Here is a 72089-nt window from a genome sequence, read left to right as displayed (position 1 = left end):
ATGCCCTTAGGGCATGTATGTGTGCCACATGTCACACAAGCCTGTACTTGGGGTGCTAGAGGGTGTCAAAGTGACACCCCCTGCACCCTTCCAGGATTCGGTATTTACCGATTCTGTAAATACAGAATCGGTATTTCCCATTGATTCCTATGGCCTTCAAAGCCCATAGGAATCAATGGGAAATACTGATTCTGTATTTACAAAATCGGTAAATACCGAATGTTACAGATTCGGTAATTCTGAATTTAAAATTACCTACATCTGCCTCCTTCCTATTTACCTACTCTTAAATACCGAATCGGGTAAAATTCGGTATTTAAGAGTAGGTAAATCGGAATTACCTACATCTAGCCCTTGATCTGCAGTTCACAAGCAATATCAGTAACACCAGTGTCTCATTTCTCAATTTAACTGTTTTTGTAGAAGGTAACAAATTGTAAACCACTCTCTTCGGAAATCTCAGTACAGGAAACTCCCTGTTACATGCTAGCAGCCATCATCCACATACATTAGTTCAAAATATTCATATGGAGAACTGCTGGGTGTAAAACATAATTCTTTCACTCGCCAACTTTTTCAACAGGCAAGTAAGGAGATGATAGACAGTTTCAGGAGGCAGGGATATTTGTCCAAAGTCCAAAAAGAAGCAACCAAAAAGGTAAAGCAGACACAGAGACAGCAACTCCTTCTAGAGAAAAGGAAGGACAAAGATGCACCAGCAACACGGGGGCCTATGAGACTAGTCACGAGTTACTCCACAAGGGCACCTACATGTTTCAAAATAATTAAACTAAATCCTAACATTTTAAGGTCTGACCCTGTAATAGGGTCTGTTCTGACTACATTCCCTAAATGTCTTATCGACGGAGTGCCTCCTTGAAGGACCTATTGGTCCATAGTCACTGCTCACATGTAAATCAGAAAAAGAAGGCAGTTACAGGATTTTTTTCTTGCCTGCGATGTAAAGCAGGCAGGTTTAGTAAGAAGACACAGACATTAAAGATACCACAATCAAAAAACAAGACACTATCACAAAACATTTGAATTGCAACAATGCCTCATATGTCCATGTGAAAAGAAATACATAGGCTGCACAACTAACATGGGAAAGAAAAGGGTGTTAGAACACATGAGGGCAGTTGCTAACCATGATCCATCATATCCAGTTGCAAGACATTTGCAGATCTAACACAATAGCAATCAATACCTTTTAGGTTTTTTTTTACCTTGAACAACTAATAAGAGAAGAGAGGGGAAGAGATTGTACCAGGATACCAGGAAAACTGGAGTTCAATATATAATATCACTACAAACAATTCATCCAATGGGTCTCAATTCCGATGAAGTATTGTGGGTCAATGTCGGATAGCAGGAAATTACAGGTAGCTGCAAAAATGCTATTGGATGCTGGCATCACAAATGAAATTCCAGGTACATGAAGAAATTATGCTAAGCCATTGTAGTAGGATTTTATATCTGAACTTTTAATATTAGAGTCACTGTCTAATTATTGGGTAGATGCTACAACAGTTATTGTATTTAATTGAGGCAAAGGTGGTTATTTAGAAAAAGGAAAAGTGCTCTATATACTGCAATGTTTGATTGATTGCAAATGATGACTTACCTTGTAGATACATTGATTGTTTGCTGCTTTCTTTACACTAAATTCTTACATGAAGTAGTTCATCTAAGGGGCCGATTCCGATGTTGGGAGAACCAGAGTCCATCCGACATCGGACAGGAACTGGAACTGAATGGCCTATTGTCATAGGTTCCAAATCTGCAAGTAGCATTCCTGTACTTAACAATGGAAGCATGCATTTGGTTCAGAATGCATGCTTCCATTGTTAAGTATAGCATTGTTAACTGCAGAAGTGCAGTTCATCCCTGCACCCCGTGTCAGGCACCTCAAGGTGCCTGCCACTGGGTGCAGGGATCAATAGGGCCATTCGGCAGCCTCACACCCATGGGGGCCCTGCTGGAGGCCCCTAAATAGAGTTTCCCAATGGCTTTTTGTGCCGGAAAGACCGGCACCAAAAGGCAATGGAAAACTGCCATCGTACTCCCTCGGCTGGAAAGAGGCGGCCGGTGGAGTACTGAAGGGTTTCTGGATGGCGGACGAGCTCTCGGAACCTGTCGTAAGCCATCCGGAATACCGTGTCAGATTCCTTTCAGACCAAGCCCATCGGAATGGCTTGTTCGGAAAGGAATCCTAACTGCACATTCCGATGCGGGCAGGAGGGCTCCGACCGACAGTCGGAGCCCTTCCTCACTGCATCGGTCCCTAAGTTGTAAATACTGCTAGAATGTGGTAATTTCTATTGTAAAGTATGGCACTTTATTTGTGTTGCCTACAGCCATGAGTAAAACCAAGATTGGTGGGCTCAGCATCTATGTATATTTGAATGAAAAATAGTGCCGGACGCTATGACATTGAGACAGACCACAAACCGAATATATATATATATTTGGTACATTTAAGACCATCAAAGGACATTGATGAACATCACAATAAAATGTTCTATTATTAAAATGTTAAAATTTACAATGAAATATGTCTAAAATCAAAAAAGAAGACAAATGTATACAAGCATTATAAACATAATATAGTCATAAATTCATACAGATTGATCAAATATGTTACCTAAAAACATTTCCTTTTTTGATCACATAGATTTGATTAGCCACAATCTCTAACTTTCCTAAATACTGGAACATGTTTTGCTGCCTTCCAACTAGGCGGTATACCCATTCCAGATACAATTGCATTAGGCAAGATGTTCGAATATTTGGCCTAAGTATCAATATCAGAAATGAATAGGTCTACTGGGAACCCTTTCAGGCCCATGGCTTTTCCTGGAATGATATATTTGATTGCCTTCTCTGAGTCTCTCAAATGTATATGAAGTATCAGAGGGATCACACTCAATACAAGGTCAAAGCCATCAGATAGGGATCTCCCTACCTTTTGCTGAATAAAAGGGTACAAGTCAGCAAATTGGGTATACCAAATGTGAGTTTTGATACAGTCACTAAATCGTGAGCTGACCGACTGGCCTTGGCCTGACACCAACTGCCAAAGTCTCTCTGCATCCATTTTTCCTCAAGTCTTGTTAAGGTGCTCCCAAAATGTACCCTCATAGTCTACCTGGGCTTTATGCTCTACACTTTTGTAATGAGACCTACACTCTTTGATGGCAGAGATATCACCTTTCAGGAGAGCCTAATTTTAACCTTCCTACATTCCTCATTGAATCATGCGTCACACACTTTTTTTATTCACTCTACTGCTTGGTCTGTGCATAAAACAATCGTCCAATTTTTCAAACAGCGCAGATGGGCCTCAGATGCAATCTGGGGCCAATTTTTATGTCCACTAAGGGATTCAAGCTTGTATATTGTCTTGCAAATGTTTTTCCTCATAAGTTCCCTTTTGCCCTGATGTAATACTATTTTTTTCCATCTAATTTTCTCCCATCCTTAGTATGTTCCAGTTCTACACTCCGTGAGGAATTAATACTCCCTATGTGGATGTTAACAATCTTAAGCATTAGGATCACAGTCTGGGCAGAGAATGACTTTCACATCTTCAAATCAGGCCAGATAGATAATTCTATCATTTTATAATCTATTCTACTTGTGCCCCAGGTCGAACAACTGTATTGGCTGCTTCCCTGTTAGATGAAGTACGCCCATCTCAGGCTCTGAGGCCAAACATATCAGTGAATGCTAGTAGCTGGTGTGCCATAGTAGTCCCTCTCCTCACATGAGCAACTTCCAATGCCGGTATCCCCCATAATTCATCCTCCTATGCCAGGACCAGGGAACACCATTGTCCAGGGGCTCATACATTATGTTAAATTCCCCTGCAATGATAAGACTGTCTTGGTTTGCAAAAGTATTCCTATTGCTAGCGAGCCAATTTCATTACAAGACAGGAGGCTACATTATGCATTAATCTTTTAATGCAGTCACAAGCAGCCGCACTTACATCATAAATAGAAAGTTCTAGAATGCAGTGACAACATATGTTCAATAAAAGGCATGAGCAATAACAGAGCTGCCTCTTTTAAATGCGGCTCTCAAGTAGATAAGTTACACTTACTTGCTCTCTACTCATACTCTATATATTGCGCTGAATGCTTTAAAAGATGTATCCATATTGATTCCTTGTGATTACTATTGCCATTTGTAACCTTTCTTTCGCCTCTCAACTGTACTTTATTGCTTAATTGGTTCATTGCCTTTTTTGTTTAATCTGCTTGCCGATTCTCTCTTTCTTTCCCCTCCCTTGACTTCCAATTTTCGGTTGTCGAGCTCAATCCCGCCCCCCCCCCCTCACAGGAGCTGTATCTCGGGGCGGGGCCGCACTCACTCCTCGACGATCCACCTTCTGGAGCCCGCAGTGGCTGTTCGGCAATCCCCCTTCTGGGAGACAAATGTATTCTTTTTTTGCCCCCTATTCCTGCCTTTTATCTTCGTTTTGGGGTCCTTTTGAGACGAGCTTGTTCCCTTTAGTCCTCGCGAGTGCATCCTTTGATTCACGACGTGGAATGGCCCTTGGCAGCAGTGGCGTCGCGTCCACCGCTCGCCTACGGCCATTCCTCTAATTCTCCGGCAGCAGCTGGCTCAAGCGTGTCAGTTACATCGCGCTACCCAGCTGCTGCCGGAGATCACCGTTTCTCCATCAGCTGTCTTCGTTTTCAGGATCTTTAACCCTATTTCTAGTTTCGAACTAGAATAATAAGAAAGAGCAAGCTGCCCCCTGCTGTAAGGAGCAAGCTACCCCCCTTTTGGTGTACACCTCCCCCTTTCTATTTATTTGGCCAGCATTCACCCTTTCTCCCAATTATAAAATAAAAGTAAACCTGACCCTGTTTGCTGTGATTAGGACGACGACGTGGGAGCTTGCCTGTTTCCTCACCTTGACTGTTGCTGTCGCTGCCTGCGGCTCGCCGCTCCCGCTGCGCGGGAGCCGCTTCGCTACGTGGGATCCATCAGCCCACCAACGCTGTTTGTCCTCGCCTGCTGGCTGTGCCGCCGTGTGTGTCCATTACCTGTGGAGGCTGCAGGGGTAGCGCGGCAGGGACTCACTATCCCAGGAGTCCCTGCTTGACCACGTAACATCCGGTCAGCGCCCCCTGCGTGCCCCGCCCCCACCGGCAAACCAGTAAAAGGGCAGTTTGGACGCCTGCCTATGTGACCCTGTTTGCTGTGATTAGGACGACGACGTGGGAGCTTGCCTGTTTCCTCACCTTGACTGTTGCTGTCGCTGCCTGCGGCTCGCAGCTCCCGCTGCGCGGGAGCCGCTTCGCTACGTGGGATCCATCAGCCCACCAATGCTGTTTGTCCTCGCCTGCTGGCTGTGCCGCCGTGTGTGTCCATCACCTGTGGAGGCTGCAGGGGTAGCGCAGCAGGGACTCACTATCCCAGGAGTCCCTGCTTGACCATGTAACATCCGGTCAGCGCCCCCCTGCGTGCCCCGCCCCCACCGGCAAACCAGTAAAAGGGCAGTTTGGACGCCTGCCTATGTGACCCTGTTTGCTGTGATTAGGACGACGACGTGGGAGCTTGCCTGTTTCCTCACCTTGACTGTTGCTGTCGCTGCCTGCGGCTCGCAGCTCCCGCTGCGCGGGAGCCGCTTCGCTACGTGGGATCCATCAGCCCACCAACGCTGTTTGTCCTCGCCTGCTGGCTGTGCCGCCGTGTGTGTCCATCACCTGTGGAGGCTGCAGGGGTAGCGCGGCAGGGACTCACTATCCCAGGAGTCCCTGCTTGACCACATAACATCCGGTCAGCGCCCCCCTGCGTGCCCCGCCCCCACCGGCAAACCAGTAAAAGGGCAGTTTGGACGCCTGCCTATGTGACCCTGTTTGCTGTGATTGGGACGACGACGTGGGAGCTTGCCTGTTTCCTCACCTTGACTGTTGCTGTCGCTGCCTGCGGCTCGCCGCTCCTGCTGCGCGGGAGCCGCTTCGCTACGTGGGATCCATCTTCCCACCAACGCTGTTTGTCCTCGCCTGCTGGCTGTGCCGCCGTGTGTGTCCATCACCTGTGGAGGCTGCAGGGGTAGCGCGGCAGGGACTCACTATCCCAGGAGTCCCTGCTTGACCACGTAACATCCGGTCAGCGCCCCCCTGCGTGCCCCGCCCCCACCGGCAAACCAGTAAAAGGGCAGTTTGGACGCCGGCCTATGTGACCCTGTTTGCTGTGATTAGGACGACGACGTGGGAGCTTGCCTGTTTCCTCACCTTGACTGTTGCTGTCGCTGCCTGCGGCTCGCCGCTCCCGCTGCGCGGGAGCCGCTTCGCTACGTGGGATCCATCAGCCCACCAACGCTGTTTGTCCTCGCCTGCTGGCTGTGCCGCCGTGTGTGTCCATCACCTGTGGAGGCTGCAGGGGTAGCGCGGCAGGGACTCACTATCCCAGGAGTCCCTGCTTGACCACGTAACATCCGGTCAGCGCCCCCCTGCGTGCCCCGCCCACCACCGCCCATCCTATAACATCAGGAGAGGACCGTCTTGCGGGACGCAAGCGGGACGCCGGGCGAAGCCCGGGCAAAGGGCGGGCCGTCTGTGGCCGTCCGGGGCCAGCAGGGGCCGGGACGGGCCACCCCTCTAACTCCTCAGGTAAATTAGAGGTCCATCGTGCAAGGGTATACAGTAACACAACTAACTGTGCTAAGCATTTGTATATGTCTACATATTCCCCAATGGCAACTCGTTCAGGTAGAAGCACACGGAGAGGGGGGAATTCTACAATGGGGACCATGGATAATTTTATCACTCGTGCAGTTTCTGTTGTTGAGAAGGAAATAATCTTAGCAGAACGTAGACTTTCACGCGAGTACTTGGCGCACAAGCGATCATCCATAGGGTCACTTGCGCAGGCCAAATCTCCTCCAAACATTATCCAAGTTGAACCAATCACCTCCCTTATCCCTAGCGACCAGCGACCATGTACTGTTGATCTGAGACCGGATAGTGACCTTCTTCAAATTGTATCCGATCCAGTATCCTTAAACAAAACACCAACTAATGTTAGAACTGGAAACGTTATGAATTTTGAAGTGCCCGCTCCACCAGTTTTGCCCCTAATAACCGTACATGATACACCTACAGAACTTATTTTTCATTCACCTCCTCAGAAGATACGAAGGGCTGCCGTAAAACGCAAAAGACTACTTACCCCACGCAAAGCCTATAGATTAAAGGCTCTAAAAAGAATTCGCAAAAATTATATGAATGTGGGAGCATACAGCAAATCAGTAGTTAATGACCCCACAAACAATGAAATGGAACGTAGTGAACCTCTGGAGTGTGGCCAACCAAATGTTTCGGTTGATACCGCTGTGGCCATAGATTTAGAAAACAATCTTGAAGAATCACCAGTATCAGAATTGCTGATGGAGCGGATCCAATCCCTCATGACATCCTTATTGCTGCCAATAACTGACAAGTTGAAAGGGTTGTCAGACCGCTTGGACAAATTCGAGCAAACATCCTTGGACAATTTTTTTTCCTTAAAAACACTGGTTAAACTTCATTCAAAGATTGGCCAAGATACTGTAAGGGTGGAGAAGAGTGCAGTATCGCCCAAACTTACGCAACCATCGTGCCCACCCAGGAACGATAGGGTAGCAGTAGATCAAAGCAGGACTAATGCCGTACTGGGAGGATTAAGTTTGGAGCACCCGAAAGCCCTACCGCCCAATGGCGGAAAACAACTGGTTGCTCCCCCAAAGCCTGCACCGCGTAAAATAATACAATTATCAAATACTACCAATCCTCAAACCTCGGAACCCGCAAAACCATCTAATGGAATGGGACCTATAGTCAACAGCAATAACAACAATGCTCAAACATCCGATCCTAGCACAGGACTACAGGTGCTAAAGAAGGTCCCAAATGCTCACTTACCACCAGGATGCCAACATATGTGGTAGTTCTTACCGGGGTTCCTCCATTGAAACCTAACAAAAGGGAGTCTTACGATGAACTAAAAAACAAGACTTTACATTGGTTAAAGGAAAATAGACCTCTCCCCCACTCTGTCAATTGTCAAGTTATTCAAGTCCGTAGAGTTAGTTGGCTGGGTACCAGGTCCAAAGATATTGAAGGGGATTGTATCCTGGTTAATTTCAAAGAACCCTCTGTAGCACAACCTGTATATAGTCAACAACCACGAAGAGGCAATCGAGGAATTGGAACCTGTGACCTCAGCTACTTTTACCCAATGCAACGGAAGCAAGAAAGCAGAGCTCCTCAACATTCAGGTCCAATTCCAAACAGATATTCATTTTTTGACCCTCCAACCCCAATTGAAAGAATATACCCGACAACTTTGGGATCGGATAGTAATTGGTCATGGTGGGGTCATTGACAAAAAAACGAGGTCAATGAACCTAATGGATTGCCCTTCCTTACTTTTAGTGCACATCAGCATGAATCAGGTGACATACCAAAGACATGTACTGGGGTATTGAACTTTGAAATAGGGAAAACCAGGCCAATGCAGGCAGGGAAAATGCCCGGAAGACATCTGGCTGGCTATCAAGAACCGGACTTAAACGACGTTAGTAATGTTCAGGCGAATGATCTGTTATCACTGACAAATATAGTATCCCAGGACCAGGAGTGTGGAAAAGATTCCTTGGAGCTACGTAACGAGGAGGAAACATTGATTATAAGTAACAGCGACCCAGCCTACCAAATTTACAGTAAGCCCAACCAAGATCTAAAAATAATGTCATGGAACATCGCTGGGTTGTCTAGGAACCTTTGTGATAGTAACTGGAGCTCCCTTATGGAGGAGCATGACATTATATTTTTACAGGAAACATGGGCTCTTAATATCGTACATAGACTTGGTTATAAAGCATTTCATTGTGGGGCAATTGCATCGGTGAGAGGTAGACCCTCAGGGGGTCTAATAATCTGGATAAGTATAACCCTAGATGTTGTTGTAACGCCCTTGTACCTTGCTTCCAATGACTTACTTGGTGTTAAGTTAACCACGAAAGATATGGGTGATGTTTATATGATAAATGTCTATAACAGACCTTCTCCGCAAAATAAGGAATCATTGGTCATAGAACAACTTAGCGCTTACTTGTGCAATTTAGAGCCTGATTCTAAAATATTTATAGGCGGGGATTTTAATTGCCAGTTCGAGCCCATGGTGGGGCTCGAAAATGTATTGGAAAATGAAGACAAAGCGCTTGATATCCCCTCCCTAGATAATGTAAAGCCGGTAAGATGTTCAGTGGCTGCTATGCAGATATATGAATTGACTGTAACCCACGGTCTGAGGGCATGCAATGGGCGACTAGACCCGGACAAGCCAGCTAACAACACATTTAGTAAAGGGTTGTCTAAATCTTTGATTGATTTTATGTTGATTTCAACTAACCTCTGGTACCTATTGCTGGCCTTTAAGGTCGTGAATAGACCGGAGAGTGATCACTTTCCATTAATATTAGAGTTAGTGCCGGATCCCTTTTTGGCACATAATAGTAAGATGGAAAGTGAGAGGGAGGTGGCTGAGGTTGTTGTTTCCAACAACAGGAAAGCAATTAAATGGCCTCATATCCTAGCAAAAGAGGAGACGCTTTTGGGAATTTATAATATTTTCTCAGATATCATCCCGTTATATGAAAATTTAAGGTTGGGATCCCCTGAGGTTCTGAAAATGCATTACCATTTAGTGGAATCACTAACTCCCCTTCTGAGTAAAAGTTGTACAAATAAAAAAGATAACACAAGGAGGCAATTGGAACTAGAGACACCATGGTACAATAAACAGTGTCATCTAGCTAAAACTAATTTAATCACTGCCGTGAAATCTAAAGACCAGTTGAGGGTTAGAGAATGCAGACAGGAATATAAAAGACTTCTGCAAAATGCAAAAAGGGAATGGGATGATTTAATCTGGGAGGATCTTTTGAGTGCCGCTAGGAGGCACGATCAATGCACCTTCTGGAACTTGATAGCCAAAAAAAATAAAATAGGGAGCTCTAACATGGATTTTTATTTGGATGAAAATGTTTGGTTTGATCATTTTGTGGTTTTGTATGATCAGGCAGGGTCACCCTTTGAGTACAATAATCCTGTTTTTTCTAACCAGGACATTGATACAGTGAAATTCACTATCAATGAAACCTTGTGCGCAATAAAAGCAATAAAGGCAGGCAAGGCACCAGGCCCGGACAAATTACCTGGTGATTTATTTTCCCACAACATTGACGTATGGTGCCCCTATATAAACTATTTGTGTAATTCCATCTGCTGGGAACCCCGATCCCAGAATCATGGAAGGGGGCAGAAATTGTAACAATCTATAAAAAAGGGGATCGTTACAACCCGGGTAATTACAGACCAATTAGTTTAATTGATATTTTACAAAAAAAATTTGCCAGACATATTTTTTTTTTTTTTTTGCAGAGTTTTATATAGCGCGAACTAGAACCAAACCGAATCAGTTATCAGAGCGCTTTACATAGCACCAGTTACGTTACATGAGGGCACGGGGAGATTAAGTGATTTGCCCAGAATCACAGGGGTTTTTTGGCGTCGTTACCGAGACTCGAACCCAGATCCCCAGGTCTGAGGTCGAGCGCCTTAGCCGTTAGGCCAACCCCTCTCCCTCTCCTTTTAAATCGGCTTTTAAATTGGATAGAGGAAACTGAAATCCTTTCTAAATTCCAAGCAGGATTTAGAACTAAGACAAGTACGGTAGATCAGGTGTATAGATTCATGTGTATATGCTGGAAATACATTAAGATAAAGAAGTGTAGTATTTATGTTGCATTTGTAGATCTACGCTCAGCGTTTGATCTTGTTCCCCGCAATTTATTATGGGAATGCTTAAAGAAGATGGGTGTCCCGGACGAATTATTGGTTAACCTTATAAGACTCCATACCGATAACTTTGCTAAAGTAAGGTGGGGAAGGAATGGTGAACTTACTCGAGCCATTCCAGTAAAAAGGGGAGTAAGGCAAGGGTGCGTATTGGCCCCAACCCTTTTCTCCCTATTTGTAAATGATATTCCACGCTACCTAGCACAATGTAACCATGATTCTCCCAAATTGTGCAATGAGGCAGTCACAGCATTGTTATTTGCGGATGACACCATCCTAATATCCCAAACACCAAAAGGCCTGCAAAACCTAATAAATAAATTTAACAGCTATTGCGAGTTAAAGGGGTTAGAAATCAACTCATCTAAAACTAAATATATGGCCATTAATCCCTCTAAAACATTCAAGAAGAACTTAGTTCTAAATAGTACTAAACTTGACTATGTGGACTCGTTTGATTATCTCGGTATCAGGCTGGACAGCAGATTGTCTTGGACAAATCAACTAGTAAAAAGTAGGTTAATACTAAAGCAGAACTCCCTCCCTATCCTAAAAATACATGGTGGGAGTGCTTCAAAAGCTATAACCCCAGCGATTGAAGTGTTCAAAGCTAAAGCACAATCTGCCACCCTGTATGGGGCCGAGATCTGGGGACCCCACACAAAAAAATCATTTGATATTGATGAAAATATATTCTTTAGGCGTCTATTAAGACTCCCAGCAAGAACACCTCTAGTGCCGGTCTATTTAGACATTAATCTAAAACGCACAGGTTATCTGTGCTGGTTGAGGCCATTGCTTTATTGGGTGAGATTATGGTCTACCCCGGAACTCGCTGATTATAGAGCAGGACTAGCAGAAGTAAGGGAGCTGGACTCTTTTAATTCAATTAAGTTGCTGAGACATGTATCCTATTGGCTCATAAAAATAGGCCTATCACACTTCTGGGAAACACCAGCATTGTCAATCACCTCGCCAAATATTTGCAAGGAACTAGTAAAATCTGCCTACTGGAATTATGTGAACACTAATGTATACAAACGTGCTACTGGTACTTTAACGCACAAATTTTTGCAATTTAAGGACCATCCCTCGTTTGAACATTTTATGGATGAAATTGAGCCGCCCCTGGCTAAATCCGTTTATCTCCAATTTAGATATGGGGTCTTGCAAATAAATGCTAATACTTGCCGGTGGGGAGGGGCAAACAAAGATCGAAATTGCAAATTATGTGATCTAAAACTTAAAGAAGACGAGGTTCATATTCTTTTTTTTTGCCCATTATATGTATCACTACGTAAGAAATGGATTATACCCCTTTGTAAAAATTTGGGCACACGATCATTTAAAGAAGCAGAGCGTATACTTAGTTCTTCAACTACTAAGCTATTAATATTTGGTCTAAGTAGATATCTCCATGGTGTTTGCATAATTAGAAAGAAACTTGGAATGTTAATGTGAGATTGCTTTTATTTCTGGCATTTTTAATTATTTATAACTGTTTTTAATTGTTCTTAAATCATGGTCTTGTAAGATAGCCGGATTGTAGATTGCCTATAAACATACGAGTATTGAATCACCATACAATTTTTGTAAAGTTGGCACTGGACCTGCACCTTATGCACATTTGTACCTATTGCATTTTGCACATTATGAATGGTTGTCAATGTATTACTAATTTTAACCAAATTGTTTTTTTTTAAAGATGATTAAGTTGTATTATATGTGTGTGTTGGCTTTATGACAAAGTGTCGAATAAAAGCTTTACAACAACAACAATAAAAGTAAAAAACAAAAAAGGAGAAATAGAAATAAAATAAAATTAAAACAAAAAAAATAAAAAATAAAATAAAGGAGAGCTTAATTATATATAAAATATTTAAATTAAAATATTATTAATACTTACCCTACTTACCTGTTGTCCTCAACTCTAATACCTGTCATGTCTGACATGGAATCAGATGATGCTATTGCCAGTTCCCCTAATCACACAAATGACTCCTTTAAAATCATCCTGCAAAAGGAAATGAGGTCCTGCATGATGGACACGCTCAAGGAGGTTATGTCATCCAAGAGACCCTTTCATCATGATCATGATGACACCCCTCCTCATGATCCTCAACTCGTACATTCTAAGAGCAGTAAGAAATCCAAACACTGCGAAGGCACTATGGGAGGTTGTGGAACCTCAACTCACATGGGAGGTCCCAGCACCTCATACTTGCTGGGAGGCCCTCATGCTTCAAAAGATACAGGTGTCCCTCGCTACACAAATAGGATGGGTGCCCATAGCGGCACAAACTTGGCGGTTGTCCTTAGCGACACAAATTTTGATAGTGCCCATGATGAGGCAGGTACCGATTCTGATGAAGAAGAAGTCTTCCACAATCACTATGATGAGTTTGTCCTTGACCTGGACGATCAAGATCTCGAAGACCTAAACTTTAATAACCAGTTTGAGCTTGACTCACCCCCCTCCGCTAAGGACGCTATCCTCGACCCCTAGGGTGGAGAAATGTTTTTCCCCTTCAACATCTCCCACACCAATAGTTCCAAGTGGTTTCCCCAAGATCATGTTTCTAAGTTTATCACCAGATGGATCAGAAACTCTCTTGAGAGAGAAACACATAACACCCTCAGGTCTGAATGTCCGAGGCCCTCAATACAAGACAAGGTCTGTCAGACCCCAATCCTCGACCCTGATCTTATAAAATTATTAAACTAGGTAAAGACCCTAGGAAGGGCCTCGAAAGAGCTCTCCAAAACTGCCAAGATCGTCTCCTCAACATTCTTGGCCCCTTTACCAAGATTTTGGACTTGGCCGAAGACTCTTATATCCCCAACTCCCCTCTCGACAACAACCTGATTAGATGTTGGAGCCAAAGGGCTATTGTCTTACTTGACAATGTAAATTCAAGCCTCAACATCAAAAGGAGAAAGACCATCCTTAATAAAAATAAATCCCAAACTGGGGGATCTAGCCGAGAAAGAACGTTCACCAAACCCCAGAGGCCTCCTCTTGGCGAGGACATGATAAAATCTATAGGAAAATATGTTTCCACCTTTACTGCCTTAGACAAGTCCCAGAGCAATATGAGGCGCGTCTTCAACAGTAATGTTTTTGGACATGCTGGAAGAAGGGGCCGTTCTTCTGGCCGTGGCTACTACCGGCCCTTCACATCCTCCAGAGGCAGAGGAGAATCAGGCAGAGGATTCTACCCTTCCAACTGCCAGTTCTATCCACAAAGAGGCAGAGGTTCCCGCAACAGAGGTTTCTCCTCCCGTGGAACTCCCTACAGCAACCCTCCAAGTAAGTCTTCCTCTCTCTTCTTCCCCTCTCAAGGTCGGGGAAGACTCAAACACTTTTACCACGCTTGGAAATCTTTAACTCAAGACCCGTGGGTTCTCGCGATGGTTCAGGGTTTCAAAATGGACTTTATCGATCTTCCCTGTCAAACACACATGCCCAAACCTTTGATTCTTTCAGTGGAACATCAAGAGATTGTCAAGGAGGAAATCTTCTCTATGCTTCAAAAAGGCGCTATTATCGAAGTGCGATGGTCTCTAAAGAATTTCGTCCGCACTCTCTTCCTGGTTTAAAAGAAGGAAAAAGGCTGCACACCAGTTATAAACCTACAAGAAGTAAAGAAGTATCTGGTCTAGAGACACTTCAAAATGGAGGGCAATCACCTCCTCAGAGACCTCCTTCTTCAAGGAGACTGGCTGGTCAAGTTAGATCTAAAAGACGCCTATTTTACCATCCCTGTGGCAGAAGAACACCAGCCCTTCCTTCAATTCATCTGGGACAATCACCTCTTTCAATTTCAGTCCCTCCCATTCAGGCTGTCATCCGCCCCTTGGTGCTTCACCACAATCATGAGAACTATTGTCTCTCACCTGAGAGAAAGAGGCATTTGTTTAATTATCTATCTAGATGATATCCTTATCATGTCCCAACTTCACTCTCAACTTTTGGAAGACCTCAAGGCCATCATGAATCTCATAGAGAGTCTCGGTTTCCTTATAAATCGGGATAAATCCATTCTTACCCCCTCAAAATCTCTAGAATTCCTCGGGTTCACCGTAGATACCTCAAAATGCCTCCTTCTTCTGCCCAACAAGATGATAATCAAGATTCGGAACGAGATCAAATTTGTTCTAAAACAACAATCTCTTACTCTTGGGAATTAGCCAGACTTCTGGGCTTACTTTCTTCCTCTATTCAAGCCATATTTCTGGGACCACTGAATTACCGTGCCCTCCAGAGAGTAAAAGCCCAAGCCCTCAGACCTAGACCTATCTGGGTCTATGCACATTTTCTATAAACCAGCTTTCCTGGAATAGACAAATGTTGAAAGATTCAACAAAAGCCCCCCAACTCGGTATCGTCCAATTTAGAGCTGATTCCATTTACGTTCCAGGATACCAACTTATAAAATGTATTTTCCTGGACAATCATTTCCCCCTTGGGATAGATCTTGTGTGTTCTATTTCCTAACATAGGGGCCGATTACGATTGCGGAATGCCCGTCACCGCCAGCCATGCGGTGGTGGTCCTTCCGCAATCGGACCGCAAGATTCACACGCCACATAACGATGGTGGAGGGAATTGAGCTCGGACCATAGCGGACGCAAAGACAGTCAACCACTGGTCTGCCAAAAGCAATCTAACAGATTACCTGGCAGACAGATCCGATAGCCCTAAATGGTGGTGGTGCCTAGCAAGCGCTGTCCACCAAATTAGGATGCTTGATATTGCAGGCCTTTCCATAGCAGTGATGCCGCCATGGAAAGCTGGTGGGGATATTTGACGGGGCCCGTTGTGGGCCCTCCTTGTGTTGTGGATAGGTGAAGGTGCACTTGAGGGGTACCCATAGTACCCCCTACATTTCACAGCACTACATGGCAGGCACCTTGTGGTGCTGGCCTCGTAGTGCTGTGAAATGCACAACATGGCATTTTCAGATTGCGGCGGGTGCTACTGTCAGCAGCACCTGCCGCAATGGTAATATTCAAGATCCAACCGCCATGGTGGCGGCCACATTCTGACTGGGTGTGCAGGACCACCGCATGCATGGCAGACAGTCCCAGTTCCCACCAGGATGACGGTCTCCAGTCCGTCCGCCATCCTAATGACCCCCTTAGTCTGTCACAGGGTCATTCCGTTCTCATTATGGTTCAATGTCATTGGTTCTATGACATTTAGTGGCATAATGTTTGAATCCTGTAACCCTTCATTCATATAACTCCCCTCCCTTCTCCTGCCCCTATACCCTTTTTCATGGCCAGGCGAGAATACATGCATTAAACTCACAAAAATGTAACCAGATGGTGGATTCTAGCTACTCATCAAAGAAACAAAGGTGAGTGGGGATGGGACAGATGCACACCTGTGTTAAGACGAGAACACTCACTCACCCTAAGGTGACATGCTTCATCATTGGACTCCCTCTTGCACACTGGTACCCAGTGTGGGCTACAACTCCCCCATAGTAGAGGAGTCTTAGGTGTTTTATGTCATCCAATATAGGGCAGAATGAGGGGCGGAGTGCAAAAAAATTTTTTTATTGTAAATTAAAACTATCTCCTGGTTGACAGGGTCAATTCTTTATCGATGTCCCCAGTGGATAGATTAAAAAAGATTAGTAAAAATAGGGATATAGATGTTCTCTATTAGGATGAGCTCAACATGTTTCTGCCTCAATAGACCTAAAAGGTTCTTAGAATTCTTCAGGACTGTTCGCTATGTCACTCCACTTAACTTATGTGAAGTAAATATATAAGAAAGTTATCATACTTTTACTGGTATGGAAATAGTCTGTGGTACCAGCCAGTAGCCAGGTCCACATTCAATTGGAGACTACTAGTCAAACGTCCACATTCATAAGTCCTTTAGGAGCAGGTCTCAAGATTCTTACTCTGCTGGCTGCGTTCATATTCACCAAAGGCTGAAGGGGGAATACATGCATACCTACCACTAAAGACTCACCTAGTCTATATTGATCGATGGGTAAGGTGCTGGGCCTCGTAGAGGTACAGTTGCATGAAGAGTTCCCGGCTATCAATATTCCCCCCTCAGCACTAACTAAATCCTTTTCCTGGAATCAATTCTGGGGTTTGGCGACCACCCTCCTCATGTTGCTCCCCCTTCTCAGAAAATGCTTCCAGTTGGGGAGGTTTCGTCTGAGGATATGTGCTACTTAACCATAATGGATATATTTGGGGAAGGCATACTACAAGCGTCAGCGGCCAACAGGCCATACCCTATATCTCTATGAAAAAAGAAAACTTTTTACAAGTCCCGCATCTCTCCAGGGTCTTTCCACACAGATTATGTCATCCCTTATGATGGGAGGCATTATTGGGTCAGCCTAAACTGGTACACAACTTTGTTTTTGAGGAATCCGGGTCCTCTCTTTCATCGGTGGATAGCTTAGGGACCTGTGTGAGTAGCACCATAGCTTCCTCCTTCTGGGGCTGGTTCCTATTATAGAATCCCTTTTAGACCCCCCTCTAGAATGAAGTTGAACAGGTCTGATGGCATGGGTGCTGCTCTTATCAATTACCATTTCTCCTCTGTCATTCTCTCTTCCCAGAGCTCCGCCTGCATGTTTCCTAGGCTGGCACGGGAGTCATCCATCGCCCAACCAAGATGATGGTAAGAAGGAGAAACAGGGGCAGATGGGAGCCAATGACTATTAAAAGATAGTGACTGAGGTCAATGCACTGCTGAGACTGTGCAGGATTCCCTCCTGGTATTGCCTCCCATTGTTTTTCAACATCCAACATGGGTTTAATTAGCGTGTTTGGAGCTTGGTATTTTTCTGCCCTTCCTGCCAGGGCCTCCACTACTCTATTTCGTGCTACCACCTCCCCCTTCAGCTCCTCAATGTTGCCCTTAAGGTCTTGCAGCAATGATAAAAATTCCTCCCCAGTCATACTCAAGGGGGTCCCCTCATCCCCTTTCACTATATCATCTGCTACAGCTAGATCTGCATATGTATTGTGACATTCAATTTCGCCTGCCACCTTCAAAGAATCACAGGCATTCACTTTCTTCCTCTCTCGCACCCAACTCATAACAGAGGTGGTATTAGGGCGACTTTTCAATCGAGATATACTAAATATTTTCAGGGTGTACTTCGAAACTTTCCTTTTACCAGGAGGAGTGGTCGTGACTTGCAGTAGTTTAGGGGAATAGGGTTGGAATATTTAATAAAACAAATTGTATACCTACAGGTGGTGACTTTGCAATCTCATGACAATGAGACAGAAAAACCTGTCCATAACCTTGTTACCATTCGGGTTAGAAAAACCAAAGGTGACGATGGACGGAGCGTTGACAATACAAACACTCACCCCCAGTCAACTGATCTGGGTTTAATCCATCACCGTTCCGTGTGACCGTTCACCGTGTCACCGTTCCGTGTGACCGCCTGGACTCGTTCCTGCACGGTCGCTCCCCACGCTCCCTTGGCCCCTGAAGGAGTATTGGTATCGTTAACAGCTAATTTAAATTCATTTCAGCGCTGCTAGCATTGACTGCATACTGCGCTCCTGCACTGAACTGGTTCCTTTAATTGCTGCTGCCTGCTGCACATATTAATTAACATAGCGCTTCTGCACGCAACTAGAGCTTACAATTACTCGTGAGCCGCCTGGCATTTGTTTTTATTAGCGCTTCTAGCCGGACCCTCCAGTGGTGTGTTACTTTGCAGTATATGCTCAGGCTTGACTCGGACTGTGCCCCGATCTCGTTTTGATTCAGCCCGCCACCATCCTGTTGTTGTGATCAGCTCTCCTGGCCCGCCTCTACCTCCCCGAGACCACCTCCCAGCGGCCCCTCCCACCCACGAACAACAGACTCGCCTCCTCCCTGGTGCAGCTGTGACCGCCTGGACTCGTTCCTGCACGGTCGCTCCCCACGCTCCCTTGGCCCCTGAAGGAGTATTGGTATCGTTAACAGCTAATTTTAATTCATTTCAGCCCTGCTAGCATTGACTGCATACTGCGCTCCTGCACTGAACTGGTTCCTTTAATTGCTGCTGCCTGCTGCACATATTAATTAACGTAGCGCTTCTGCACGCAACTAGAGCTTACAATTACTCGTGAGCCGCCTGGCATTTGTTTTTATTAGCGCTTCTAGCCGGACCCACCAGTGGTGTGTTACTTTGCAGTATATGCTCAGGCTTGACTCGGACTGTGCCCCGATCTCGTTTTGATTCAGCCCGCCACCATCCTGTTGTTGTGATCAGCTCTCCTGGCCCGCCTCTACCTCCCCGAGACCACCTCCCAGCGGCCCCTCCCATGCTCCGCCCCCTCCACTGTCCATTTAAGACTGACGTCCCAACGCGCAGCGTCCACGCGCTGCGGCCTCGCCGAAGGTGCGCCAAAGGTAAGCCCGTCTCCGCCCGTCCGCGCCTGGACCGCGCCCAGCGCCAGACCCCCTGCCCCTCGCGCTGCCCAGCCCCCCTGCGTTACCTACGATGCCGCCACCCTCCTAGCCCTTGACCCCGGTCGCGCCCCCAACTGCGTCCAAGCCGCTCCTGGACGCACCCATGGACCGTTCTCCTGCTTCTCCTGCAAATTTAGCGGCACCGACAACATCTCCGCTACTACCACACCACAGATTCCCGACCCCAACCACCTAGAATGCATCCTTCTCAACACCCGCTCGGTCCACAGGCACGCCATTGACCTTTGGAACCTACTAGACACCATCTCTCCTGACGTCGCCTTCCTAACGGAAACATGGATGAACGCTTCCTCCGCCCCTGACATCGCCATCGCTATCCCTGATGACTATAAGATCACACGCAAGGACCGCACCGACCATACAGGAGGTGGAATCGCTATCGTCCATAAGAAAACAATCCGCATCTCAACCAGCTCTGATGCCAACCTCGCCAACTCCGAACACCTTCACTTCCAGATCCACATCGACCCCAAGACCACACTCAGAGGCACCCTCCTCTACAGACCACCTGGACCACGCGCAAAATTCAGTGAAGACATCACAGACTTCATCACCCCACACGCGCTCCCCTCCAAAGACTACATCCTTCTGGGAGACCTCAACTTCCACCTTGAAAAGATCAACGACCGCAACACCGCCACCCTCTTGGACAACCTCGCCAACCTCGGACTTAAACAACTGGTCACTTCCCCCACCCACATCGCAGGTCACACTCTCGACCCCATCTTCACCTCCAGCAACCATGTCTCCTTCAGCCACACTACGGATCTCCTCTGGACTGACCACAGCTGCGTTCACTTCACCTACAACAAGCCGAAACCCATCAACCACCCCCAACCAACTCTGCAAAGAAACTGGAACAAAATCACCACAGAGCAGATCTCCACATCACTCCTTCAATCCTCCCCAGCCCTCTCTTCTAACGCCAACGAAGCCGCCTCCAACCTCACCCTTTGGTTATCCAACACCGCCGACACCTTAGCACCACTGAAAAAACGTCAACACAAACTTGGCTTCAAGAAGGCCTCATGGTTCAACGACGACCTCAAGAAATCCAAGAAACTGTGCCGCTCCCTTGAAAAGGCCTGGAAAAAAGACCCATCCACCAGCAACAAGGACGCCTTCAAAAGCGCCATCCGTACTCACCACCAACTGATCCGAAAAGCCAAGAAAACAGCATTCAAAGATCGACTTGACAACAACGCCCACAACAGCAAGGAACTTTTCAACATCGTCAAGGAATTTTCCAACCCCTCGGCCAACTCCAACGACATCACCCCCTCTCAAACCCTCTGCGATTCCCTAGCCTCTTTTTTCCACAACAAGATTGCTGACATCCACAACAGCTTTGACAACCAACCCGGAAGGCAACCCACCCTACCATCAGCTGACCATCTTCCCCCCGTTAACACCCTTAACGCCTGGAACCCAATCTCCACTGAGGACACCATTCGCCTGATGAACTCCATCCACTCTGGATCCCCCACAGACCCATGCCCCCACCACATCTTCAACAAAGCAGACTCCGTCATAGCTCCGCACCTCCGAGACGTCATCAACTGCTCCTTCAACTCCGCTACCTTCCCAGAAGACTGGAAACACGCTGAACTCACCGCCCTTCTGAAAAAACCAACAGCAGACCCCACCGAACTCAAAAACTACCGCCCCATCTCACTTCTTCCATTCCCGGCCAAAGTCATCGAGAAAGCTGTCAACAACCAGCTCTCCGCCTTCCTCGAAGCCAACAAATCACTCGACCCCTCACAATCTGGCTTCCGAGCCAAACACAGCACTGAGACCGCACTCATCGCAGCAACAGACGACATTCGAACTCTACTGGACAATGGAGACACAGTCGCCCTCATCCTCCTCGACCTCTCTGCAGCCTTCGACACAGTCTGCCACAGCACCCTTTTACAACGCCTCAGAAACATCGGAATCCAAGGAAAGGCTCTGGAATGGATCACCTCGTTCCTCACCGGAAGAACCCAGAGAGTCCGCCTCCCACCATTCAAGTCCGAGGCCTCTGAAATCATCTGCGGCGTACCACAAGGATCCTCACTCAGTCCCACCCTCTTCAACGTATACATGAGCCCCCTCGCGGCCATCGCCCGCCAACACAACCTCAACATCATCTCTTACGCGGATGACACTCAACTGATCCTATCTCTTACCAAGGACCCCAGCACCGCCAAAACTAACCTACACGAAGGAATGAAAGAAGTCTCCGAATGGATGAAACAAAGCCGTCTGAAACTGAACTCAGACAAAACAGAAATCCTCATCTTAGGTAAATCCCCCTCTGCATGGGACGATTCCTGGTGGCCGGAAGCCCTCGGAAATGCACCCATCCCGACAGACCACGCACGGAACCTTGGCGTCATCCTGGATTCCTCACTCTCAATGAACAGACAAGTCAACGCCGTATCCTCTTCCTGCTTTAACATTCTTCGCATGCTCAGAAAAACATTTCGCTGGATCCCCTCCGAAACAAGGAAAACAGTCACCCACGCTCTAGTCACGAGCCGACTGGACTACGGAAACACCCTCTACGCAGGTACCACCGCTAAACTCCAGAAGAAACTACAACGAATCCAAAACGCCTCAGCCAGGCTCATATTAGACATCCCACGCAACGAACACATCTCTGGTCACCTTAAAGACCTCCACTGGCTACCCGTCAATAAGAGGATTACTTTCCGACTGCTTACCCACGCACACAAATCACTCTACGACATCGGACCAGATTGCCTCAACTCTCGACTGTCCTTCTACTCCCCCTCCCGCCAACTTCGCTCTTCCAGCCAAGCCTTCGCCACTGTACCTCGCATCAACAAGACCACCATGGGAGGCAGATCCTTCTCATACCTGGCTGCCAAAACATGGAATTCACTCCCCACTTACCTTCGCCTCACCCAGAATCACCTAGCGTTCAGAAAGCAGCTTAAAACGTGGATATTTGACAAATAATCCACCTCCCCTTCCTAAGCGCCTTGAAACCCTCTGGGTATGTAGTGCGCTATATAAATGTTATGACTTGACTTGACTTGACTTGTTCTTTAGCTCACTCCACCACCCCAGTTCAGACATGGCCATATGCAAATCAGTCTGACCCTGTGCCTCATGGGAACAGTTCAGCCCGAACTGCCAAGCCATGTCTTCCCTGGACCGGAATCAAGCTTCCCAGGACCGGTTTCTGGCATTACAGCCGTCTTCAGCCGGGCTTGCTTGACTTCAGTGGCAAAGTGAGCAAGGGACTCACGTCTGAGCATACCCTGCCAACTTAGGGCGAACAAAGAAAAACCAAAGGTGATGATGGACGGAGCGTTGACAATACAAACACTCACCCCCAGTCAACTGATCTGGGTTTAATCCATCACCGTTCTTTAGCTCACTCCGCCACCCCAGTTCAGACATGGCCATATGCAAATCAGTCTGACCCTGTGCCTCATGGGAACAGTTCAGCCCGAACTGCCAAGCCATGTCTTCCCTGGACCGGAATCAAGCTTCCCAGGACCGGTTTCTGGCATTACAGCCATCTTCAGCCGGGCTTGCTTGACTCCAGTGGCAAAGTGAGCAAGGGACTCACGTCTGAGCATACCCTGCCAACTTAGGGCGAACAAAGAAAAACCAAAGGTGATGATGGACGGAGCGTTGACAATACAAACACTCACCCCCAGTCAACTGATCTGGGTTTAATCCATCACCGTTCTTTAGCTCACTCCGCCACCCCAGTTCAGACATGGCCATATGCAAATCAGTCTGACCCTGTGCCTCATGGGAACAGTTCAGCCCGAACTGCCAAGCCATGTCTTTCCTGGACCGGAATCAAGCTTCCCAGGACCGGTTTCTGGCATTACAGCCGTCTTCAGGTTAGGCAACTATTTATTTGCATGTGCCTTCCCTGCATATCTTTTTCCCATTTCTACACGAGAAGAAATTGGTCAACAATCGTACGGCCAGGAGGGAGACTCCAAGGAAACAAATAGACAACACGGGGCAACAAGACAGTGAAACCAAGGCAAGGCGCAATTTACACCATCCTGACAGGTAAAGATTAAAAAACCTGGCAGACGCGTTTCGGCGTGTGCCTTATTTAGAAAAACCAAAGGTGATGATGGACGGAGCGTTGACAATACAAACACTTACCCCCAGTCAACTGATCTGGGTTTAATCCATCACCGTTCTTTAGCTCACTCCGCCACCCCAGTTAAGACATGGCCATATGCAAATCAGTCTGACCCTGTGCCTCATGGGAACAGTTCAGCCCGAACTGCCAAGCCATGTCTTCCCTGGACCGGAATCAAGCTTCCCAGGACCGGTTTCTGGCATTACAGCCGTCTTCAGGTTAGGCAACTATTTATTTGCATGTGCCTTCCCTGCATATCTTTTTCCCATTTCTACACGAGAAGAAATTGGTCAACAATCGTACGGCCAGGAGGGAGACTCCAAGGAAACAAATAGACAACACGGGGCAACAAGACAGTGAAACCAAGGCAAGGCGCAATTTACACCCAATAACAATAGAACGCAAACCCAGGAGACATACAGTACCAAATGATATAATTTGACACAGAGGGAAATGATTTAAGACTCATTCTTCCAAATAATGTTCAAACTAGGCAACAAAAAGAAAAGTACCTTCAAAATGAGTAATGTCTTTGCCCCAAACCAAATATGGACTTTACTGCAAAGCTAGGAGGGGTTGCCCTGCTCTGCCTCTTTCTGTTGATGAAAAGCGCAGGGCGGGCCTGCCCTTGGAACTGGCTTTGCCCGGGCATTGCCTGTGTGTGGCCCATGATGCAAGACTTAGCATTCCCTTTATAGCTCCACTGATTAGATGCCGCTGACTTAGTTGCAGGTGATTGTGGATTATGTAGTCCCCCAGAGGCAGGGGTCAGACCTGCGGCGGCTCTCCCCAGGTGTTGAATTTATCACAAATGTCCTCCTCAGTCTCCAAATCGTCATGAACAGTATGCTGCCTTTTTCAACCAATAAGGCAACAGCAGCCCCCAGGGAGCAGGACTGCACAGCACATTTATAGTGCCATTGATTAAATGCAGCTGGCTTTGTTTCAGGGGATTGTGGGGTGTGTAGTTCCCAAACGGCAGCAGTCAGACCTGCGCTGATTCTCCCCAGGCACTGGAATTATCACAAATGTTCTTTGCAGTCTCTTAATCTCCTGGAACAGTATGCACTCTTTTTCACCCAATAATGCAAAAGCATATATTACCTACTGGCGGTCGCTTTCACCCCAAACACCACAGAGATGTCGACTTGAAGCGGAGCACCAGATCGAGAGGCGTGCCGGTATTGCAGCGTCGACAGCTGCAAAACATATCCTCCACCACTCCCACTTCTTAGCCAAGAAATGGGTCCGACACATGCCTTTTGGAAAGCTCAGGGAGATTTATTTTGCCACCATCCTGACAGGTAAAGATTAAAACACCTGGCAGACGCGTTTCGGCGTGTGCCTTATTCATTGCCAGCTTCGTGTTTTAAAAAACATGTTGGTGTAGGCAGGGACTTTTCATACTGCTCCCGATGTTTCCATTGGTGCCAATGCATCCAATCACAGGCAAAAGTTTTTTCCTCTGTGGGCAGTATTCGCTATGCATGCTGGTACCTAAAGTCCCAAAGTCAGTAAGGGTCCCACACAAAGTAAATTGCATGGTCACGGTCTCAGATCGCGAACTCCAATGCAGTGATTGGTCCGTGCATACAGTGATGCCCCAGCTTTTGCCAGCCCGTGAGTCCGCTCATCCACCGCCACAGGGACCATGGTAGCAAAGGCATCTAACATCGCCGTCCAAATCGGCGGCATGCTGCCGCTCTCTCCCCGAACCAGGAACAGTGTTTTGGGCGAGGGGGCGCCGCTTTATGTGCTTTCACACCAAACACCACAGAGATGTCGACTTGAAGCGGAGCACCAGATCGAGAGGCGTGCCGGTATTGCAGCGTCGACAGCTTCAAAACATATCCTCCACCACTCCCACTTCTTAGCCAAGAAATGGGTTCGACACATGCTTTTTGGAAAGCTCAGGGAGATTTATTTTGCCACCATCCTGACAGGTAAAGATTAAAAAACCTGGCAGACGCGTTTCGGCGTGTGCCTTATTTAGAAAAACCAAAGGTGATGATGGACGGAGCGTTGACAATACAAACACTTACCCCCAGTCAACTGATCTGGGTTTAATCCATCACCGTTCTTTAGCTCACTCCGCCACCCCAGTTAAGACATGGCCATATGCAAATCAGTCTGACCCTGTGCCTCATGGGAACAGTTCAGCCCGAACTGCCAAGCCATGTCTTCCCTGGACCGGAATCAAGCTTCCCAGGACCGGTTTCTGGCATTACAGCCGTCTTCAGCCGGGCTTGCTTGACTCCAGTGGCAAAGTGAGCAAGGGACTCACGTCTGAGCATACCCTGCCAACTTAGGGCGAACAAAGAAAAACCAAAGGTGATGATGGACGGAGCGTTGACAATACAAACACTCACCCCCAGTCAACTGATCTGGGTTTAATCCATCACGTTCTTTAGCTCACTCCGCCACCCCAGTTCAGACATGGCCATATGCAAATCAGTCTGACCCTGTGCCTCATGGGAACAGTTCAGCCCGAACTGCCAAGCCATGTCTTCCCTGGACCGGAATCAAGCTTCCCAGGACCGGTTTCTGGCATTACAGCCATCTTCAGCCGGGCTTGCTTGACTCCAGTGGCAAAGTGAGCAAGGGACTCACGTCTGAGCATACCCTGCCAACTTAGGGCGAACAAAGAAAAACCAAAGGTGATGATGGACGGAGCGTTGACAATACAAACACTCACCCCCAGTCAACTGATCTGGGTTTAATCCATCACCGTTCTTTAGCTCACTCCGCCACCCCAGTTCAGACATGGCCATATGCAAATTAGTCTGACCCTGTGCCTCATGGGAACAGTTCAGCCCGAACTGCCAAGCCATGTCTTCCCTGGACCGGAATCAAGCTTCCCAGGACCGGTTTCTGGCATTACAGCCGTCTTCAGGTTAGGCAACTATTTATTTGCATGTGCCTTCCCTGCATATCTTTTTCCCATTTCTACACGAGAAGAAATTGGTCAACAATCGTACGGCCAGGAGGGAGACTCCAAGGAAACAAATAGACAACACGGGGCAACAAGACAGTGAAACCAAGGCAAGGCGCAATTTACACCATCCTGACAGGTAAAGATTAAAAAACCTGGCAGACGCGTTTCGGCGTGTGCCTTATTTAGAAAAACCAAAGGTGATGATGGACGGAGCGTTGACAATACAAACACTTACCCCCAGTCAACTGATCTGGGTTTAATCCATCACCGTTCTTTAGCTCACTCCGCCACCCCAGTTAAGACATGGCCATATGCAAATCAGTCTGACCCTGTGCCTCATGGGAACAGTTCAGCCGAACTGCCAAGCCATGTCTTCCCTGGACCGGAATCAAGCTTCCCAGGACCGGTTTCTGGCATTACAGCCGTCTTCAGGTTAGGCAACTATTTATTTGCATGTGCCTTCCCTGCATATCTTTTTCCCATTTCTACACGAGAAGAAATTGGTCAACAATCGTACGGCCAGGAGGGAGACTCCAAGGAAACAAATAGACAACACGGGGCAACAAGACAGTGAAACCAAGGCAAGGCGCAATTTACACCCAATAACAATAGAACGCAAACCCAGGAGACATACAGTACAAAATGATATAATTTGACACAGAGGGAAATGATTTAAGACTCATTCTTCCAAGTAATGTTCAAACTAGGCAACAAAAAGAAAAGTACCTTCAGAATGAGTAATGTCTTTGCCCCAAACCAAATATGGACTTTACTGCAAAGCTAGGAGGGGTTGCCCTGCTCTGCCTCTTTCTGTTGATGAAAAGCGCAGGGCGGGCCTGCCCTTGGAACTGGCTTTGCCCGGGCATTGCCTGTGTGTGGCCCATGATGCAAGACTTAGCATTCCCTTTATAGCTCCACTGATTAGATGCCGCTGACTTAGTTGCAGGTGATTGTGGATTATGTAGTCCCCCAGAGGCAGGGGTCAGACCTGCGGCGGCTCTCCCCAGGTGTTGAATTTATCACAAATGTCCTCCTCAGTCTCCAAATCGTCATGAACAGTATGCTGCCTTTTTCACCCAATAAGGCAAAAGCAGCCCCCAGGGAGCAGGACTGCACAGCACATTTATAGTGCCACTGAATAAATGCAGCTGGCTTTGTTTCAGGGGATTGTGGGGTGTGTAGTTCCCAAACGGCAGCAGTCGGACCTGCGCTGATTCTCCCCAGGCACTGGAATTATCACAAATGTTCTTTGCAGTCTCTTAATCGCCTGGAACAGTATGCACTCTTTTTCACCCAATAATGCAAAAGCATATATTACCTACTGGCGGTCGCCAGTAGGTATATATAGTTAGGATTTTTTCTCTATGGGATTTTTGAAAATTCTATGTCTAATAACTTTGGCGTTTGTGGACGGAATTGGCTGACATTTTCAGGAAAATGGGACAGTTTGTTTCTGAGCAGCCCCAGACAATTTGGGGGGGTTTCGTCAAGGGGGGGCCGAGCAAAAAAGGGGGTCCCAAAACACGTTTTTCCCATTCATTTTTCCATACGCCGGTTGGACTCACTTTTAGCTCGAACAGCTGAATGGATTTCCACGAAACTTGGCAAAATTGTAGATATTGCTTGCCCAATGTGCCTTTGCTAGGTCTCAATATATGTGCTCCAGTGGATTTTGAGAAATCAACGTTAAAAAAAATATATATATCTGTAAGCGCGCCCCGGTTAGCGCCCCGGTTCGCGTACCTGACGCGTAACGGAACTTCGCAAAGCGAAGCTGATTGGCTCTCCGGTGTCTGTCAACATTCTAAACAGTCCGGAGCGGCCGCCATCTTGTCTCTCGGTAGGATCGAGAGACAAGAGGAGGCCAAAACAAAGGGGGAAATGACCATAAGGGGGCATAGTAGATCCTCCCTGACCCCCTAGGTTTGATGTGGAGGCTTTAAAAGGGCCCCGCGGGGCAAAAAAAAAATTTTAAATTGTTATCGTTTTTTTGCGCGGGGAGCGCCCAGTACGCGCACCGGGTCGCGCCACGGAGCGCTTCCGGGTACGTTTACGGAGCGTGCCGAAGAAACGCATCACGCGGTTACGCGATGCGTCACGTTTACGTGGCGCATCACGCGACTACGCAAAACATCATGATGTTGTTTTCGTTCGCGGGAAAAGCTCTCACGGGACGCTCCCCGGGGCGCGTACCGGGGCAAATAATAAAAAAAAATATTTACACATTTTAAAATTTCTAATAAAAATTATTACTTTCATACATATAGATATTTGCTGTTAAAAAACCTATGAAATTCACTGAAAAAACCCTAGGTTATAGACCATATATAGTTAGGAATTAGCATTTACAAATCCTTGAAAATTCACTGAAAAAACCATAGGTCATAGACCATATATAGTTAGGAATTAGCATTTACAAAACCTTGAAAATTCACTGAAAAAACCATAGGTTATAGACCATATATAGTTAGGAATTAGCATTTACAAAACCTTATTTTACTCACACAAAACCATTGAAATTCGCATATATAGTTAGTTGTACTAACTATATATCGCGCACCCGCAATCCACTGCTGATCATGTCACATATTACATCATTCATGACATGGCCAGTGACATCACTGATGACATCACTGATGACATCTCAGTGACTTTGTATTTCTGTAAAGTTAAAATATGTCTTACATATTGAAGAATGAGTGGATGTATAAGTGTCTGGACGAAGGATTTAGTAGGTGCATGACTGACTGTATGAGTGAGTGATTAAATGTGTCTCACTGAGTGCATGGGTTAGTGACTAAACTGTCTTAATTTGTGCATCATTATGTCTGTTGTTCTGTAAACTGCTGCATGGGTTGATCAGTAGCTATATGAGTAACTATATGGGTTATTGATTGATTGTCCAAGTATTTGTATGGGAGACTGAGTGTGTGTGTGGCTGGCTGGGAGGTGTGTGACTCTGTGCAGATCAATGTGTACTTATATCAATGATTGTATAACAAGGTAAGTATGTGTTAGTATATGTTTGAAAATGTAAGGTGCTCTATGTTTAACTGTATAGACAAGAAAATGGAAGTGTGATTGATTCTTTACAGGACTGACTAGGTGTGTGAGTAACTCCATGGATGAGTGGCAGAGTGTGAGTGTCTGTATAGGTGTATGAGTGCATATGATAGTGTTGTAAAGATGAGTGATTGTATGTATGAATGATTGTATGGGTGAATGAGTGAATGTGTGTGTAGACGTAGGAATCAGTGAGTACATATGTAGTAACTAGTATTGGTGTGTCAATGGTTTCAAAAATTATACTCTGTATTTAACACTGGGTGAAACAGAGGTTATATTAAAATGTGAGGTGATGCATTGTATTGTCACATGAATGATATCATCAGTGATGTGGTCATTGATGTCAAATGAGATGTCATCAGTGATGTCATCAGTGATGTCATTTGAGATGTCATCAGTGATGTCATCAGTGATGTCACTGACCATGTCATGAATGATGTAATATGTGACATCATCAGCAGTGGATTGCGGGTGCGCGATATATAGTTAGTGCAACTAACTATATATGGAATTTCAATGGTTTTGTGTGAGTAAAATAAGGTTTTTTAAATGCTAATTCCTAACTATATATGGTCTATAACCTATGGTTTTTTCAGTGAATTTTCAAGGTTTTGTAAATGCTAATTCCTAACTATATATGGTCTATAACCTATGGTTTTTTCAGTGAATTTCAATGGTTTTTTAATAGCAAATATCATAAGCTGTCGAATGTCAAGTACGTGGTAAGTGAAAACATTTTCGTGTTTATGCACACTGATCTGCTTTGAATGGTGCCCCCCCCCTCATTTCTATTAGGAGTACTCTCTCTTTGCACATAGTGAAGGGTAGTTAACGCAGGCCTTTGCCCCCGTTGTAATACGTCGTGCCTGCTTCTCTCTCCATTTGATTGATTGTTATCCAAGTATTTACTGTTTTAGAATTGGTTCTCTTTGGTTCATTCTCTATTTACAAACAAACACAGAGTCGCAATACTCTGTTTAGTCTTTGCAGATAACGAAAAATCGTGTAAAAAAAAAAGAAAAGGAATCGAGCAAAATCAGTAGGCCACTAATGGGATCTCTTTTTGACCTCGCTAAAATAGAAACATTAGGAACAACCCCTCATGACAAATACAAAACTAGTGAAATGAACTGAACTCCACACAATGATGGCTGCAAAACAGCTCGGCTCCGCCACCCACCCCGCCCAAAATAACGATAAAGAGCGGCTGCCATGATTGGTTGCGGAATGGCCACGACGGAGCTACGAAATGGTACTGCTCTCATGCTAACCCCAGCTTCAGTCTGAAACATCCAGAAACACTGTAGACTACCAATTCGATCAGTTCCGGTAGCGCCCCAATGTAACCCGGTAGAGAAGAACTAGCCCTCCCCTCCTTGACTGATGGTTCTTGTTGCCTGTCCCTTCTGTTGTCATTTAACAGAACTATTTAGCCTGCTGAAAGGGGTTGTGTTCCGACCGCTGGTTGGTGGAGACATTTTGACTATATTCTGGACCTGCGTTGTCGCGTAATGCGTCATATGACGCGCCGCGTTAGCGCATCCGGAAGTCATCCGGGGCGCGCAGCGCGTAACGTAAGCATAACAAGTCATGTGACTTGTTAATAAAACTTTTCATTGGTTCATTTTACTTTTCTTATTCTAATGATGAAAGGCTTGGTCATATGACCTAAAAATTACGCTTTTTATTACTTCCGAACATTATTTTTTCTTAAATATATGTTATAATGTTCCAGGCTAATGTACTTTCCCGGAAAATTTACAACTGTCCTGCAAGTAAAATATATTCTTTTTTCGAGAAAAAGAGCGTTTCTTCGTCCCATGACGGAGCCGTTGAGCAAAAGAGGGTCGACCTGCTGTCTTAGTCGCCGATACGCCTGAATATGAGATTCTTATCGATCACTTTATGTTGCAGGAATAGAAAACACAACAGCCCTTGACCATTTATCTTTACTGCGTTCCTTCGTATTATACCTTTTACCCTTCATGTAATTGGTCTGCTTTATTTCACTTGCCTTTTAATGATTCTAAAACAGTGACTATTATTAAAAACTTTATCAATGTATATACTACTACCATGTTTTCTTTTAAAAACCTTTATTGTGAAAATTTCATTATACAAATACGAGCCTATAACCACGTGGGCCGGCCACGGAGCAAACTGTAATCGTATATGATGAGTAGACATTTACACTGTAGAGGAACGTAACGGGCGGGCCATTAGGTTGCAAGAACTAAGGTGTCTAACAGTTACGGAATCGGTGGACGTACATTTTATAATTAAAATACGACAGGGCCAGTTACAATAAAATTATCTAGATATACATTTGCGGGCAAGTACCATGGGTGACGTTAATTCGAACTTTCAATAGTACAGTAATCAATAACACATCAGAACTTAATATCAATAGGGATGTCGAAATATTCAATCAATTCTCGTCCCTTCATGTGCTTCAAAACTGCATACGTATCTCGTGATTTCAAGGTTCTGCAACCAGTACACAACAAGGAGTTACGAGTCCCATTTATTCCGGCGCCATTTTGGGCGAGGACGGGCAGGTCCAGGATATAGTCAAAATGTCTCTACCAACGATCGACTATGATGATGTTCATATGCTGTATTTATTAGAGTAACACTCATCTGTTCACATGAAATTAATTTGCCACAATCTAAACATGTCATTTTAATCTTTCCAAAGTTCTTCTAAATATTTGGGACCGTTTCCCTTGCCTCTGATGCTGTCAGTGCCACTTCTTTGATGAATGTACTAGCAGGTCAGGGGTTCTCCTCCAAATCTCTCTTTTATGCAACACTATAATTAATTGGTGCCACCTCTCCATATGACGATGCATGGTATAGTTACCATAACTATATTTTTTTTCGGTTCCTCTGGAGAGTTCATCGTGGCAGATGAAGCGTGTAACGTACCGGGCATTTACCTTTTTTTGCATGTACAGGAAAGGAAAAAAAAATCGAGCGTCCGAGTTCTAAGGTGTCCCAGGGCCATTTTAGTGGACCAGGCCCAAATCCAAAGAACAGGCCGCCATTTTGAGAGTCCTGTTGCAGCCGCCTGTCGCTGTAGCATCAAGAGCAGCCGAAACTCAGCTGAATGGCAACTGAAACGGTAAAGGGGCGCCCCACTACAGCAGACGAGCCTCCACCTAGGAAGGCCCGTTCACGCCGCCTCCCCCCCCCCTTCGGGCACCCCACGCCGTTATTCGGAGCAGTATTGTAGGATGGCCACACCAGTGCGGCAACTTGCTAGACATCACCTCGGTGGTAACCGAATCTCAACGCCTTGTGGTGTCTTCTATTCAGAAAACATTGTTATGCTGCCTTCGACCTATTCGCCGCAAGTGCGCACGCAACTCAGCTGCATAGCTTGCTAGACACCACCTCGGTGCTAACCGAATCTCAGCGCCTTGTGGTCTCTTCTATTCCAAAAAAATTGTTGCGCTGCCTTTGGCCCCATTCGCACATCGGTCCGCTACTGACGCCATCTCACAGGCTAATGGAGCGCCCCACGCCGAGTTTCAGCATTGTAGGATGACCACACCAGTACAGCAACTTTCTAGACATCACCTCGGTGCCATCCGGATCTCGGCGCCCCACTGCAGATGAAGTGCCTCTCAACTATGAAACCACCACGGTGACATCCGGATCTTGGCGCGTTGTGCTGCCTTCGGCCTATTCGCACATCGGTCCGCTACTGACGCCATCTCACAGGCTAATGGGGCGCCCCACGCCGAGTTTCAGCATTGTAGGATGACCACACCAGTGCACCTTACTAGACACCACCTCGGTGCCATCCGGATCTTGGCATCTCAGCGCCTTGTGGTGTCTTCTATTCAGAAAATATTCTTGCGCTACCTTTGCCCCATTCACACATCGGTCCGCTACTGACGCCATCTCACAGGCTAATAGGGCGCCCCACGCCGAGTTTCAGCATTGTAGGATGACCACACCAGTACAGCAACTTGCTAGACATCACCTCGGTGCCATCCGGATCTCGGCGCCCCACTGCAGATGAAGTGCCTCTCAACTATGAAACCACCACGGTGACATCCGGATCTTGGCGCCTTGTGCTGGTTCCGGCCTATTCACACATCGGTCCGCTACTGACGCAATCTCACAGGCTAATGGGGCGCCCCACGCCGAGTTTCAGCATTGTAGGATGACCACACCAGTACAGCAACTTGCTAGACATCACCTCGGTGCCATCCGGATCTTGGCATCTCAACGCCTAGTGGTATCTTCCATACAGAAAATATTGTTGCGCTGCCTTTGGCCCCATTCGCACATCGGTCCGCAACTGACACCATCTCACAGGCCAACAGGGCGCCCCACGCCGACTTTTACCATTTTAGGATGGCCACACCAGTACAGCAACTTGCTAGACATCACCTCGGTGCCATCCGGATCTTGGCATCTCAGCGCCTTGTGGTGTCAGTCAGAAAATATTGTTGTGCTGCCTTTGGCCCCATTCGCACATCAGCCGCTACTGACACCATCTCACAGGCCAACAGGGCGCCCCACGCCGACTTTTACCATTGTAGGATGGCCACACCAGTGCCACAACTTGCTAGACACCACCTCGGTGCCATCCGGATCTTGGCATCTCAGCGCCTTGTGGTGTCTTCTATTCCGAAAATATTGTTGCGCAGCCTTTGGCCCCATTCGCACATCGGTCCGCTACTGCCGCCATCTCACAGGCCAACGGGGCGCCCCACGCCGACTTTCAACATTGTAGGATGGCCACACCAGTGTGGCAACTTACTAGACACCACCTCGGTGCCATCCGGATCTTGGCGCGTTGTGCTGCCTTCGGCCTATTCGCACATCGGTCCGCTACTGACGCAAACTCACAGGCCAACGGGGCGCCCCACGCCGACTTTCAGCATTGTAGGATGGCCACACCAGTGCTGCAACTTGCTGGACACCACCTCGGTGCCATCCGGATCTTGGCGCGTTGTGTTGCCTTCGGCCTATTCGCACATCGGTCCGCTACTGACGCCGCCTCACGTGCCAACGTATTTTCTCCGCATTTTATACCCTATGCCGCATAACAGGTCATGTGACTTGTTTATAAAACTTTTCATTGGTTCATTTTACTTTTGGTTTCCTAATGATGGAAGGCTTGATCATATGACCTAAAAACAACACTTTTCATTGGATGAAAACTTTTTTTTTTTCCCAAACGATGAAAGCCCCACCTTGTTTCTGGATGTTTCAGACTGAAGCTGGCGTCAGCATGAGAGCACCACCATCTCGTAGCTCCGTCGTGGTCATTCCGCGAGCAATCATGGCAACCGCTCCCCACCAGAAGCCTACAGGAGTCGGGGGCCCCCAAAACTTTTGATGAATCCTCAAGGCGGAGGGGACGCTTTCGAGAATGGGGTCCAAGACCTAGCAGACAAGCGTCCGATTTCCAAGGTGTCCCAGGGCCATTTCAGTGGACCAGGCCCAAAAAGGAAACAGCCTGCCGCCATTTTGAGAGTCCTGTGACAGCCGCCTATCGCTGCACCGCAAGAGTGGGCGCAACTCAGCTGAATTGCGGCTTTTGACACAGTGGTCCAAAAACGGACGGAATGGCAACTGAAACGGTAAAGGGGCGCCCCACTACAACAGATGACACTCCACCTGGAGAGGCCCGTTCACGCCGCCTCCCCCGGGGCGCCCCACGCCGTCATTCGGAGCAGCATTGTAGGATACCAAAACCAGTGCGGCAACTTACTGGACATCACCTTGGTGCCATCGTTCTGCTGCCTTGGAACTATTCGCACAACAGTTTGCTACTGATGACCCACCCCCCGCGACGCCCCACGCCGGAAATCTGGACGTTGTGCTGCGTTGGGACTATTCGCACAGCCGACCGCTACTTCGTTGTTTTTCCCTAAAAATGTTTATATGTTATTACTGTTTTTGTTTTCTTGTATATATTTATAAGTTATTAAAGTTTTATAATCTTACTACTTTGTCGGAGTGCTATATATTTTTAATGTGACACATAATTGTAAAAACTTTGATGTACAAAGAGTCATCCCTGGAATCTTCCGCTTCAGGCTCGGTCCCCTCCCCAATCACAATACAGGATGGTTTTCAGGTAATAGGAACGCGTCTGCTGTGACGGATCTCATCGAGTGTGGGCCTTGATCTACTATAACTCCTTTGAAGAGGGGTGATTCTTTACAGCTGGGGCCATAAACTACATCTGCAGGGCTAGCTGATACCCTAGGACCGGCCTGGACAATCGGACACAGAGGAAAAGGAGTGTCAGAGGGTGCGGTAGTGAATAGGGCGAAAGGGAGGTGTCGGGCGGGCACAGGGTGTGATTCTCAGGGAAGAGCAGCGCAGATGGGGGAGGTTTATTACCCATGCATAAGACAGAGAGCGGGGGTGACCACTGCCTGGGGGAGATGCTTGCGAGGGTGGGGAGCCATGCTAAGGATCGACAGCGTGCACAGAGTGGGTCTGGTCAAGGCATCTAAAATGGCTGCCGTTCACGACAAAAGTGTGGCATTTGAAAAAAGACAAGATGACGCAGACAATGTTTTTCAACACTTCCTGAGTTCCTTCGAATCGAACGTTAACAGACGTTGGGGCATATTACCAAAGTTAAGCGATATTTATCCCTAACGATGCTTAGCAACGATTTTTTTACCGCTAAGCATCGTCAGAAATTATCGCAGATAAACCTTGCTATTATCAAGGTTTATCGCAAATACGATAAAAAACGACCACAATGCATTAATATCGCTGAAAACTCAGCGATATTCATGCATTACCGAGCTAATGCTCTTAGCCATGTTATCCACCTCCCATTGGATAACATGGCTAAGAACTGCTCAGGGCAGGTGCTAGCTTTTGGAGATATTCGCGCTTATCGCGAATATTTCCAAAAGTTGATAATAGGAGATAGCGATGTTAGCGACTGTTTCCAGTCGCTAACATCTTGGCATGCCCACTTTGCATGTCATTAGTGATAAATATCACTCACATGCAAAGTGGGGCCCAAGATGGTCGCTATCTCCTACTAGCCGTCGCTAACTGGTGTTAGCAACAGCTAGGTAATACAGATATAATTTTATCTCCGCGAAGCGGAGCGCTGTTACAGATATATATCTTGTTTTTGAACGTTAATTTCTCAAAATCCACTGAAGCACATATATTGAGACCTAGCAAAGGCACATCGAGCAACCAGTTCCAACAATTTTGCCAAGTTTCGTGCAAATCCATTCAGCCGTTCGATTATTATTATTATTATTTTTTTTGCCCCGCGGGGCCCTTTTAAAACCTCCACATCAAACCTAAGAGGTCAAGGAGGATCTACTATGCCCCCTTATGGTCATTTGCCCCTTCGCTTTGGCCTCCTCTTGTCTCTCGATCCTACCGAGAGACAAGATGGCGGCCGCTACGGACTGTTTGCAATGTTTACAGACGCCGGAGAACCAATCAGCTTCGCAAACCTCCGTTACGCGAAGCGGAGCGCTGTTACAGATATATATCTTTTTTAGAACGTTAATTTCTCAAAATCCACTGGAGCACATATATTGAGACCTAGCAAAGGCACATCGGGCTACCAGTCCCTAATATTTTACCAAGTTTCGTGCAAATCCATTCAGCCGTTCGATTATTATTAATATTATTTTTTTTTGCCCCGCGGGACCCTTTTAAAACCTCCACATCAAACCTAGGGGGTCAGCGAGGATCTACTATGCCCCCTTATGGTCATTTGCCCCTTCGCTTTGGCCTCCTCTTGTCTCTCGATCCTACCGAGAGACAAGATGGCGGCTGCTACGGACTGTTTGGAATGTTCACAGACGCCGGAGAACCAATCAGCATCGCTTCACAAAGCTCCGTACCGCGAAAAGTCCGCGAACCGGAGCGCTGCCCGGTCCGCTGTTACAGATATATATCTTTTTTTGAACGTTAATTTCTCAAAATCCACTGGAGCACATATATTGAGACCTAGCAAAGGCACATCGGGCTACCAGTCCCTACAATTTTGCCAAGTTTCGTGCAAATCCATTCAGCCGTTCGGGCTAAAAGTGAGGCCAACCGCCCTATGGAAAACTCAATGTTAAAAACACGTTTTGGGACCCCCCTTTTTTCTCGGCCCCCCCTTGACGAACCCCCCCCAAATTTTCAAGGGCTGCTCAGAAACAAAATGTGCCATTTTCCTGAAAATTTCAGCCAATTCCGTCCACAAACGCCAAAGTTATTAGACATAGAATTTTCAAAAATCCCATAGAGAAAAAATCCTAACTATATATACCTACTGGCGACCGCCAGTAGGTAATATATATATTTTTGCATGCCAAACTTCACAATCAAAGAAGGCGCTGACTCCGTGAATCTGAATCCAAACTTTTATTCCTTAGATCAGTTGCTGCTTAGACGCGTTTCGGCGTTATCGCCTTGTTCACTACATCTGCCATTGTGGTAAGGACGTACTTATATGTGCACAAACATGGGTGTGTCTCTAAATTAGTGTAACAGGTTTAAACTAGATGTTGCCATGGTTACAATGTGGCAAACCTGTCTTACACAGTCTTTTAACACTTTATAGTACACATAAAGAGCATTCTTTAGGAAACATTTTATAAATATTTAAACATCACCAAATACATGTGTTTATTTGTTTTTATTTTTAACCTTCTCGTCATTCAGCATGTTAAACTAGTGACATCTGAATTAAGGTTACAGTGAAACTCAAAGTGATAATAATCTTAAAAGTGAAAACAAACGAGTGGAAAGAATATAATTGACACAGTGTGCTACATGGTTCTGATGGTCCCTGCCATGAAAGTTCCGAAATATAGGTCCCGCACTAGTAGTCTAATTGGTTTGCCTGTTGTTTATTCACTCGGCAGCGCCATGTAGACGCTCAGGACGCGCACAAAGAAAGGTTCCCCCGCGACGCCCCCCGAGGAAGACTCCTTCAGCTCACCGACACCCACCATTGCTTATTCCATCCAAGGTAGGTTACTAGAGAGTGCAGTGTTGTGTTGGCGATCATAGTGAGATCCGTGATTACCTACTCTCGTCAAAGAGAACCTGTCTGAGCCTGATTTGGCCCTGCAAGTTACGCTCGCGGCCATCAATAAGCTCAGGCCCCTGAGCTAAGATGTGTGGCTTGTCAGTCAATGATCTGCGTGTTAATGGAACATAAATCACATAAATGTGGTTGGATTGGCGCAATTCTATAGATTCGGGATTACACAGTGGTCACCGAAACAAGTGGCTATATGGAGAATAGTTACAGGTGGTACCAGGGGGGACCTATATACAACGACGCACATGTTGTTTAACTCTAAGTAGAGTGCGTGGCTTAGGGGACGATATGCGGGTGTGTGCTACTGTGTTGCTAACTGTGTTAAGCTCAATTAATGGCATGGTGGTGTGTACTACTGACAAAACCATGTCTGTAGTGTGCTCTCTGTGCCCATGTGGAATCCCGTGATTTTTATAGTACGTGAACTGCAGATGTTATATGTATATATCCTCCACCACTCCCACTTCTTAGCCAAGAAATGGGTCCGACACATGCGTTTTGGAAAGCTCAGGGAGATTTATTTTGCCACCATCCTGACAGGTAAAGATTAAAACACCTGGCAGACGCGTTTCGGCGTGTGCCTTATTCATTGCCAGCTTCGTGTTTTAAAAAACATGTTGGTGTAGGCAGGGACTTTTCATACTGCTCCCGATGTTTCCATTGGTGCCAATGCATCCAATCACAGGCAAAACTTTTATCCTCTGTGGGCAGTATTCGCTATGCATGCTGGTACCTGAAGTCCCAAAGTCAGTAGGGGTCCCACACGAAGTAAATTGCATGGTCACGGTCTCACATCGCGAACTCCAATGCAGTTATTGGTCCATGCATACAGTGATGCCCCAGCTTTTGCCAGCCCGTGAGTCTGCTCATCCACCGCCACAGGGACCATGGTAGCAAAGGCATCTCCCATCGCCGTCCAAATCAGCAGCATGCTGCCGCTCTCTCCCCGAACCAGGAACAGTGTCTTGGGCGAGGGGGCGCCGCTTTATGTGCTTTCACACCAAACACCACAGAGATGTCGACTTGAAGCGGAGCACCAGATCAAGAGGCGTGCCGGTATTGCAGCGTCGACAGCTGCAAAACATATCCTCCACCACTCCCACTTCTTATCCAAGAAATGGGTCCTACACATGCGTTTTCGAAAGCTCAGGGAAATTTATTTTGCCACCATCCTGACAGGTAAAGATTAAAAAAACCTGGCAGACGCGTTTCGGCGTGTGCCTTATTCATTGCCAGCTTCGTGTTTTAAAAAACATGTTGGTGTAGGCAGGGACTTTTCATTCTGCTCCTGATGTTTCCATTGGTGCCAATGCATCCAATCACAGGCAAATGTTTTTTCCTCTGTGGGCAGTATTCGCTATGCATGCTGGTACCTGAAGTCCCAAAGTCAGTAAGGGTCCCACACGAAGTAAATTGCATGGTCACGGTCTCACATCGCGAACTCCAATGCAGTGATTGGTCCGTGCATATATAAATATATATATCTAAAACCTACTGGCGGTCGCCAGTAGATAGTTATAGTTAGGACCTAGCTACCATAGGAAATCCGCAACATTCTATTGGGATTAACTTTGGGGCCGGTTGGGGAATTTGCGTGTAATTTTCTAAAGTTTTGCCCGGCTCCGCTCTGCTCCTTCCCTGAAAGTTTCGGGGGGATTCGTGAAGTGGGGGCTGAGAAAAAAGGGGGGTTCCAAAACGTGTTTTCCCCATTTTAATTTCCATAGGACGGTCTGACAAGTCTACAGCCCGAACCGCTGAATGGAATTACACCAAACTTGGCAAAATTGTAGGGACTGGTACGCAGATGTGCCTTTGTTATATTTGGTGAAAATTGCTCCAGTGTTTTTTTTTCAAATTAACTTCAAAAACACATATAAATCTATAGGCGCGCTCCGAGCGCTCACCGGCACGCGTACCGGGGAGCGCAACCGGCGCGCTACGGGAGTGTGCGAGCGGAAAGCTGATTGGCTGTCGGGTGTCTGTCAACATTCTAAACAGTCTGGAGAGTCCGTCATCTTGTGTCTCGGTAGAATCGAGACACAAGAGGTGAAAAAAAGGGGGAAATAATTAAAAGGGGGCAGGGTAGACACCCCTTGACCCCCTAGATTTTTTGAGGTGGGCCTAGAAGGACCCTGAAGGGCAAAAAAACTTTTTTTTTTTTTTAAATTTTCACGGGGTAAGCGCTGGGTGCGTTCTCAGGTGCGCTCTCCGGTACGCGCACCACGGGGAAAAATAGTGCAAGAAAATAGAGTAAAAAAATAATTTAGAGTGCTTACAAGTAGGGTAGCTCTGAAAAGAGCTGTTGTGTTATGTAGGTGTTTTTTGTACCTACAAGTAGGTACCAATGCAGAGTCTCATATTCAAGAGGAAAACTCTATTCCCCTCATCTGTAAAATGAACACCATCTCTCCTATAGATGCCTTGCATGTTGTAACGCAAGTTGTTGTGGTAAATGGAACCCATACCATAGTCTCTGAGGAAAGCAGAAACAGATTTATTTACATGTTTCCTTGCTTTCTCAATCTGTGGACAAAAATGGTTGGACCAGTTCCATTTTTGCCTTTGGCATATATTAGAAAATACCAAGGCAGTTTTTGGAAAAAGTGACATCAATTGCCCAAAGATGTCCTTTAAAAGCATTTCCAGACCTACCCCAGTCAAAGTGCCTAGGTCATTTCCATCACAGTGCATAATTATAAGGTCAGGGTGTGGAAGATGCATAAAGGATTTTACCAATGGTATCAATTGGTGACATTTCAATCCTCTCTGTCCAATCCACACAATGTCCACATTTGGTAAATCAAGGTACCTCTGTTGCTTGCAAATTTTTCACTCCAGAAGACATAGCTATGACCCACAAACCAGACTTTTGGTATCTTGAAGGTAGATGTGCTTCTAGTCAGATGAGTTGTGGAAATGAAATGGCAGTTTGATTATGAAAAAAAGTGGTTGAGATTCAGTGCACTTGAAAAACACGAAATGATTGGTGCTTTCTTAAAAATCTCCACTGAAAATTAGGGTGCATGCTTTTTTTTTTGTAAAAAGTCATTTCAATGGTTGAGAAAAAGTCATTTAAAGAAACATTGCACTTGATTAGCTAGTACATTGAGAGGTCAAACACCCTTGATGGATGGGTTAGGAGGGAGTTACCATGGTTACAGGGTGAATGAGCACTGGGGGGATGGGTGAATTTTATGTGAGTTTCAAAGTCTTGAAATGTACAACTAATTAAAATGTGCAGTTTAGTTTTGAATTTCTGTGGGAACAATTTTGATTGGTTATGTACAAGCATATGGGTCTGAAAAGAGAAAGAATCTGTGCCATTATTCTGAGGCTCAAGTGAAAGAAGCATTATTCAGAGATTCTGCTTACGAAAATCTGTTGAGTGTGACTGACACTGTTCTATATCTTCCAAAGCATTTTTAAAGGTGAGTAATCATTCTTTTAAAAAAGATAGAGAGCTGTATGCACTATGGGGACGATTAAGAAGCATATTGTGCTTCTTTATTCTTGCATTTTGTATCATGTTTTTTTGTAATGTTGTTTAAAAATAGAATGGTGAATATTGGAAATGTATTTTGAAAAGGAGTTAGGTTTCTGCTTTGTTTCTGTAGTGGTCATTTAAATGAGCTGTGCTTTGTGTCAAAAACGATTTAGTATGGAAACTATTTTGTGGAAAAAAGTGGTGAAGTATCACACTGCCTTTCTGTTTGAAATAAGCGAAAACATTTTCACATTTTTCAATAATGTCACCTGTGCCTTGTAACAGTTTGCGTCAATCAAGTTAAAGGGTATTCTGTGCTTGAGTCTCACTTTACTCTGTGCCTGTGTGTTATCTGATATATGATTCATTTAATGAAGATACACTGCTGTATACAGTATAGGGTAGATTAAGAAGCATATTGTGCTTCTTTATTCTTGCATTGTGTGTTATGTTTTTTTGTAATGCTATTTAAAAATTGTATACTGCATATTGGAAATGTATTTTGCAAATGAGTTAGGTTTCTGCTTTGCTTTGTAGTGGTCATTTAAAGGACTGTGCTTTGTGTGAAGAACAATTTACTATAGAAAATGTTTTCTGGTAAAAGGTATGCTTAGTTGATGTCAAGCTTCACTCACAGTGTGATCTTAGGCACATGATCAGAATGTTACATATAATGTACCATGTCTGTCTCCGCCAACAGTATGTGTGTCTCTGCCTAAGATCACAGTGATGGGTGAATCAAACTTCACTCACAGTGTGAGCTTAGGCACATGATCAGAATGTTAGATATAATGTTCCATGTCTGTCTCTGCCAACAATATGTGTGTCTCTGCCTAAGATCACAGTATGGGTGAATCAAGCTTCACTCACAGTGTGATCTTAGGCACATGATCAGAATGTTAGATATAATGTACCATGCCTGTCTCTGCCAACAGTATGTGTGACTCTGCCTAAGATCACAGTGATGGGTGAATCAAGTTTCACTCCCAGTGTGATCTTAGTCACATGATCAGAATGTTAGATATAATGTACCATGTCTGTCTCTGCCAACAGTATGTGTGTCTCTGCCTAAGATCACAGTAATGGGTGAATCAAGCTTCACTCACAGTGTGATCTTAGGCACATTATCAGAATGTTAGATATAATGTACCATGTCTGTCTCTGCCAACAGTATGTGTGTCTCTGCCTAAGATCACACTGATGGGTGAATCAAGCTTCACTCACAGTGTGATCTTACGCACATGATCAGAATGTTAGATATAGTGTACCATGTCTGTCTCTGCCAACAGTATGTGTGACTCTGCCTAAGATCACAGTGATGGGTGAATCAAGTTTCACTCCCAGTGTGATCTTAGTCACATGATCAGAATGTTAGATATAGTGTACCATGTCTGTCTCTGCCAACAGTATGTGTGACTCTGCCTAAGATCACAGTGATGGGTGAATCAAGCTTCACTCACAGTGTGATCTTAGGCACATGATCAGAATGTTAGATATAATGTACCATGTCTGTCTCTGCCAACAGTATGTGTGCCTCTGCCTAAGATCACTCTGATGGGTGAATCAAGCTTCACTCACAGTGTGATCTTAGGCACATGATCAGAATGTTAGATATAATGTACCATGTCTGTCTCTGCCAACAGTAGGTGTGTCTCTGCCTAAGATCACAGTGATGGGTGAATCAAGCTTCACTCACAGTGTGATCTTAGGCACATGATCAGAATGTTACATATAATGTACCATGTCTGTCTCTGCCAACAGTATGTGTGGCTCTGCCTAAGATCACAGTATGGGTGAATCAAGCTTCACTCACAGTGTGATCTTAGGCACATTATCAGAATGTTACATATAATGTACCATGCCTGTCTCTGCCAACAGTATGTGTGTCTTTGCCTAAGATCACACTGATGGTTGAATCAAGCTTCACTCACACTGTGATCTTAGGCACATGATCAGAATGTTAGATATAATGTACCATGTCTGTCTCTGCCAACAGTATGTGTGTCTCTGCCTAAGATCACAGTGATGGGTGAATCAAGCTTCACTCACAGTGTGATCTTAGGCATGTGATCAGAATGTTAGATATAATGTACCATGTCTGTCTCTGCCAACAGTATGTGTGTCTTTGCCTAAGATCACACTGATGGGTGAATCAAGCTTCACTCACAGTGTGATCTTAGGCACATGATCAGAATGTTAGATATAATGTACCATGTCTGTCTCTGCCAACAGTATGTGTGCCTCTGCCTAAGATCAGATCACTCTGATGGGTGAATCAAGCTTCACTCACAGTGTGATCTTAGGCACATGATCAGAATGTTAGATATAATGTACCATGTCTGTCTCTGCCAACAGTAGGTGTGTCTCTGCCTAAGATCACAGTGATGGGTGAATCAAGCTTCACTCACAGTGTGATCTTAGGCACATGATCAGAATGTTACATATAATGTACCATGTCTGTCTCTGCCAACAGTATGTGTGGCTCTGCCTAAGATCACAGTATGGGTGAATCAAGCTTTACTCACAGTGTGATCTTAGGCACATTATCAGAATGTTACATATAATGTACCATGCCTGTCTCTGCCAACAGTATGTGTGTCTTTGCCTAAGATCACACTGATGGTTGAATCAAGCTTCACTCACAGTGTGATCTTAGGCACATGATCAGAATGTTAGATATAATGTACCATGTCTGTCTCAGCCAACAGTATGTGTGTCTCTGCCTAAGATCACAGTGATGGGTGAATCAAGCTTCACTCACAGTGTGATCTTAGGCATGTGATCAGAATGTTAGATATAATGTACCATGTCTGTCTCTGCCAAAAGTATGTGTGACTCTGCCTAAGATCACAGTGATGGGTGAATCAAGCTTCACTCACAGTGTGATCTTAGGCACATGAACAGAATGTTAGATATAATGTACCATGTCTGTCTCTGCCAACAGTATGTGTGTCTCTGCCTAAGATCACACTAATGGGTGAATCAAGCTTCACTCACAGTGTGATCTTAGGCATGTGATCAGAATGTCACGTTCTTTCAATTCTTCTCCTTTACTTTCCATCCAGTCTCTTCCCTTCTTTTGCTCCTTCACTCTTTTCCCATTCCCCACTATCCTAACTCCATTTCACTAACTCCTTCTCTTTCTCCCTCTGTCCTCTTAGTTCTACACTCCCCTTCCGTCATTCTCTTTCTGTTAGCCTCATTCTCTCCGTCCCCTTAGTCTCTCACTCCTCTTCTGTCACACTCACTCCCTATAACTTAGCTACACTCCCACACTCCCCTTCTTTCAAACCTTCTCCTTTACTTTCCTTCCTGTCTATTCCCTTCTTTCGCTTCTTCACACTTTTCCCTTCCCTTACTCTCTTTACTCCACTTCACTAACTCCTTCTCCTTCTCCATCTGTCCTCTTAGTTCTACACTCCCCGTCCCTCATTCTCTCCCTGTTAGTCTCTCCATCCCTTTAGTCTCTCACTTCTCTTCTGTCTTGCTCACACCCTATAACTCAGCCATACTCCCACACTCACCTTCTTTCAATACCTCTACTTCACTTCCCTTCCCCTCTCGTCCTTTTTTTTCCTCCCTCACTCATTTTCCTTTCCTTTCTCACTGCACTCCACTTCACTCAATCCTTTTGTATTTGTTTAGAATACAGGTCTTTTTGGAGAATTGGAGGTAGTTCTAAAAAGAACTGTTTTTTTCTTCTTTTTAGGTTTTCTTAGCGAACAAAAACAAAAACAGGGAATGTCAAACTGCTCAACAGGAGAAAAAAAAGAGTCAAAATTAGGGTTGGGGACGGCAGCGGCGGTTTTCCCTTGTTCGGACAATGTTCATAATACTTTGTTCACCGTAACAAACTAGTTCATCACAGTCTTTACACTTTATAGTGATGCCATCAAAAACAGGCTGAATATTAGGAATCAGCTGTTCAGGTCTCCCCCTCACCGATGATGCAGTTGGTCCTCCAGTTGAAGTTGAAGCACCATCCCTTGGAGCATCTCGTGCCAGAGCCCTGACATTCTCCCGGGCATAGTTCTGGGGGTGCCTTCTCTGAACGTGCCGAATCATGGTGAATTGCCAAAACTGTATTTCCTAGTAGGGTCACCCCGTGAAAGGACAGTATGGCAAATTCTGCACTCCACCTTTGGAGCATTCACCTTTTTTTACTTGTATGGTATGGTAAAAAAACTTCCAAATGAAGTGCTCCTTTACCCTTGGCTGAGGAGCCTCTTCCTGTATGAACTCATCCGAGTCCTCACTGCTACTGGTGGGTCTAGCAGCCATTATAATCCCAAAAAGGTTGAGCAGAAAAAAACAGGTCTTGCAGTCACAAAAGTGAAAGAAGAAGTGAAGGAAATGGGTGGCGTTTTCATTCTTTGTAAAAAAAACTGTTAGCAACCAATGAAAATTGTTATTTTAAGGTCACATGACTTGACACGCTTACGCTGCGCGCACCGGAGCGCTTCCGGGGGTGCTTACGCAGCACGAACGTAGGCGCTTCCGTGGGCGCTTACGCGGCACGCCTAAATGACGTTTTGCTAGCTTTACGGAAATGCAAAATCATTTCCATTCTGAAAATCAAAAATACTACTTTTATAAGTATGGTACTGAATGTCTTGCATTATTATTTAGTTTTCATTCATATTTTTTTTACGAATGCAGAAATGGCCCTCTCGCTGCGCTCTCGGGTGAGCTTACCGGTGCGTGCACCCTGAGCGCTCCAAGACAAAATGATACGAGTAAGCTTACCGGTGCGCGCACCCTGAGCGCCCCAGGAAAAAATTATTTAAAAAAAAGAAAAATACATTGAACAAATAATTTTTTTTTTTTAAATTAATAAGAATTAACAGTTATAAAAAACAGCTAATAAAAAAAAACACTAAAAATCGTAGGTTACAAAATCGATATACCAAGTAATTAGCTTTTAAAAAACCTTTGAAATTCACTGAAAAAAACAGAGGTTTCACAATCGTTATAGTTAGGAATTAGCATTTAAAAAACCTTTGAAATTCACTGAAAAAACCATAGGTTTCACATTTGTTATAGTTAGGAATTAGCATTTAAAAAACCTTGAAAATTCACTGAAAAAACCATAGGTTAGAGACCATATATAGTTAGCTGGACATTTTATTGACATAAAACCAATGAAATTCCATATATAGTTAGTTGCACTAACTATATATCGCGCACCCGCAATCCACTGCTGATGATGTCACATATTACATCATTCATGACATGGTCAGTGACATCACTGATGACATCACAGATGACATCTCAAATGACATCACTGATGACATCACTGATGACATCTCAAATGACATCACTGATGACATCACTGATGACATCATTCTTGTGATAATACGATGCACCTCCTCACACTCTAATCTAACCTTTGATACATCCAGTGTTAAATACAGACTACCATTCCAGAAACCATTGACACACCAATACCAGTTACTACATTCGCACTCACTGATTCCTAAGTCTACACACACATCCACTCATTTACCCATACAATCACTCATACATACAGTCACTCATCAATACAACACTATTATATGCACTCATACACCTATACAGACACTCACACACTGCCACTCATTCATTGAGTTACTCACACACCTAGTCAGTCATGCAAAGAATCAATCACACTCCCATTTCCTCATCTATACAGTTATACACACAAAACCTTACTAATTCAAACATAGACTAACACATACTTACCCTCTTTTACAATCACTGATACAAGTACACATTGATCCATACAGTCACTTACGCAATCACAGGCTCTCATGTATAGTCATTTATATATGCCAACTCTCACATGCACTGTGTTTTACATATGTACTTACTTGGACATGTAGCACTGAGATATCCATTCACTCACCAACACACCCATGCACACAGTCAACCACTCATACAGCTCTTTCCACATGCACTCTTGAACCCATATACCAAGTGAATTAACTGCTCACACATCTATGCACAGAGTGACACACCTCCCAGCCACCCACACACAAACTCACCCTCACATACAAATACTTGGGCAACCAATCAATAACCCATATAGCTACTCATATAGCTACTGATCAACACATGCAGCAGCTTACACAACAACAGACATACTGATGCACACATTCAAACAGATTAGTCACTAACCAATGCATTCAGTAAGACACATTTAATCACTCACTCATACAGTCAGTCACGCACCTACTAAATCCTTCATCCAGACACTCATACATCCACTCATTCTTCAATATATAAAACATATTTTTACTTTTCAGAAACACACATTCACTGGATGATGTCATCAGTGATGCCATCAGTGATGTCATTTGAGATGTCATCAGTGATGTCATTTGAGATGTCATCAGTGATGTCATCAGTGATGTCACTGACCATGTCATGAATGATGTAATATGTGACATCATCAGCAGTGGATTGTGGGCGCGCGAGTTATAGTGAGTCCAACTAACTATAACGTGGGAATTTCAATGGTTTTGTATGAGTAAAATGTTCAGCTAACTATAACTGGTGTGAAACCTACGGTTTTTTCAGTGAATTTCAAAGGTTTTTTAAATGCTAATTCCTAACTATAACAAATGTGAAACCTATGTTTTTTTCAGTGAATTTCAAAGGTTTTTTAAATGATAATTCCTAACTATAACGATTGTGAAACCTCTGGTTTTTTCAGTGAATATATATATATATATATATATAGTTGCCAGTAGGTCGTTAACGTTAGGACCACGTTTCCATTGGAAGAGCATTTTTTGTTTTGCTTATAACTTTAGTGTCGCGTTTGATGAACCTTCATGACATTTTCCAAACTCATTTTTTGTTCATATCAGCTCCTCTTTTAAAAGTTTGGGGGTGATTCATCAAGGGGGGGCCAAGAAAAAAGGGGGGGTCCCAAAACGTGTTTTCTCCATGTTAATTTCTATAGGAAACTTTAGACAAGGCTACAGGTTGAACGGCTGAACGTAACATTTGACAGGGAGAAGGGTATTGATCTAGAAAGCACGCTTTTGTTTATTTGGTGTAAATCCGTTCAGTAGTTTTGGAGAAATATTGAAATTTACAGATATTTATATTTGGGAATTCTGCCATCTCATTGGCTGAGGCATTACGAGCACAAGCTTGCTGCTTATTGGCTGCTAGCTGTTGCAACTAGGAAGTGTTGGCAGCCATTTTGTGATTCCATTGAAACGAGTAAGGGGAAAAAAGGGCAAAAAGAGTAGGAAACAGGAGGATAGGAGCACTGTCACTTCTGTGGGGGAGTGCGAAGCGAAGTAGTCACTCCTACCGGTCTGAAAGAGCGGTGTTGCTCAGATTGATATGGTACTGAGATGAGATGCTGCTACACTCAGGTATGAAACCGTGAGCTCTTTGCTGTGAAGTGATGTGCTCTGGTCTTTGTAGCATACTTGTGCAAGTAGTGTTAGTAGGAATTTATACCATACAGGGAATGGGAAGTGAACTACTGACCCCTACCGTGCGTTTATACTATACCGGAAGTGGGAAGCGAAGTACTCATGCCTACCGGTGTGAAGACTCGGGGATCAAACCAAGCTGATTGCTGTAAAGTGATGGGCTCTGGGCGCTGTAGCATACTGGCCGCTGTAGTATAATGGTGTAAGTAGTGTTACTATGTATTTATATTATACACGGAGTGGGAAGCAAACTACTCACCCCTAGTGGTCTGAGGACTCGGGGATTAAACCATGAGCCTAAACCGTGAGCGATTTGCTGTAAAGTAATGTGCTCTGGGCTCTGTAGCATACCTGTGGAAGTAGTGTTGGTTTGCATTTATACAATACAGGGAGTGGGAAGCGAACTACTCACCCCTACCGGTCTCAAGACTCATAGATGAAACCATGAGCTCATTGCTATAAAGTCATGTGCTCTGTGTAGTATTCCAATGTAAGTCTTAGTAGAATGTTAGTATGTAATGCTATTAGAATGTAAGTAATGTTAGAATGTAGGGCTGTCATGAGGGGAATCTTGGGGAGTTTGTACACTGTGCTGGAGAAGACGGTTGCCTTGCTGTCTGCTCCTGTTGATGGCTTAAGGTAGGTAAGGTAATATAACTTTATTCGATTTTCATATAAAATCATAAAAGCACAGCACATATATCAAGTCATAGTCACAATTAATAAATGATTACATATGCACATACAATTAAAACAACAAGTATGATAATCAGGCAGATAAAAGAAAAATTTCAGATGCTATACATTTTAAAGTGCAATATCTACTGTCTGAAACAATGAGCAGGGTGGAACCCAAAAAGGGATGTTTTACCACATGGTTTTCCGCAGCTTTATGACATTTCTTAAAAAACAAGATAGCGCAAAAATCACATGCTCATCTTCAAGTCTTAAAAGTCTTGAGAAAGCTGGCCTACAATTTCTTATGCCCCAGCGGTTTAATAAAGGTTTCAAGTAAAGTTTTCTGGGGTTAGAATAAAAAGTGCAAAAAAACAGTATATGCAGATTGGATTGCACTGCGATATTGTCACATGTGCAGAACAGCTTAGTGTTTGACCAATTGTTCATGTCAGGTAAAGTTACCATGCAATAAAAAGACCCAAGGCGTAAACGGAACAGAAGCATTCTGTGGTACGGACTAGGATCAACATTTAGGTACATTTGCAGGCCTTCGTTGGGGGTGATATCCTGAAAGTTTAAGATGGTTTGTTTGTGCTTTTCAAAATTCCATCTCAAAGTTTCCAGGTGGGTGGTTAGTGTTTTTTTGAAGACTGATCTTAAAACCCCATCCAGAGATCTCGGGTTTTCATAATATTCTGGGTGACCTATCTCGGTAAGTAAGGTTCTTACGTACGATAGCCATCTGAACTTTGCAACCCCGTCTAGGGCCAAGCAATCTTCTAAAAGGTCCCTGTTGAAACTGGCTTCACTTGTAGTCCATACCTTATGCCATAAAAGAATAGGGGCCATATTAGTTATGTCGCTCAGGTGCTTGACTCCTGTCTCGATATGCGACATGAATGAAGATGTGGTTTTTGGTACACCCAGAAGATAGCTGATAAGTTGGTTCTCGCAACCCTGCAGAGATTGATCCTTCTCGATGCCCCATAATCCCGCCCCGTAGGTAGCTGTGGACACACACTTCGCCCGGTATATCTGGGTCAACTCTTTGATTGGTTTGCCGCCCACTCTGTTAGAAAACGCGCGTAGGGCGCCTATGGTGCGAATAAAAGCCAGTTTCCTAGCTTCGATCGCCTGTTTCCAACAGCACCGCCTGTCAAACAGTACGCCCATGTAACAGAACTTATCTACCGTGGCTATATTCTGTTTGTCCAGGGATACGTTACAGGGAGCCCTCTTACGCTTATTGGTGCATGGCATAGTATATGTTTTTAAGATATTCACTTTAAGACCTCTATCCTGCATATAACCCGCAAATTTAGTCACCGCCCTCTGCAGTCCAACTTGAGTCTGGGACATTATGGCCGCATCGTCGGCGTACAGTAGGATTGGTACTGGTGAGCCTTTCACGATAGGGTAATCATTTTGGAAGAGGGAGAGGTATTGACCCACTGAGTTTATGTAGTATGTAAATAACCTTGGGGCCAAGATACATCCTTGTCTAACCCCTCTTGAGAGGGCAAATTTATCGGTGTATTCCCCCTGCTTACCATATCTTACTCTTGCCCCGCAGTTGTGGTACAACTCACTAATGAAGGTGATTATACGAGCGTCAATGCCCATCTCGCCCAGCGTAGACCATAAAAACATGTGGTCCACGCAATCGAAAGCGGAACTTAAATCAACGAAAGTTATAAAAAGCGATCCACCTCTAGCCTGGGTATACTTAGCGCATAAAAGGGCCAGGTTTAAACACTGCTCAGCTGTCCCTATGCCTTTCCTGAACCCATATTGGAGGTGTGACACAACATTGTGCTCTTCCTCCCATTCCGGAAGTCTCTTTAAAATAATCCTCCCTGCTAACTTCATTAGGCCATCCAATAAGGATATAGGCCTATAGCAAGTCGGGTCGTCTCGGCTGCCTTTTTTTAAAATGGGGACCACTATTGCGTCCGACCAGGTTTCAATAAACCCCTTTTGATTGCCTTTGTTCAGCACATTTGCAAGCAGGGGAGCCCAAAAGTCCGGTTCGGCTTTATACACATCTACCGGGATGCAGTCGGGCCCCGCTGCTTTACCTGGAGCACTGTCCCTGATCGCATCCTGAACTTCACCTACTGAGAAGGTTAAGTCAATCGGGAATGGGCAAGTTGGGGAATGAATGTCCCTACTGATTTCTAAAGTTTGAACTACAATGGGACTCGGCCCTGGGGATGTAATAGTATCAGCTGGCTTTGTGTATTTATATAGTTGCCTAAAATGGGTTAGCCATCTTTCACCCGTTATTGCCAGGTCTATTTTATTTCCACTGTTATTCGGCTGGTATAGAGTTTTGACCAACCTCCAGAACTTAGTGTTGTTTTTCTGGGTCGATGCTTCTCTTAGTGTAGCCCAGGCTTGCTTTTTTAAAGCCAACCTTCTTTCTTTTAATGCACGTTTGTATAATTGCCTGCCGCTACGGATTGTGTGGGAATCCCTTGATTTAAGAGCCAGAACTTTTTTTAGGGCTTTTAGTGCTTTCGTGCACTTCCCATCGAACCATCCTTCCCTAGCTGTGTTGTTGTTATTCGCTACTCGGGTCAACATATTTTTGATACGATGTTGAATGTTGGCAAAGGCTGACATGACAGTAAAGGGGTCCGCGTGTTCCTCCAAACATACATTAACATCAGAAGCAGACTCAGAGAGCAGCTTTTTCAGAAACACACTAGGGACAATCTTCTCCCATTTCACCACATAGCCATTAGTTTTAGATAACTCAACCCTATATGGATACGTGGGAAGGATACCATTGTTATCATAACGCCCCTTTACGTTTACACCAATTGAGAGAGGATAGTGATTGCTAAATACGTCTTTGCCAACCGCACACGAGGTCAGGAACACAGGGTTAACAGTGGTTATCAATATAAAATCTATGGTTGAATTACAACCTCTACCAAAGAAGGTTGTCTCAAACTGCACGGGTGAAGGACAGATCTGATTAGCAAAACCAAAATCAAAATTAAAAACAAAACCATTTAACAGCATCCCCATCCTTGTATGCGAAAAATGAGTTGGGTTATCCACCCCAAAATCTGCGAGACCACACAAGGGGGAATCAGAATGTGAACAGATCGTACAATTGAAGTCCCCTGCCCATATTATTATTGCCCCCTTAAAGTGATCAACAGTACGTGTCAACTGGCGCAACATATTAGACATGGTGGGCTCCATTTCACTATCGGGCATATTATTATAAAAGTTCACCAATACAATTTTCTCATTCAAGCCCCAATTAAAAGATAGAATTTGAAAATAGGTACTGGAAAAAAAGTTATGTATCTTAACCTCTGCCGTTGTTGAAACATAAACACAGAGCCCACCCTTATTATGGCCCTGTGCTGACGGCATAGCCGAAGAGTGAAAGGTTTGGTATCCGAGAAGGTGTAGTTCTTCACAACACCATGTTTCTTGAAAACATAAGATGTCGTGCATGTGTATGACGTCTAGCCAGGCTTTGTTGGACAGTTTACTAGTCAGCCCTGCCACGTTCCAGGACAGAAGATAATTGGGATGGGATACATTGCTAGAGGCCACATGTATGCGGCCTACACTAACTAGAGGTCTTTGTGATAGCAGAGTTGATGTGTTTGAGGTAACGGGAGAAGTCGAAGGGATGGAGATGGTGCGATTATGGAAAGATACTTGGGGCTGGTGAAAAATATTGCCAGATATCAGGAGATCACCAGAAGAATCTATCCCCTCCCCCGTAGTGCCATGGTGCCTTTTGGACGGGCTAGGTGACAAGCAGTGGGTAAGAGCACGCTGACAGTTGTGGTGACCCACCGGCAGCTTTTCTATGTCAGTGGACTCGTAGAGTCATTCATTGTCATCTAGTCCCGAGAGAGGGTTGTATAGGTTAAACAGGGGCATATTCCAGGAGTCCTTAGGGTTATAAGTGTGTGAATCACCCCAGTACGCATTAGAGTTATGAAAATTTTGCGGTGGAAAGGGTAGCTGACAGGACTGAAAACGGAAATCATTGGTAGTATCAAAATGATTCTGACCCTTTAACCTCCGCGTGCCATCTAATCTGTCGGGGGCATGAGATCTGTACGGTATTGGAGCATGGGTATGCAAAGGATGAAGGAGAGGAGTATTAAGGCCCGTATGATATCTTTGAGATGGAAATGAGGGTATTGTAGATATTGTAGGGCCGATGGGGGCTTTTGAGCGCCATTTACTGCCGGTATTGTAAGGTCTAAACCGGGCTAGTGGTTGCCTCAACATAGCCTCGGGATAGAAGTAACTTAGGTTATGGGATGAGATTCCCCCCTCACCCGTCCCGGGATACCAGTCACTGATGTATGTGACCAGTCTGTGGTCTTTAAAGTTGACTAAGATCACATCACCTTCGATGTCCTTGGGTCTAGTGCCTACCCAGTGGCATCGCCTGGCCGAGACGATATCACCATTTAGGTGTGGTGGAAGTGGTCTGTTTTTCCTCAACCAATAGATGACCTTATTTTTTAAACTAGCCTGATGTTCTGGGTTCCCTTCTGGCGGGGGCGGAACTCCTGTGAGTACAATAACATAGTTTATGCACTCAGGCGGTAGATCAACGGTATTCCTTGATCTTCTATTAAGGTGGTGAGGTATGGTAGGGGGAGGGTTTATATTATTATTATTATTAGAATGCATACTGTGGGGCCTTGTGTTGGAATGAGATTTATCTGAGTTCGTAAGATTTTTCGGTGAGGCAGTTTTATTGTTACTGTTTTTGGCATTGGAATTACTATTCTGCGAAGGTTTTAAAAGCCCAGCTATAGGTTGAGGATTTGCCTTAGGGATACCAATCGCCGACTTAAGTTGTTTAGGTTCGTTGGTAGACTGTGTTGAGTCCCTTGAAGCTTTTGATTTAGGACAAGATATACCCTTTTGATTTTGAAGAATTATATCGATATTCTCCCCTAGTCTTTTGATCCTTTCAGTGAGAGGAAGGATCAAAGCCTTTATAAGGCGGTCAATATCATTCAGCAACCCTGCATAGCTAGGTACCGAAATTGATTTGGGGGTCATATCTTTCATGGGTTCTACTGTCCCTGCGTTCTCAGGAATGGTGAGCGGAGTATGTGGGGCGTGTTTAGGAGGAGCGATTCTCCTTTTAATTACAAGCTTCTTTCTTCTCTTCCTCAGTGGGGAACCAGAGGGATTTTTAGGGCACTTGATAGAATCCCTTGGCGGTGATGTTAGAAGCTTTCCCTCATGGATGCCCAAGGTATGATGGTCAAAACCAATTGGGGTAAAGACAGGAGAGGGTATGTTTTTATCATAAAGAGGGGCTAGTTCCACTGGGGGAGTGCTTAAGTCTATGGTCTGAGTGTCAGTTACCTGGGAGTGAATGAAATCAGAAATAACAATAATATCCTTCTGTTCAGGGGGATTCGTTTGAAAAATGAGGGGGATGTCTTCTATAAAGGAAGAAGTATTAATGTGGTCTGTGGGAGTAGTTAGATCCATTAGGGGTGTTAGGGGTGTTATGGCTGCGTCATGGGGCTGAAAAGGTCTTAACTTTAACTTTTCGATGGAGAGACGTCGCCCTGCTCGTTTCTCAGCAAGGGTGAGCTCCCTGTCAACATCGCTCTTTATTTTAGCAAAAAATGTATCCAGTGGTCCTAACATAGGAGGCCCTTGCATAGCTAGCACCTGGGTTGCCTCAGAGGTAGACATCACTGTGGGCATATAAGTCAGGGGGCGGAAGAGGCAAACACTATTTAAATGAACAGGTAGGAAATACTGTGATAGCACAACGCAATTCTGAAGTAAAATACACGTACCACAAAAAGTAGAGCAAAACAAAAACTTGGAAGAGGTCCGAATTCCCAGTTTTACCAGATTAAAGGCCGCAGGGGCAAAAAGAGTGGGCCCAGCCCGGCCTCTGTCGGCCCCGGACGGCCACAGACGGTCCCGCCCTTGTCCCGGGCTTCTCCCGCGCGCTCCCGCGCAGCTGGAGCGGTACTTCAATTATGTAGCTATCCTATTAGCTATCGGGTGGGTGGGGCCGGCAGGGAGAGCAGCCCAGCTAGTCTAAGGGCGCGCAGGGACTCCTGGTCATCGGAGTCCCCGCAGTCACTCGCAGCCCTGCCGGTCAGTATCTGTTTGCCCCCTTGTCTTTGGCTGAGTCTGCTTCAAGCCGCGAAGCGGGACCCGCGGAGCGGGTCCGGCGAGGTGCGGCGGCAAGAGCAGGCTTCCTTACGGGGGTTAGCGGCGTCCTGAAAATGCTCGGCGTTTCTGTTGGTAATCCACTGTTGCCCCAGTGAGAGCGCCTTTTGACGCTAAGGTAGGGTGGGCGGGGCCGGCAGGGAGAGCAGCCCAGCTGGTCTAAGGGCGCGCAGGGACTCCTGGTCCTCGGAGTCCCCGCAGTCACTCGCAGCCCTGCCGGTCAGTATCTGTTTGCCCCCTTGTCTTTGGCTGAGTTTGCTTCAAGCCGCGAAGCGTGACCCGCGGAGCGGGTCCGGCGAGGTGCGGCGGCAAGAGCAGGCAAGAGCAGGCTTCCTTACGGGGTTAGCGGCGTCCTGAAAATGCTCGGCGTTTCTGTTGGTAATCTGTTGATGGCTGTTTAAGCTGTCTTCTTTTCTTGCAATAAATCTATTTATCGGATCCACTGCTGTCTGCCTCTTCACTACATAAATTTGGTGACGAGCGGGAGAAGGTAAAAAGAAGGCAGCACTCACCAATATTTTGAGCTTCCTTGTGTTCTGCTGAAGACCTGTTTTCTTCGTGAAGCTGTTTCTACTCATCCCAGGGTCTTCGGCTCATCGAACTATGTCATCCGACCGCTGGTAGGATATATATTTTTTAATTTGGGGCTTCCTCTGCCTCTTCACTACACTCTGGTCACTCTACTACACGTGTGCAAGTAGTGTTAGTATGTGTCTATACTAATTCTGTAGTTATGCAGTAACCAATGCATCATGGCCCTATGGAGCGCAACCTTCCAGGCGCAGTTCATACAATGTCCCGGGGTATGCATCCGTGGGACATTTATGTTTGCTATTACAGGGCCGGAGCATGGCTTCCACCCTGTGATAGCAAATCCTTGTTTGCCTCGTTGAAGCGAGAGGAGGAAAACCTTGTATCACTTCAATAAAGCATGTCCGGATGGTAAAAATGAAAAAAAAAATGAAGGGGGTCTCACCTGTTCATTTGAATGAGCTCCCTGGTGGGTTATGTTCCGGGGCCGATCCTAATATTATATTGTGGGGTCTTTGCAGCACTGGGGCCCTTAATATCACACGTAAATTAGGTGCGGAGGGCACAGAGACGTTTCGCCGCCTAGGGGATCGCCACCTCCCCGGGTATTGTTTGCTAATTGTTGGAGGGGCTTCGAGGCCAACTCAAGTCTGGGGATTGCCACCCTCCGGGGCTTTACTTAAATATGCAGGGTGGGCCTCACCAGTCCCAGAAGCCTCGGTGGCCCTAGGCAGTGCCTTATTGGTTCTGTAATCACACAAGCAGTACTCATGGTGTTATAAAGTGATATACTCATAGAACCCTTGCAGTTGTAGAATTACCCAGGCTTCATTTATGTAATAGTCTGTTGGTTTATATTTGGAAGGTGCACCGCAAAATTACAAATGTTTTCTCTCATAACCTCCTATCAACCGCCGATTTTCACAATAAACTACAGACAAGTGTTGTCAGAAAAAGAAGACCCATACACTCACTTATTTATTGGTAGAAAAAAAACCTTTATTAAAACAACACAAATAAATGGAAACACAACTTTATTCAAACAAAAAACACTATAACATAAAATAAGTGGGTGGGAATCCTCCGGAAGCAGCGTATAAAACCTGCAAGACAAAACAGAAACATAAGTATGTGTGCCATGTCCAAGAGAAAAAGAAAGGTAGTCAGATTGAAAGGAAGAAAGTGAGAATGGGGCAGAGAGCGAGTGGGTGGAAGAGAGAAGGGGAGGGAGAGTCAAAAGAACAGATGGAGGAGGAGACAGAGCGTAGGCCTACAGCACCCAGCCCTCATTGCTCACCTCCCGTCAGGGGTGCACGAGAAAGGAGATAGGCGAGAGATTACATTATTATCTATGGCAACATTGCTTGCTGCACCTGTGCACCCAGGCTGCTGCACCCCAGTCCCTTCCCCCGCACTGTGCTCAATTGCAGCTCCTGTTCAAAGAGGCTTCACTGCTCACCTGCCACCACCCGTGTGTCCAACGACGTGCTGGTGCAAGCTCCTACTCTGGGGGGTGTCTCTCTCAGCGTGGCACAGCAGGTCTCCGGTCGGGAATGGTGTCTTGATACCACGATGGAAGGCGTCAAAATGCCCAGGGCATCATCATGGGCTGAGCATCCGCCCCGCCCATTTTGGTACAACCAACTCAGCGTCTGAAAAGGGAGAAATAATATAATGCTGGAAATGTCTTGAGGTAAATTAAGGTTTATTTCAAGCTTAATAGAGGACACCAGTTGAGTGCATCCTTCCTTCTTGAAGTACGATCTACCAACTGTTAGTGGTAATCATGGTTCAAGGAGGTGTTGGAGCGCACGAGAATACACAAGGTTAAATAATAATATGTAAAGCCTACGTTCACATACAAAGGAACAGAGGACATGCTAGAAGCATTATATGCGTGTGTAATGCAGTGGCGTAACCCAGGCTGCTGCATCCCACCCCTCTCGCTGCACCACGCTCAATTGCAGCCCCTGTGCACCCAGTCCCCACTGCTCACCTGCTGTCATTGCTGTGTGTCCAAACACGACATCCAGCAGGGTTCACAATTCAATTCGAGTTTTGATTTCCAGGATGGTGTACACCTCATGGATCCCTTTTTTTATTGCACATTGTGATATGCGGGGTGGATGCGGCCATATCACCTGAGGCAGTGTGAAAGGGCTGGGACATGTGGTGTCGTTGTTATCCTATTTATACGTACGCAAAGTGGGCTGGGCTTGCGTAGGCCAGGCCAGCGGAGGGGTGTGAATAAATATTCCGGGGACCTGGGCTTTGTTCATTTCCTGCCTGGCCACGAAGTGTACTTATGTGTGTGTCCCAGTTGCAGTTTTGACATCACATAATCTGTAATTTACATGTCATCAGTGATGTCACTGACCAGGTCATGAGTGATGTAATATGTGATGTCATGAGCAGTGCATTGTGGGCGCGCAAGTTATAGTTAGCTCAACTAACTATAACAGGGACATTTCTCTGGTTTTATATGAGTCAAATGTCCAACTAACTACAACGTCCCTGAAACCTATGTTTTTTTGTGAATTGCAAAGGTTTTTTAAATGATAAGTCCTAATTATAACGTCTGTAAAACCTATGGTTTTTCAGTGAATATATAAATATAAATAAATATATATATATATATATATATATATATATATATATATATATATATATATATATATATATATATATATATATATATATATATATGTATATATGTATGTATATATATATATATATATATATATATATATATATATATATATATATATATATATATTACCTACTGGCGGTCGCCAGTAGGTATATATAGTTAGGATTTTTTCTCTATGGGTTTTTTGAAAATTCTATGTCTAATAACTTTGGCGTATGTAGACGGAATTGGCTGAAATTTTCAGGAAAATGGCACCTTTTGTTTCTGAGCAGCCCCTGAAAATTTTGGGGGGGTTCGTCAAGGGGGGGCCGAGAAAAAAGGGGGGTCCCAAAACGCGTTTTTAACATTGAGTTTTCCATAGGGCGGTTGGCCTCACTTTTAGCCCGAACGGCTGAATGGATTTGCACGAAACTTGGCAAAATTGTAGGGACTGGTAGCCCGATGTGCCTTTTGTAGGTCTCAATATATGTGCTTCAGTGGATTTTGAGAAATTAAGGTTCAAAAAAAGATATATATCTGTAACCGCGGACTGGGCAGCGCTCCGCTACGCGTACTTTTCGCGCAACGGAGCTTTGTGAAGCGAAGCTGATTGGTTCTCCGGCGTCTGTCAACATTCCAAACAGTCCGTAGCGGCCGCCATCTTGTCTCTCGGTAGGATCGAGAGACAAGAGGAGGCGAAAGCGAAGGGGCAAATGACCATAAGGGGGAATAGTAGATCCTCGCTGACCCCCTAGGTTTGATGTGGAGGTTTTAAAAGGGCCCCGCGGGGCAAAAAAAAAAATAATAATAATAATCGAACGGCTGAATGGATTTGCACGAAACTTGGTAAAATATTAGGGACTGGTAGCCCGATGTGCCTTTGCTAGGTCTCAATATATGTGCTCCAGTGGATTTTGAGAAATTAACGTTCAAAAAAAGATATATATCTGTAACAGCGCTTCGCGTACTTTTCGCGTTACGGAGCTTTGCGAAGCTGATTGGTTCTCCGGCGTCTGTCAACATTCCAAACAGTCCGTAGCGGCCGCCATCTTGTCTCTCGGTAGGATTGAGAGACAAGAGGAGGCCAAAGCAAAGGGGGAAATGACCATAAGGGGGCATAGTAGATCCTTCCTGACCTCTTAGGTTTGATGTACCATTTTGCCAAGTTTGGTGTAATTCCGTTCAGCCATTCAGGCTGTAGACGTATGTAAATGTCCTATGGAAAATTGCATGGGGAAAACACATTTGAAAGTGTTGAAATTTAGAACCAATTAAAATGTTACTTTGGTTTTGTATTTGTGTGTGATGAAAGTTAATTGGTTATGTATATATGTCAAATGAGAGGAAACCACAGCCATTTTGTGATACTACTGTCTGAGGTACATTTGTGAGGAATTTTTGGTGGTGAATTTCTGGTGTTTGATTTACACAGTACTAACACTTTTCCTACTTTTGAAAAGGTGAGTTGTTAATTTGTAAGGGGAACTATGTTGTACACTTGAAGATAATTTGAAAAATGTTTTCTGTTATTTATTTGCAGTCCTTCTGTTATACTAAATACTTGATAAAGTTAGTTTTATATTATGTATTACTAAAAACGATAAATGAAAGTGATTATTTTTTTCTGCAATTTACAGCAAGCAATTTCAAAATAAAATGGCTCACAATGAAGAGACCGTGGCAATTTCTTTTGAATCGTCCACTACATTGATTGAAATTGAGAGCACCAATAATGAAACATTGTCACAAGGAGGACATGACTTGTATGATTCCATTAGATTGATTGAAATGGACAGCACCAAGAATGAAATATTGTCACAAGGAGATGACTTGAATGATTCCACTACGTTGATTGAAATTGAGAGCAGCAATAATGAAATATTGTCACAAGGAGGAGATGACTTGTATGATTCCATTAGATTGATTGAAATGGACAGCACCAATAATGAAATATTGTCACAAGGAGGAGATGACTTGAATGATTCCACTACATTGATTGAAATTGAGAGCACCAATAATGAAATATTGTCACGAGGAGATGACTTGAATGATTCCACTACATTGATTGAAATTGACAGCACCAATAATGAAATATTGTCAGAAGGAGGAGATGACTTGAATGATTTTTTTGATCAATCTCTTGATGGCGAATTTATCGAGTGTTTGGAGACCATAGAGTTACAAGAATCATTATTGGAGACTTTTCATGAGGACATTGCTGATGAGGACATGTTACTAGTTCTTTCAAATTTAGAAAATTCTGAAGAATAAATTTATATTTAGAAATCAAAAATTGTTTGAGACATTATTCATTTTTATTTTTAATTTATGAGGTTGTAGCGAAGTGATTGTAGTATAAAATGAGACTTATAGTATAGAGTGCAACATTTTTATGTTACATGGTAAGTTTACTCATATTTACTTCCCTTCTGCCACTATATTATCTCCAATGTGTATTTGACATCTCTTCTTCATCTCCGGCCTCCTTTCTCTCACTGTGTGTCTCCGATGCATCTTATCGCTGCTATTTTGTGTAATTACAGAAGAGAGTAAAATAAAATAGTTCGGAACGTGAAAAGGGGGCAAAGTAGAGTACTCCTCACCCCCTAGGCCTTTTTAGGCGGTCCCAAAAGGATCAGTTTCTGCTTTCCTGAGAGATTATGGTATGAGTTCCATATACCACAATAACTTGCATTACAACATGCAAGATATCTATCTCCTATTACCAACTTTTGGAGATATTCGCGCTAAGCGCGAATATCTCCAAAAAGTAACACCAGCCCTGAGCAGTTCTTAGCCATGTTATCCAATGGGAGGTGGATAACATGGCTAAGAGCATTAGCTCGGTAATGTATGAATATCGCTGAGTTTTTAGCGATATTCATGCATTGCGGCCGTTTATTATCGCATTTGTGATAAACCTTGATAATAGCAAGGTTTATCTTCGATAATTTCTGATGATGCTTAGCGGTAAAAAATTCGTTGGTAAGCATCGTTAGCGATAAATATCGCTTAACTTTGGTAATATGCCCCAACGTCTGTTAACGTTCGATTCGAAGGAAATGAGGAAGTGTTGAAAAACATTGTCTGCGCCATCTTGCCTTTTTTGAAATGCCACACTTTTGTCGTGCACGGCAGCCATTTTAGATGTCTTGACCAGACCCACTCTCTGCACGCTGTCGATTCGTAGCATGGCTCCTCACCCTCGCAAGCATCTTCCCCAGGCACTGGTCACCCCCGCTCTCTGTCTTATGCATGGGCAATAAACCTCCCCCCATCTGCGCTGCTCTTCCCTGAGAATCACACTGTGCCCGCCCGACACCTCCCTTTTGCCCTATTCACTACCGCACCCTCTGACACTCCTCTTCCTCTGTGTCCGATTGTCCAGGCTATCAGCTAGCCCTGCAGATGTAGTTTATGGCCCCAGCTGTAAAGAATCACCCCTCTTCAAAGGAGTTATAGTAGATGAAGGCCCACACCCGATGAGATCCGTCACACCACACGTGTTCCTACTATCTGAAAACCATCCTGTATTGTGATTGGGGAGGGGACCGAGCCTGAAGCGGAAGATTCCAGGAATCACTCTTTGTACATCAAAGTTTTTACAATTATGTGTCACATTAAAAATATATAGCACTCCAACAAAGTAGTAGGAATATAAAACTTTAATAACATATAAATATATACAACAAAACAAAAACAGTAAAAACATTTAAACAACGAAGAGACCGTGGCAATTTCTTTTGAATTATCCAATAGATTTATTGAAATTGACAGCACCAATAATGAAATATTCTTGTCAGTAGCGGTCTGTTGTGCGAATAGTTCCAAGGCAGCAGAACGCGCTGAAATCTAGATGGCACGAAAGTGATGTCTAGCAAGTTGCCGCCCAGCAAATAACGGCGTGGGGCGCCGCGGGGGTGAGTGAGTCCAGTAGGCACCACAGCTATTCTTACCGGCATTGCAGAATTACTGCTGGGGACAATGCCTGTGCTGTAGCAGGGTCACAGCAGAAACAAAAAGGATTCTGTTGAAGATGTTGTTGGTTTTCAATTTGAAAATAGTTCTGGTGTCAACTGCTATGTTATTGTAGTGGTTAATGTTTTGTTTTCTCTAGAAAATGTAAAAGAGGGGGAGGCAGTCCAAAGTTCCGTTAAAAGGGCAAAGGAAAGGATCGGTGGTTTGAACTATCAGTCAAAAAGGGGAGGGGGTGCAACAATTTTTCCTACCGGGTCACACTGTGCTTTCACCGGAAGTGAGGTCTGCAGGATTCTAGTAATTCAAAGTGAGGCTGGCGCCGACGTCCCGCGGATACAGTTTCGTCACTCCACGGGTGATCATGGCAGTCATTCCCCATCGGGGGTCGGAGACTCCCGCGGCTCCTCTAGAACCTAAAGGTCGTGGAGGACTACGGTGGTGGAGTCAACCAGTGACCGGGCCATTTCTTTATGCTGGGCCCGCTCTTGCCAGGTCGACCGCCATTTTGAGAGTTCGGTAGCTACTGGCGATCGCGGGGTCAAATGAGCGGACGGGCTCCACCCTGCCGGGCGAGACGTTGCAGCATGGCCACAGTGGAAGAACCCTTTTCCGGGCGCCTGGAGCGCTGAGGGTGCAGCTGGGAAGCCTCCACCTGGGGAGGCGGGAGAGGCCTGTTCGCACCGTCTCTCCCTCCCAGTGCACCCCACGGCGTCTCGCTTGAGATTTGTTATGGCCGGACCAGGCGATGAGGACGAGGGGGGGGGGGGTCGGAGGCATGTGCAAGACATCCCCCCCCAGGGTTGTTGCAGCAATTATACAAGAAAGAAGAAGTGTCCCGTCCGTCTTCGGGCCGGGCTTCCGGTAGATGTCGGCCGGACGCCCCTGGCTCTGGCCCCATGAACGGGTTTCTTGGTTTATTGGCTGCAGCCGGATCCCGTCGGCCTCGGCCCCCCGACCGTTGGTGGCCGGACCGGAAGAGCATGTGGCGGGACTACCTGCAACTCTCAAGGGCCACCGCGGCCGGACTGGGAGAGAGAGGGGAGGGTCGAGGAGACATTCCCCCCCCCTGCAACTGTTCAGCGTTGTAAAGGCAATCCCCTGGCCGGGTCCCGCTGGTCTCGGCCTCTCCTCCGGCTACACCCTACGTTAGGATCTCCTGGCCGAGGCGTGGCAGCAGGACCTGCCTTATATGGGCTGCTCCCGGCTGGGCGTAGCCGGAACCCTGCCCCACCTTGGAAGTTTCCAGAGTGGGGGCGGATGTTCTACTGACTTGCATTTTCCCTAGTCTATCGATTTTTTTGGCGTGGCAGGCGGTGGGACAGCGAGGGGTGATTTGGTTTCTCTTACTGTTTTTCTGGTCTCTCACCACTGGCATATTTCGAACGTTTTCTTGTTTCTAGGACATTAATAGGTTTTATCATTACGTTATGTTATCGTTTCTTTGTTCGTTGTTTAATAAAAGTTCATGTTCATCAGTGGCCTACTGATTTTCGATTTCCTATTCTTTTCTTTCCAGGTTGTTTCATGCTAAAGTTTCTGTTAACAGGATACAGTGATCACTTCGTTATTATTGCATATGTCCTTTTCACTAGGGGTGCTCTCTGGTCGGGCCAGATGACGTATCTCTAGTAAATGGTCCGGGTGAAACAGGTGCATCAATCAGTGGGGAGTAGATAGGCATGACAGATTACAACGGGGGAGAAAGGTCCGCATTACGTACCCTTTCACTACTTGCAAAGATTTTCCTACGTTTATTTGCAAACAGGGAATACCTCCAAAAAGAACTAATTCCCAAACAGTCAATGTTCGGACAATCAATCAATCAATGAGGAATGAAATAGGTACGACGTGTTAAAGGCTTGCGTTACCTACCCTTCACTATCTGCAAAGGGAGAGAGAATATTCCTATTCTTCCTCGTTTGCAGGCAGAGAAGATCCTTAAGAGAACCAACTTCGAACAATTCAATGCTCGATTCAAACAATCAACAAGGGGTACTGTGAATACAAATGAACGCCGCTTATGTACATACGCATTGCTATTTTCAACAGGTTGTTCCTAATGTTTCTATTTTAGCGAGGTCAAAAAGAGATCCCATTAGTGGCCTACTGATTTTGCTCGATTCCTTTTGTTTTTTTACACGGTTTTTCGCTATCTGCAAAGACTAAACAGAGTATTTTGACTCTGTGCTTGTTTGTAAATAGAGAATGAACCAAAGAGAACAATCAATCAAATGGAGAGAGAAGCAGGCACGACGGATTACAAAGGGGGCAAAGGGCTGCGTTAACTACCCTTCACTATCTGCAAAGAGAGAGTACTCCTAATAGAAATGAGGGGTGGGGGGCAGCATTCAAAGCAGATCAGTGTGCATAAACACGAAAATGTTTTTACTTACCACGTACTTGACATTCGACAGCTTATGATATTTGCTATTAAAAAACCATTGAAATTCACTGAAAAAACCATAGGTTATAGACCATATATAGTTAGGAATTAGCATTTACAAAACCTTGAAAATTCACTGAAAAAACCATAGGTTATAGACCATATATAGTTAGGAATTAGCATTTAAAAAACCTTATTTTACTCACACAAAACCATTGAAATTCCATATATAGTTAGTTGCACTAACTATATATCGCGCACCCGCAATCCACTGCTGATGATGTCACATATTACATCATTCATGACATGGTCAGTGACATCACTGATGACATCACTGATGACATCTTAAATGACATCACTGATGACATCACACTTGACATCAATGATCACATCACTGATGATATCATTCATGTGATAATACAATGCATCTCCTCACACTGTAATATAACCTCCGTTACACCCAGTGTTAAATAGAGAGTATCATTTTTGAAACCATTGACACACCAATACTAGTTACTACATACGCACTCACTGATTCCTATGTCTACACACACATTCACTTATACAATCATTCATACATACAATCACTCATCTTTACAACACTATCATATGCACTCATACACTTATACAGACACTCACACTCTGCCACTCATTCATGGAGTTACTCACACACCTAGTCAGTCCTGAAAAGAATCAATCACACTTCCATTTTCTCATCTATACAGTTAAACACAGAACACCTTACATTTTTGAAACATATACTAACACATAGTTACTCTCTTATAGAATCACTGATACAAGTACACATTGATCTGCACAGAGTCACACACCTCCCAGCCAGCCATACACACACTCAGTCTCCCATACAAATACTTGTGCAACCAATCAATAACCCATATAGCTACTTATATAGCTACTGATCAACACATGCAGCAGCTTGCACAACAACAGAGATACTGATGCACACTTTCAGACAGTTTAGTCACTAACCTGTGCATTCAGTAAGACGCATTTAATCACTCACTCATACAGTCAATCACGCACCTACTAAAATCTTCATTCAGACACTTATACATCCACTCATTCTTCAATATGTAAAACATATTTAAACTTTACAGAAACACATAATCACTGGATGTTGTCATCAGTGATGTCATCAGTGATGTCACTGACCATGTCATGAATGATGTAATATGTGACATCATCAGCAGTGGATTGCGGGTGCGCGATATATAGTTAGTGCAACTAACTATATATGGAATTTCAATGGTTTTGTGTGAGTAAAATAAGGTTTTTTAAATGCTAATTCCTAACTATATATGGTCTATAACCTATGGTTTTTTCAGTGAATTTTCAAGGTTTTGTAAATGCTAATTCCTAACTATATATGGTCTATAACCTATGGTTTTTTCAGTGAATATATATATATATATCCAAGAAAGAAGTGACTCAAACAGATATATTCACCAAAGAACAGAAATATATTTCCACTACAACGTTTCAGCTTCCGCCTTCCTCAGGTAGTTTCAAGATGGTAAGCTCAGTGGCTGCACAGATGACACAGCTGAATTTTCAAAAAGCATCATGAGTGAAGATTCCATTTGGAATGTGGAATCAATGCAGTCCTGAGAGTTCTTGAGATATGCAGTAATCAGGATGTATTGTCAGTAATGTTCAGTCCATCTGGATGCAATGATTTTAAACGGTACATCCAGAAGTTTTCCCTGGAGTTCAGTAGTTCTTCCTTTGAGACATGTTCCACGGGTAAAATCTTCAAATCTGATAGTGAATGATCCACAAGGTTAAAATGATTGGTTACAGGCTGGTCAATTTTCTTATTATTTATTGCTGATTTGTGGTTCCTGAATCGTGTGCGGAGGTCATTCATTGTTTGGCCTACATATTGTTTTTTACAGCTTTGCCGTTGGCACTGAATCACATAAATAATGCATGTTGAGCGACATGTAAGATGCTGCCTTATTGCATAGGTCCTTCTGGTAACATAACTAGTAACTGATGATGTTTGTAAAAGGTATTCACACGTGATGCACCTTTTAGAGTCACAGCAATGAACCCCTGCATTTGTTACAGCTTGCTTGAGTTCAGCTCTCACAATCAGAGATCGTAAATTTGGAGCTCTGCGGTAAGCAATAAGAGACTACTGTGAATATATCTGTTTGAGTCACTTCTTTCTTGGATATATATATATATATTCACTGAAAAAACCATAGGTTATAGACCATATATAGTTAGGAATTAGCATTTACAAAACCTTGAAAATTCACTGAAAAAAACATAGGTTATAGACCATATATAGTTAGGAATTAGCATTTAAAAAACCTTATTTTACTCACACAAAACCATTGAAATTCCATATATAGTTAGTTGCACTAACTATATATCGCGCACCCGCAATCCACTGCTGATGATGTCACATATTACATCATTCATGACATGGTCAGTGACATCACTGATGACATCACTGATGACAACATCCAGTGATTATGTGTTTCTGTAAAGTTTAAATATGTTTTACATATTGAAGAATGAGTGGATGTATAAGTGTCTGAATGAAGGTTTTAGTAGGTGCGTGATTGACTGTATGAGTGAGTGATTAAATGCGTCTTACTGAATGCACGGGTTAGTGACTAAACTGTCTGAAAGTGTGCATCAGTATCTCTGTTGTTGTGCAAGCTGCTGCATGTGTTGATCAGTAGCTATATAAGTAGCTATATGGGTTATTGATTGGTTGCACAAGTATTTGTATGGGAGACTGAGTGTGTGTATGGCTGGCTGGGAGGTGTGTGACTCTGTGCAGATCAATGTGTACTTGTATCAGTGATTCTATAAGAGAGTAACTATGTGTTAGTATATGTTTCAAAAATGTAAGGTGTTCTGTGTTTAACTGTATAGATGAGAAAATGGAAGTGTGATTGATTCTTTTCAGGACTGACTAGGTGTGTGAGTAACTCCATGAATGAGTGGCAGAGTGTGAGTGTCTGTATAAGTGTATGAGTGCATATGATAGTGTTGTAAAGATGAGTGATTGTATGTATGAATGATTGTATAAGTGAATGTGTGTGTAGACATAGGAATCAGTGAGTGCGTATGTAGTAACTAGTATTGGTGTGTCAATGGTTTCAAAAATGATACTCTCTATTTAACACTGGGTGTAACGGAGAATATATTACAGTGTGAGGAGATGCATTGTATTATCACATGAATGATATCATCAGTGATGTGATCATTGATGTCAAGTGTGATGTCATCAGTGATGTCATTTAAGATGTCATCAGTGATGTCATCAGTGATGTCACTGACCATGTCATGAATGATGTAATATGTGACATCATCAGCAGTGTATTGCCGGTGCGCGAAATATATAGTTAGTGCAACTAACTATATATGCGAATTTCAATCGTTTTGTGTCAGTAAAATAAGGTTTTATAAATGCTAATTCCTAACTATATATGGTCTATAACATATGGTTTTTTCAGTGAATTTTCAAGGTTTTGTAAATACTAATTCCTAACTATATATGGTCTATAACCTATGGTTTTTTCAGTGAATTTCAATGGTTTTTTAATAGCAAATATTAAAAGCTGTTAAATGTATTTTTTTTTAAAGGAAAAATATATTTTATATGTATCTAATATAATTTTTTTATGTATATATATATTTTTTTTGTTTCGCTACCGGTCCGCGCACCGGGTAGCTTCCCGTTAGCTCAATTTGGTGCCGCGACCCGGTCCGCGAACCGGTAAACGTTCCGTTAGCACAACTGCCGCGTTAGAAAACAACATCGTGACGCGTCGCGTAAGCGCGACGTATCGCGTTGCCGCGTAATGCGTCTTATGACGCGCCACGTTAGCGCACCCGGAAGTGCTCCGGAGCGCGAACCGAGGAGCGAAGCGCAGCTCCCCGGAAGCGATCCGGGGCGCGTCGCGTAAGCGCGACGTATCGCGTTGCCGCGTAATGCGTCTTATGACGCGCCACGTTAGCGCACCCGGAAGTGCTCCGGAGCGCGAACCGAGGCGTGAAGCGCAGCTCCCCGGAAGCGATCCGGGGCGTGGCGCGGAGCGCGTAACGTAAGCGTAACAGGTCATGTGACTTGTTAATAAAACTTTTTATTGGTTCATTTCACTTTTGGTTTCCTAATGATGTAAGGCTAGGTCATGTGACCTAAAAATAACACTTTTCATTGGTTTAGAAATTTTTTTTTTCCCAAATGATGAAAGCCCCCACCTTTTTTCTCACTCTGACTTTCAACTTTGTGAGAGGAAGACCTATTTTCATTATTAAGAGATGGCTTCAATAGTAGCTGCAGCTGGTTCACCCCCACCACCACCACCACCTCCTAGGAAGGAAGGACCACCTACCCAGTTCCTTCCCAACCGTGAGGAAGAGGAGGAAGAAGAGGAAGAGGAGGTACATGAGAGAGTATTCTTGCCTGAACAGCCCCGGAAATCCCACCACAAGGACAGTTTCATTTGGCAATTTTATACATTCCCAGAAAGCCAAAAAAAAGTCAATGCCCGTTATGTCACATGCCTGATCTGCAAAGAAGTTCTGTCCCGAGGCACAGATAAAAAATATAGCTATGGGAACTATACTATGCATCGCCACATGCAAAGGTGGCATCCAATAAATTACAGCGTGGCTGAGTTGCGTGACCTCCGTGAAAACCCACGAACTCCTGTGGCCACCACCTCAACACAGGAAAGTTTTTCGGGACCAGAGGCGAGGGAGACGGTCCCCAATATCCAGAGCAATTTTCAACACATCCAGCTAGTGTGTATTTATTGTGGGGGACTACTTTGCCACGGGGAGATGAGTGTGATTTTAATGAACAGAGCATTTGAAAATCACAAGTGTTCAAAACGCCCCAAAAAGTGTTTTTTTTTTGCTCCTGTTGAGCCCTTTCTAATGCCTGTGTTCTGTTGTTCCCCCCCAAAAAAACAAAAAAAAACATAAAATTGTTCAAAAAATACAAAAAAAAATGTTCAGAAAAAAATATATATATATAAAACAACAAAAACATAAAAAAAGTTCTTTTCAGAACTACCTCCCATTTTTAAAAAATGACTAAAATTTTTAGCACTGTTCACTTCATTTTTCTCATTGGTGCGCTTCCCGGTACGCGCACCGGTGAGCGCCCCGTTAGCGCAACACAAAAAACAAGAAAAAAAAAACAAGAGAAGGATAGCATAAGAGAAAGAGAAAGAGAGAGTAATGTTAAGAGACAGACAGCAAAAGAGAGCAACACAGATGTACTGTGTAATACATGGTAAAACAGTGTAAAAGATATAACAAAGTGTAAGAGAGAAAATGTAAAAAATATAATGCTGTGAAACAAAGAAAGAGAGAAGAAGAATACTAAAGCAGAGGCACATGAAGAATGTGAGTGTCTGTAAAGACTAAAAGGAAAGAGAAAAAATGATGTACAAATAACAGGTAATAACGGAACCAGATTTAAATAACACTGGTAAAGGAGAGAGAGAAAAAAGTAGTGTGCATAAATAAAGAGGGATGAAATAAGATGGATAACATCGAATAAAGTTAAACCATGTGGATTGACAGAGAAATGCGCTACCCATAGTATAAGTAAAGAGGGGTGAAAGAGGGAGAAATATTGAATTAGGATAACACATGGTGAGTGACATAGAGAGTGGACATAGAGAGTAAAGGAAACAGTACCTGAATGGGCTTGAGTAAAACAGCAAAAAAAGTTAAGTAATGCAATGTGTGTGACTTACAGGGAGTCAGTGGGTGTAGGTAGGAGTTTGGGTGTGTAAGGTGTGTCTGTGGGTGTGGTTGTGTGGACTGTAATGGAGAGAGAAAAAATGAAGGTGTGTGAAATATGTATGAAAAGTGTATGAGTGTGGGGTGTATATGTGTTCGATGTATGTGTGTGTATGGAATGTGTGTGTGTGTTTTTGAAGAGTGTGTGTGGGAGGTTTTTTTGTGTGTATGAGGTTTGTGTGTGGTGTGTGTATGGGTGTATGTTACAGGTGTGTGCATGTGTTGGGAGGGGGATGAGCTATATGTGTAGGAGTAAGGTAAATAATTAAGAAAAAGAGAATGAGTGAAGAAGCAAAGGAAGGGAACAGAGGGTAAGTGAAGTAAAGAATAGGGATCAAAAGAAGTTGAATATGAGAGGGTAAATAGGGAACGGGGAGTAAACATGGAGAATAAGAATAAGTGAAAGAAGCAGAGTAAAAACACACGAGTGAGGTAGATTGAGAAAAT

The sequence above is a fragment of the Lissotriton helveticus genome, chromosome 7 (assembly GCF_964261635.1).
Source record: "Lissotriton helveticus chromosome 7, aLisHel1.1, whole genome shotgun sequence".
Lineage (NCBI taxonomy): Eukaryota > Metazoa > Chordata > Amphibia > Caudata > Salamandridae > Lissotriton > Lissotriton helveticus.
Note: the sequence above shows the minus strand (reverse complement) of the source record.